Source organism: Centroberyx gerrardi, chromosome 18 (genome assembly GCF_048128805.1).
Source record: "Centroberyx gerrardi isolate f3 chromosome 18, fCenGer3.hap1.cur.20231027, whole genome shotgun sequence".
NCBI lineage: Eukaryota > Metazoa > Chordata > Actinopteri > Beryciformes > Berycidae > Centroberyx > Centroberyx gerrardi.
Window position 1 is genome coordinate 1,835,252 of NC_136014.1, and position 72,089 is coordinate 1,907,340.

Consider the following 72,089-nt stretch of genomic DNA (forward strand, 5'->3'; position numbering starts at 1 on the left):
TGTTGTTGCTTAAGCGGAGATGAAAAGGCATTGCATTCACAAAGTTTTTGGACAGCACATCCATGTTTTCAGTCCGACTTTTAACTCTTCCAGTAAGCGTGAGGGTTTATTCAAAAGTGCTTGGTATTATATTAATTAACACCACATTGCTGCTGCTGCTGCTACTAAACAACAAGCCTTTTCTGGCCTCATATCTGCAGCCCACAAACTGATATGAACTGATAGAGACAGTGAGTTTAATGAAGAGTCCCTGGCTTTCTTCTCTCTCTTTCTCTGGTTCTTTTTAGTTGATATTCAGGTGTTCAGAACACAGTAATGTTAAGAGGTTTGTGTCAATAAGATAAATAAGCTTGATTTTGATCATCTTTGGTCATCTTGCTTCCTTCATTCTTGGCTAAAGTTGTTTTTACCCTTTTGAATGGTCTCCAAGTCACCATACAGTGCAAGTTGATGTAAGCATAAAGGCCTTTTTTTGGTTCTGACACATCTTAGCTTAAGTTTCAGCTTTACACATACTGAACTGAGGTTTCCCCTCTCCCAAAGCACAAAATTACCCATTGAATCTGTTTGGTTGCTTGAGAGGCTTAATTAACATTCCCAGAGTGTTTACAGTCAATTATTCAACACAGCGGCTTTCTGTGGGAGCTACTCATTACTCTGACGCTGTCCTCTATGGAAGAAATCCTCTCTTCAAGGGGAAGGAATCTCAGGGGAAGGGATCTTTGCTCAAAGGAGTGCGTTATTTAAAAAGCTTAGAGTTAAGTGCTGTGCCATATGATATCACCACCTCAAAAGACATGTAGGCAAAGAAAGAAAGAAAGAAAGAATGAATGAGAGAGAGAGAGTGACACCATCCAACAGACAGACCTTGTAAGTGCATGTGGTTCAATGCACTGCAGGTGGTGACAATGTGAACAGTCTGGTGGTGAGATGTGGGACGGAGTTTTGCACTGCTGAGTGCTTAAAGCACATGTAAATAAATAGGAACCATCCAAGCACTCCCTGCACTGCGTCAGTTCTCGCACAATTTGGGATATACAGCCTTCCCTGCCAGGGTTTACAGTTTGATAAGTGCATGCATGTTACATAGTCGTCGTGCATATCCGCTGGTTAGATATAAAACAAACCAACCGCTTCCCTGCCCACACAAAGGCATAGGCAACACGCAGACACACACAAACACATGTACACACAGGTACAAACGTACGGAGATGCACACACTCGTGCACTCATGCACGCCCTCCCACCGCTAAACAAGCATGTAGCGTTGCCCCTGCCAAACAACATGTAATTACACCTAGTTTTCAGATGCATCTACTTCCCTTTTTTACACGTTCTCTCTTCCTTTCTCTTCCTGTCTGTTCATCTGCATCACCGCAAGTTGTGTTACATGTGGCTGAGAAGACGCCGTGGAGGAGGATATACATTGGACATTAACATTCCTGACGGTTCACTCTGGTTACTGTAAAGGAGCTCCTTACAACTTGGTTAAAGGAAAACCTGGTGTTGTGGACGTGGAATAACAGGCAGAGGGAGGTTGTTTCACACAACCAAGCTGCTAACTCAGATAGGAATACAGGAAGGTGCTGGACTGAACTGAACTGGACTGGAGTGATCTGGACTGATCTAAACGGAACTGGACTGAACTGATTTGAACTGACCTGAATTGAACTGTTCTGAACCGATGTGACCTGAACTGTTCTGAACTCATCTAATTCGAACTGTTCTGAACTTATCTGTTCTGATCTGAACTAACCGTTCTGAACTGATTTGAACTGAACTGATCTGAACTGAACTGTCCTGAACTGACCTGATGTCATCTTGCTCCCACTAAAAGAGGGTAAAAGAGGTGGAGTTTGACTTAGACTGAGGAAACAACAGCTCGCCGGTATTCCACTGCCTTCCCTGACTGTGGCAAATATTCAATTCTTAAGGAATAAAGTTGATGAATTACAAGGAAATGTTTGGTTGCAGGATTGCAAGGACGTTCGCATTATGACATTCTCAGAGACTTGGCTCACCGAGTGGGACTACGATTTGTATATAGATGGGTTTGGCATTCCATTCCGTCTAGATTGGAAAGTCAATGTGACAGGTGAAACGCAAGGAGGGGGCATGTGTCTTTACATCAACAAACTCTATTCCAACTCTGTAACTGTCAGAGAAAGTTTCTGTTCTCCCGACATGGAGCTTTTGTCAGTGTCACTTCGTCCATCCTACTTGACTCATGAATTCCCCCAAATATTTATTACACTGGTGTATATTCACCCTAAGGCAAATGCCAGACACCAGAGCAACCAGCACCATATTTGAGTAGTGCAAAAACTGCAGTCCATCTCACCTGAAGCAACCAACCTTAACCGTGTGTCCTTAAAGAAGACAAACTTCTAACAATGCATTATTTGTGTAACCAGGCAGAACAAGACATTAGATCTTTGTTGTGGCTCTGTTAAGGGAGCGTGTAAATCAATCCCCCTTCTGCCCCTGGGTTCTGAAGACCACAACTCTGTCCTTTTGTCCTCCTTCTTCCTGCATACAAAATTTTGTATCAAGACCAAGGAGGGAAAGATTTGGTCTGAGGAGCCTGGTATTCGTCTTCAGGGATGCTTCGGCTGCAACAACTGGACGATGTTCAAGAAATCTTGCACTGACAATGATGAACTTACTGATGTAGTCAGTTCTATGATTATTTCTCATAAAACAATTAAGGTCTATCCCAACAACAAACCTTGAATGTCTTCCCTGAACAGAAAGAAGCTGTCTTTCAGTTAGGGGGCGAGTTCTGATGTATATGAAGCAACAAAGGAAGTGAAACTGGACATCAAAAGGGCTTAACAAACGTATAAATCCAAGAGAGAGCAAATTGGAAACAAAGAACCTTGGCTGAGCTTGGTCTGGCATGAAAACGATGGTTGGCCTACAGCAATGCAGAAATAATAACATTAATATGAATGGCTTCAGGTCAGACACTGAACTTGCCAATGCTTTTAATCAATTCTACTTGAGATTTGGCCAATATGACTTTAGCAGGGAAATAGAGGGACTTAGATATAAACTTAGAGACAATCCGCACTTTATCTTTGAACAGAGACGTAGAAGTAAGTCCTTCCTATCTCTTAGGGTAAACAAGGGCCCGTGTCCATTAGTGGTAGATTACTGAAGTCCTATGTATGGCAATTGAGCTCTATCTTTTATTCTGTTTTTTTGATGTCTTTAAATCTTCAACAAGTACCAAATTTGTGGAAGCAGGCTTTGGTCATTCTTGTAACAAAATGCAGTAGCCCTAAGGCTGTTAATGAGGCCGGTCACCCTTACATCTCTAATAATGAAATCCTTTGAAAAGCTAGTGAAGTCAGAGCTTGTGCAGGGAACCGGGCATGTACTTGACCCCATGCAATTTGCTTACCGTAGAGGAGTAGATGGAGAAGAACAAAACCAATGCTAGACTATTATTTATAGACTTCTCATCAGCTTTTAATACAATTCAACCCCACATTTTAGCTGATTGATTATTTTAATTTGAGTCATAATCTGGCAGGATGGCTTAGGACACAAAGGCCATGTATCTGATTTACTCAGTTATTAATGACTTTGTCTCCTGGAGGGATGAATCCTTCCTATAACTGAATATTTCCAGGACAAAGGACATGATCATAGATCTTAGGACTCATGTTGCACCCCATGGGGACACGACCAAGAGCCAGGTTGTGGAAAGCGTGGAAAACTACAAGTATCTTGGGACAGTCATTGATTCTAAGCTTCTTTACTGCTAACAGCTACTGCATAAAGCCAACCGAACCGAAGAGAGATTAGTATGTTAGCGAGCTAAATTTGGGCTTAACCCTGGCTCATTTTAAGCGGGGTATATCACCATGGTAACTTATACTGCACAGCTAACCTGATCCAAATGTATCAAAAGCCAATCAGCCCTCTGGAAATGTCACCACTCCTGAATGATCCCATGGCCTTTTTTTAGTAACCTTTATTGCAACAATTCCATCTCCAAAACTTGAGATGAACAAAAACAATGCATTCAAATGAAAGAGTAAGTAATAAAAAGAATTGTACGGGGGGAAACTGTTGAACTGACTGACATTAAGAAGGACTCTTCGCAGGGCAACAGTGTTTAGAGACTGAGAGACCCACTTTGTTTTCCACGATGATTTATCACAGAGATAATAAATGCTTGTAGCGTTTCCAGGCCATTTGCCCACTCTGGCTATAAAAGAGGGCTCCTATCAAATAGCAGGTAGCTTACATTAGTTGACTGTAGTTGAATGAAATTTACTTTTGCATATTAAGTGCGCTGAAATTCTTTCACAGGATTCCTGAGAGTGATTGATGCACCCATGTTCCATTACTGCAGCCTTATAACCAATCCTGAAACCGATCCTGAATTTCATTGAGACATAATGATATAAACCAATATCCCCACACCTCTTTTTTAAAGCATGTTGTCAAATTCTGGTCCTGAACGAAGCTCAGTTTTTTTTTTTATCTAGCTTGGCACCTCCCTCACTGTTTAAAAGCAGCGCTCACCCCCTCCCATTCCTGAAAATTTCTGCATGATGGCGAAATCAATGAAGTGAGGAAGTAAACTTAATAAACTAGTAAACTTGCTACCTACTTCGTCATTGTTTGTACCACACTGGCAAAGCGAGACTGGTAATCGGCGAGACTTCTCTGTAGGTATGTTTAGCTTAGCTGTGTTGCTGTCCTTGTCACCCACTAGTGGTCAGAAAATTCTTATTGCAGCTTTAAGCTTCCTTATAGAACTCCCCCCCAGATCTTGTATATAAGGCTTTGATTTTTAGTGATGATGAACCCACCCAGTTGTGACTGGGTGCAATCATACAGCATGGAGAACAAGTTGAGGAAGCCTGTTATTAAGCCTATTGTTCCAAAACTCAATGTTCCATTGTACATCTTTGCTCTAAGTTTAACAATCCTATTAGATAAGCACTGGAGAGGAGAGGAAGGGGTGGGGGAGGGGAGGGGTTAACATTATTGACATACAGCCTAATCCTCCCACTTGCCATACCAGATCAGCAATAATATGCAATCACTTTATACAATTAGCACTGATCCCCAAAGTAGGTCCCAATGTGACATTCTCAGTGGTATTTGCTGGTCTGATTGGATTAACACTTCAACACATACGCTGCCAATTAATAGGGAGCTAAATTGGGGGCAATTACATTCACTTAAAAATAGAAACATTAATGGTGTGAAACAAAACTGCGATTCCTTTAACTAGCCCCCATTAAGTTCTTGCTTCATTTATTGATACAAGTTTAGCCACATTGCTGAGTATGGGATGTGACTGCCAAGCCTGTAAAACCCACTTTATTTGACTCAGTCATCCAATCATTAGCCTACTGGAGAGAATGGAACATTGGTGCAACAAAAAATGGAACGATATATATCCTATAAATGTTAAAGTAAAAGTCCACAACATTTTCATATAAATGAATGTCCGTTTCACTACTCTCTATCTCCTACTGATATAACACAATAGTGATTCAACCAATTCCCAGTTCATGAAAGCTTTTCCATTTGCTGTTCTAAACACCCGGTGTCTGGTAGCTCTTTCCTGGGAAAAATCCTCTGGTGCACAGTAAGTGATGCATTTTATGTTTCCGGTTTGTTTGGAATAAACAGAAGAAGAACTGGGTAGTTAGCACGAGCAGTGATAGCCACCACGGCTGAACAGACAAAGAAAATAGCGCCACCTACAGAAACAAACATAAAATCCAAGGAAAAAAGTACTGGACACACTGTTTGATTGACAGGTGATCTCTGGGAAGTGCAGTGCAGAAACACCACAGCGATAAGCGCTGAGCACCAAAGATAGAGACAAAACAATAAAAACAAGGATCTCGCAGATTACCACTTTATCAATAATGCAACAAAATCATTTGGATGAACAACTTCCACCACCTCTCTCTGTTTCCCCTCAGCCGCTTCCATGCATGCTAACACAACGCCAATTCACACAGACAGCCCCCCCCCCCCACCACTAACCAGCCATGAACAGACCCTCCTCTATCCACTCAAAAACAAACATTAGTCAAGAGACAATCTCCGTATTTATAGCTCCATAACTCAATCTGCTTCATTAGAAGTCACAATTCGACTGGAGAGGCCTTGAACGGGGCCCACAGAATAGGAGTCCATTGTTGACTTCTTCTTGATCTCGGGGGCCCCTGCAGCAAGCACCCACTACCCATCATGCTTCAGCCATGTTCCGCTGTGGCGCTGCTCGTAAAAAAAAGGCCCATCGCAGTGAATTGCAGCGTTTGACTCACAAAGGTTATCGTCTCCTGGGGTTATAGTGCGTGTGTGTGTGTTTGGGTGTATGTGTGTGTGTGTGTGTGAGAGTGCATTATGAGTGGTTTAGGGGCTGATGGGGCTGGAGGATGCATCCAGAATGTCTAAGCAACTTCACAATAGGGGCCGCGCTGTGAAAAGGCCGTAGCCAAGCCGAGAGAAAAAAAAAAGCGACCCCGGCTTTCTGAAGTGTGCCCAGGGGTGGGGGGTGGGGGGGTGGTGTTGGTGGTGGTGGGGGGCGGGGGGGGTTGAACTCGCTGACTGTGGCGTTTCATGGCACTTTTCGACCCGTCTGCATAGAGAATCCACAAGGATCGGTGGGGAAAGTGGTGCAGACTGACACACACACACACACATACGTATACACAATGAAAAATGTGACTAGAGGGTGTGTGACGCTGGAGTGTTATGGGAAGAAAAAGCTGGAAGAAACAAAAAGAAAGCCTAAACTGGTCAAGTCACTGTTCACTGTTGGCTCTATCTCTGCTGATACCAAGGACCCGCTGCATACAGTGTGTGTGTGTGTGTGTGTGTGTGTGTGTGTGTGTGTGTGTGTGGATAGGATAGATAGTAACATACTAACAACCCAGATATCAAGTCTGTACAACAAATGTCAGATTTGAAAAGGTGCAACTGCAGAGGGGTGTGTGTGTGTGTGTGTGTGTGTGTGTGTGTGTGTGTGTCTTTTGACCCGTATTATGAGAAGTACTAATACAATACTGGCACAATCCCGTCTGTGCATCTTGTTTGCAAAGAATCTGCCGTTTCTATGAATGAAAAGCAAGTCGTTCCCGCTGTGTGTTGTTCATGTAATTCTAAACCTGAAGTGATGTGAACCTATTATGCACTGAAACAAAAAAGGGGGCTCATTAAGGTTCTATATAGAGCCCTAGGGTTCTATATCCACTACTGGCTGTATAATATTGTTGCAACCCAAGGCCGATATAACCAAATATTAGTCACGAGCCTTATCCTACACTGTTCCGATGGTCTCTTATCTTTGGTTTCTGTTGATGTTCTTTGTCATCCTGGTTGACAAAATCTCCAGTGCAGCTGGAAAGCAGCTCTGGAGTTTTGGCATCGGTGAAGAAGTGCCATTTGAAGCAGGATTTTGAGGTTATGTAAGAGAGCTGGCTGGCTAGCAGTAATTTCCTTACAAGAGACTGTGGACAAACTCTTGGAACGTTCGCTGCCATGGGGCTAATGAAGCCACGGACACTTCTTTTGTGAACAATTATTTATTGATTTTTTTTTTTTCCTTGAGTAATAAAATTCCAGACAGACATGAGGGATACAAAATAACAAGGAGTAATAAATAAGCAATGAAGCAATGGATTGTTTTCTTTCTCAGCTGTCTTTCATTTGGCAGACCTCTTTGTCTTTCACTGTTTGTCTTGACGTTTTCAACTCAAGTTGCTGTTCTTGGATTGCAGACCCATACAGAAGAGTTTTTTTTCCAGTGAAAATGTTTTTGAACATACCAAAATATAATTCATATTAAAGAAGAGATATGCAAGAAACAAAACGAGATCAGAAGAGTTTTCCACAATGCAGCACCAAACAAAAAGACCGGACGGGCACAAACATTTCCCCTTGTTGTTACTCTAATTTTGATACTTGATATTTTTGGAGGGGAATTCTTTTCTCTGTTTTCTTTAAGATATTAAATTGATACTGGACTCTTGATTTGTTCTGACTTGACTTGGTGTTCTACATTTAGACTTGAGACTTGACAGTAATGACATGGATTTGACTTGGACTTGACTTGCTGTTCTACATTTAGACTTGAGACTTGACAGTAATGACATGGACTTGACTTGGACTTGACTTGGAAATCTACATATAGACTTGGGACTTGACTTGCTTGCGCCTCAAGACTTGAGACTCAAGCAAAGTTGACTTGGTCACATGGTCATATCTGACAATTTATTACCCCATGGCCCATTTAGAGGGACATTTTATTACATTTTGACAAGTTATTACATTATCTGATATTCATTACATGATCAGTACGGCCTGTCAGGTGACTATCTCCCTCTATAGCTTTGACTGAATGATGAGGGTTTTTTAATGCAACATGAATGACTCAGCACCCACCCCCCACCCACCTCCACCCCACCCCCTCCGCCTCCTCCTCCCGGGCCCAACTAAGTCTTTGATGATTATTTCTTTCTGGTTTGTATTTGTATTTAATTGTGAACTCCTCTTCCACCATCTGCATGCGGTGTTGACGCCATAGCTGTGACTTCAGCCCTCAGTAATGATATCCTGTCTTTGTAGATCCCACCTGACTGAGCTTAGTTAGCAACAGATAGATGAGGGAGTGGTTGCGTTTGGATGCTTCCATATGGTTTTGCTCTGCTGCTTTCACACACACACGTGCGCGCGTGCGCAAACACACACACGCGTAGACGAAACCAAACACGCTACCACACAAAGAGTTTGTAAGTCATTACATAACCTTCACACCTCTGTATCCTAAAACTAAAACCAATATCCTCTCTATGAACTATATGTCTGATACCCCCAACTCCCCCTACCCCCACCCCCACCCCCCTCTCAAACACACACACACCAAAATTTCCACCTCTTTGCTGATTGACCTCCTGGGGTTATTAAATAAAAAGCAATTTGGCAGTTTCTCTCTGTCTCTGTCTCCCGGGGTCGTGAGAGACTTGCATCTGTGCATAGCAAAAAAAAGGGCTTGTAAAAACGAAATAAATATATATACAATAAACAGTGAGAAGCAGCTGGCACGCGGTTTTATAGTGCAGTCGGATTAACATTTCTCTCTGTTGCTTTACGGCTGTGACTTGTCTTATTCTCTGCTAGCGCTGTTAATGGTTTACAGGGATGGCTGGAGCTGGTATGGAATCTCACCGTTGAATCTCGCGTAGCCAGACCTCCGTGTCAAACAAAACGAGGTCTGGAGAAATTCAAGCAGAACTTGGTTAGAAGAGATGCTTTGGGCAGTCACCTGTGTGTTGTCCTACTAGCAACTAGTCCCGAAGACAACAGAACTTTTCCTACTCATTATAGACCCTTATCACAAACATGGCTGCCGTACTTCCGCAGGGTAAAGCTTGGTTCTCACCATTGCCAGCAAAAAGCAAACTTTCTGTCGCCCATAACTCTGTCTGTGATCACTTATTTTGTGTTTCAACATAGTGTATAACACAATACAGGTGTTGTCACTGACATATCTTTCTGTTTCTGTTGTCAGACGACTGTGCAAGTAACTGTGATCGAGGGTCACAAAATGCTAACTGGCTACCCAAGGCTAACGGTTAGCATTTTGTGACCTTTGATCAAATCACTTTTTTTTACAGTTGCGCAGTCGTCTGACAACAAAAACAGAAAGATATTTTCAGTGACAATACCTGTATTGTGTTATACAGTATGTTGAAACACAAAATAAGTGATCACAGACAGAGTTATGGGCGACAGAAAGTTGTCTTTTTAACATTGCTGGCAATGGTGAGAACCAATCTATACCCTGCGGAAGTACAGCAGCCATGTTTGTGAAAACGGCCTATTTTTGCGTCTTCCGCTGAACTAACAGCAGCATAGTGCATCAATCCCTTTGGCCTTTAGAACAGCTACCTACCATTATTGATGTAGGACTACTAAAATGATACATTTCTCTCTTTCATGCATCACAGGCTATCAGCCAGATTTGACAAATCAAACTTTCACCATAGCCTGTCGGTAAACACGCCATTACACCCCTGTTTTTGAGCAGTCTTCAAGCTAAGAAGCTGTAAAGGCATCAGCAATTCAATTTGATGTCGAGAGTATCCTTTTGACAAAACAGAAGCAAGTCTTAAGTCGAAGTTTTCAACCATTTTTATTGTAGCTAAATCGTAGCTAAATTGAAAAACGAAAATTGCTTCTGCCTGGACAGAAAAACAAACCAGAGGTGCCGTTTCTGCGGTGTGTTTTCAAACTCAATCGAATGGCAGCCTCTGGCTCCGCAATGTCTCATTATCCAACATTTTCTGACAAGAAGTTCTCCCTACTCCGTTAGTTTGACACGGAGGTGTGGCTACATGAGATTACAGAGTTTCACATGACCCAGCAGTACACCTGCTACAGTTACATGGTGAGGGGTGGGGGGGACTCCCCGAATTATACATTGAATAGTACGTCCAGTCACAAACATACTGTAGGTACAGAGGCTTTGCAGTTATGTCACACATCTGCTATCAACCAAGTGGCTCCATCATGGAGGTCCATTGGAGAATGGGATGTTAGTTAATGTCTAAATATATCAACCAGATACCAGAAAAAGATTGTTGTGGTGTGGCTATACAGTAATGTTAAAGTGAATAAGGTAGTATTGTTTCGTAGTTTAGGTTACTGTGACACAGTAAACTGTCTTGTCTTTAGCCCTAGTCTCTACTCCAAAACACTCTGAGTGCTTGAAAAGAGTCAGCTCAGTTAACCTGAACAAACTGCTAGCTAGCTAAATAACCACCAGGCTCATTTAGCAAAGCAACTGATGTTAATGTTAAGATGTTAATGTTAACATGTTAACTACGGTGACCAGACGTCCCGGTTTGTCCGGGATTGTCCCGGTTTGTCCGGGATTGTCCCGGTTTCAAGATGGGTGTCCCGAGTCCCGACAAATATCTGTAAAACACTAAAATGTCCCGGTTTTCAACATTCACAACCAAATTGTGCCGGTTTTCACCACAATTAAAATAATAATAATAGTATTATACTTGTTTTCAGCGCTTACATAGACATTTATCACGCTCATTATTACCTAACCCAGGGGTGGGCAAACTTTTTGACTCGCGGGCCACAATGGGTTCTAAAATTTGACAGAGGGGCCGGGCCAGGAACAGATGGATGGAGTGTTTGTGTGAACTAATATAAATTACATGTAAAAGCCATTACATGAGAGGATTTGGCCTGTAACATGTAGCAAAGCATGAATATGCAAGGCTCATTGTACAAATTGTTTTCCAAAGGCATTAATTTAATTAAATTTAATTTAAATAAACACAGTAGAGAAACTCACGTTCAATTTCAGTGGGAACAGTGTTGTTGATCTCCCTTTTTTGCCAGTGCATCAAAGTCTGGAGTAAGTTTTGTTGTGGCAATTCTCAGGATAGATCCGAGGTGTTGGTCAGTTAACTTGGATCTGTGAGGGGCTTTGGTAGAGACCTGCCGTCTCTACCATGCATTCTTTTAAAAACTCGCCTTCGGAGAAAGGCTTGCTAGCTTTTGCTAATTTGAATGCCAGCAAAAAACTTGCCTTGGTAGTTGACTCTTGAATTGCAGTTTGTCGGTGAGAAAAATGTTGCTGAGTCTGTAAATTAGCCATCAACCTCTGAGCCGTAGCCGTCCGTTCTTGTGTTGACTGCTTGCTAGCATAGTTAGCATGCTTCGTAGCAAAGTGACGGCTGATATTGTACTCTTTGAAAACCGCGACAGTTTCTTGGCATATCAGACATACAGCCTTTGACTGGATTTCAGTGAAAAAATATTTTGTTGTCCACTCCGTATTAAACACTCGGCACTCACTATCCACTTTTCTTTTCTTTGATAAGCTCATTTTTACAGAAGGGCTCACAGAGCAAAGTTAAAAACAGAAGAAGTAATGGTGCCTTCAAGTGCTATGGTAAAGATGATCCTTTCCACTTGTAAACTGGTAATTACAAGTGCGTTGTGTGTTGTGTTCAGGTGCAATTTTCAAGTCGGTTTTTGGTATTTACCATAATTACCAGAGCACATGAAGATACAAAAATATACCACACGCCAACAAGGTGAATGTGTCTGAAGTGTGCCGATCTTTTTTTTTTTATTATTCTTTTTTTTTAAATATAATTTGGACAAGTTCGGCGGGCCGGATTAAAAAGCTCAACGGGCCGTATATGGCCCGCGGGCCGTAGTTTGCCCATGTCTGACCTAACCCAATCAAAAAACATAAGCAATGCACCACGCGTCTGAATTCAACACTGATTTGTCTGTATGTGTGTCAATCAATCAATGTGTCGTTGTCAAGGCTGTTGCTAGCCTATGACGCTTGTGGCTCTGTCTGACAGAATCGGTCAGTACACTAACGGTTAGCTGTCATGCCGAAGAGTAAGTCGGTCTTTTCTAAAGACCTCCAGAAGGCTTACTCTTTTCTTCGTGAAGTAGCAACGAAAATGCTGCATTCTGCACACACTGCAAGAGTACATTTTCGTTCGCACACGGTGGAAATGCCGACATAAAAGATCATATTAAGACAGCCAAACATAAGCGGTGGCTTAGCGGTGTTTTGTGTTTACTAGTGTTATTATACAGTTTTCAAATAAACTATGTTTTGGTGGATTTTTGGAGACAAAACATCATTTTTCATTTGCTGAGGCGCTGTCCATGGTGTTGAAAGGTGCAGTCACTAGGTGTGCTAAGGGATGAAATAATTGTCCCCCATCCTGATGAAAACGCTTATGGTGCGTGCATTAGCGCATACATGTGCGCGTGCATGAACGTGCGGTACACTTAAGGGTCCCGGTTTGGGGCTTTGAAAATGTGGTCACCCTAATGTTAACGCTAGCTTCTACTAGATACATTAGCTAGTGTGCTAATCAGATGTGTTAATAACATGACAGTGATGGCATAGCTACAAGTGGACCTGTTCAGTTCAAACAGTCAAAAACAGCACAGAAATTAACCATGTCTCCAATATGGCCACCAGAGGGCGGGTCACCTGAAAGCCCTCTTTACGTGCACATATACATAGCCTACACACACACACACACACACACACACTATTGTTTCAACCCATTGATTTTCCACCCAAGATTTTCAGTAATGTGAAATGTCCAAACATATTTCATTATTGCTTTATTCTGGCTTGCAGATAGTCTCACATCATTTCCAGGTCTCTCCAAGCTGAAAGAAAATAAATTGATTTAATGTTCTTTTGAAAAAGAACTTCCTGAAAGTGAGGAGAGAGAAACAGAGACAGAGTGAAAAAAACCAACTGGGAAGGTGTGTTTTATTGTTGCACTTTAATACATGGCTCTTAAAAATAACTACTTTGGTGAGATCATTTAATTTCAATTTGTGTGTGTGGGGCTATTGAAATACAGCACCAATTAATATGAAGAGGCATGCCTATTGGGTTACACTTAATCAAACATTGTTTGAAAGTGCAGTAAAACTTATCCTTTGGCAGTCTGGGTTGCCTAATACCTGCGTGGCATACTCCAAAACATATTTATTCATTAAGCTAAAAAGTAAATCTGCTGAGGTCAGCACTAATGCGGGTTTTTTTGTTTCTTTGGGTTCTTTTTTGTTCTGTTAGACTTCAAAATTAATCGAATAATGAGAGAGAACAACAACTATAAAATGAGTGTCCAAGTTCTACATCCAATGGAAAATGTCTATTCATTCCAACCATTCTGTGTTCCAGCTCCACTGCATAAGTCAGTATGCAGGCTCTTACCTGCTCCACAACTACACACACACACACACACACACACACACACACACACACACACACACACACCGTCTTCTCTCCATCCAGGCCAGGGAATGGACATTAATCAAGAATGCATTGGATCAATCAATTGACCAGTTAATCAATCGATGGCCATCAGTTAATCAATCGCCAAATAAATTAATGATAAAATGATTGAGATGATTGAGAATTTTGTTGAGACTGGATCAACTTTGCAGGAGAAATAGCGAGAAATAGGTTTTGCATAAAATTCAAAATGGCAGGAAAATGATCATGGCGGAAATGAAAAAAGAAATATGTGATGGATTTGTCTTGAGCCAAGCAGGTAAATTTGATTCAAGACCTTACAGTTCAGGAGTTATTGGCCAAGACGTAAAATTGCTTGTTATAGCGCCACCATCTGGCCAATCGGTGTCATTTTTGTTGAGTAGGGGGGGTGATTTGAAACATATCCATCACATTTGGTTGCTCATACTGTCGTAGCTTTGCATTTGTCTCGTTTATATATTATATGGCAAATAATCTTAATTGAAATAATTCATCAAGTAAATAATAATAATGTAAATATAACTACCATACCCTGCCTTCCCTCTACTCTGATTGGTTCATGCTTCACCGCATCATCAGCCATCTGAGCTTCAGTTTGTAGCTGCGCCGCCCGACACGCTGCTACATGGGACATGTGGAAAAGGCTTAACAAGGCAAAAAAATATTTAACATTGATGAACATTGTCCCAGGTATACAGCAACATAAAAACTAGCAATGGTGAAAAGGAAAAGAAAATTTACATCAATTTGATTTTTTTAGGAATTCGTATTTGCCTAAATTCAGACTTTGATACATTTTTTTTTTTTAAATGTTTCCCTATTTTTTCTAGACATTCTTTTGGGGCTCTAGTGAAGTGATAATTCATGGTTAAATTTTCAGAGTTTTTCGTTTCAATATTAGCTCATTAAGCCACTTTAAGCCCCCTTTTCTGGCATTTTTTCACTATATTTATTCAGAAAAAAAATCGAATTGATGTAATTTTTCTTTTCCTTTTCACCATTGCTAGTTCTCATGTTGCTGTAGACCTGGAAAAAAAATTGCATCAATGTTAAATGTTTTTTTGCCTTGTTTTCACATTAAGCCTTTTAGAATGTTGCTGCTACATTTTACGCACGCTTGAAACCCTAAAATATGAACAAATGACAAACAAACACACAGACAAACCTCATACTTACATAGTGTTAGTGTCATTGTGTTAACATGATAATCAGCGTTTTTCTCATTTGGGAAATGGATGTGGTTAGCTAGACTCTCATTATATGTATACTTACCACCTTCCATACTTACAAAGCATAACCAGCCTTTAGGCATGAAAGGGTTCCTCTCACTGTAGCTCGTATATATCTGGGTTAGCAGCCAGTCCCATCGGCTTCATTGTATTTATTTGCAGCTATGTGCAGCTTGAGCCCAGAGAATGTGAAATAATTCCATGTATAAGCCCCCCAATTACCTGGATATATGTCCATAATATCTCCTTTTGAAGCACTGTAGGCCCAAGCTGCATAGAACTCCAAACATATAGATGCATAGTACAATATAAAGGAGGGTAAACCTCCAGTTGCTGATCATCATTAGGCAAACAGCCACTAATATGAGCAAAAATCAATTATATTTTTTAGACAAAAAATGTTTTTTTCTTTAAAGTTCCTCACATAATTTACATCAGTTTGATAACTTATGACCAGTAGGATGAATTCATGTCCTAAAGACTTATGTCAGCCTAAAAAAAAAGGTGGCGAACTCTATTCTGCAGATAAAAAGGCGGGAAAATCCCTGCCTATATATCTATCAAGTCGATTTATATGTGCAGTATGAAATGAAAATTCCCTGTATATGTCACCTGTGTGCTTGTAATGCGCTTTGATTCCTGCCTCCCCATAATCTCCCCTGTGTCAGAGTTAAAGAATGTCCTAATTACAGCCATTTTAAAGGAGCGGGTGACGTCTTTTGATGTAATATTACTGTCCGACCCAATTAGCTCTGCGCTTGTCAGCTTCATTCAGCGGTGATGGCTACTAGCCCGAACGTTCGGCCGAGCCATTCACCGTTGGCTCCTTAAAATTCACCAAGCCCCGCCCCTTCTGAGAAACTACCCCCCCTTCTAATCCTCCCAGTGTCTTTCTCTCTCTACAGCTTTAAAATCCCTTAAAATAACCTTACATTTTCATTCATTTACATGAATTAACCACTTAAATCATGCAAAATCCCCTTAAAATTAATTAAGGGAGCAATTAATGGAGGAGATCCCATCGAAACCTCCTTAAACACCCCTTAATGTTTGACTCCTTACTTTCTAATTTAATGAAAAATTCAGGGAGAGAGGAACTTTTCCATTAATTTCCACTTAATAACCCTGTAAACCTGCACAAAAAAAAAAGAAAAATCCCTTAATTACTAGTGTCTCTGTGAATCAACCCATGAATAAATCCCTTATGATACTAACCTTACTTTTTTAAAGCTATGTTATTTTTTATGGATAATTATTGTTTATGTACTGGAGAAATTAAGGACATTTCAGGGATAAGGGGTTTGGTTTTCGTGGTGCATGTAAATGATAAAAAACAAAACAAAAAAAAAAAACAGACAGAAGAAAAGAAAAGAAGAAAACAGTACAAATTGTATATGAGCGATAACAAACCTCAAGGGGCTTTAATAAAACATCTCAGCTCAAAAGAAACAAAAAATGAAGGTGATGCACAAAGTTGCAACTGGTTTGGACAACAGAGACGAAATGACCAAAAAACTCATAACAGTTTCGAACAGCTTCGCACCTCATTCACAACTCACTACTCTGTTCCCTTACTTCACTGGTTCTCAACGTGGGGTCCGGGGACCACCAGGGGTCCTTGAGGGGGTTCCAAGGGGTCCCCAGCAAATTGATGAATTGTTAAACTTCTCCATTATTTAATTGACAAGAAGTTAACACAATTAGAGAATGTAGAACAATGACTATTTTGGTCATAGCTTCACTGTTATCTCTCTACCTACAATACAGATAGTCATGGAGTTCTAGACAAATTCTCAGATTTGGGTCTGAGAGACAAAATGGCCCTAATATGGACTGAATTAGGGGTCCTTGATATGAAAAAGGTTGAGAATCACTGCCTTACTTTACTATGGGAGACAATTTTGAACAGAACAATGCCACGCCCCCTTGTGGACAACAGCTCCACCTCCGGACTGGAGTGGAGAAAAATCCATTGGAAAAATCCAAACCTTTGCATTGTCTTCAATCCGTCTTGACTCCGCTATTCTCTATTAGAGTCTACCTATTAGTACTGTCAGCAGGCAGGTTGTATACAGTTGTACTGACAGCAGGCAGGCTGTATACAGTAGTGCTGAAACACACACAGGTTTTCTAATGAATCAAGGTTGCCATCTAGTGGTCAAGCAGAGTTGTCACTACAGTTGGTTGGTTGTAATTAGAATTTCAGAACAGCATTACAGTAATATGTGGTTTTCCTTAAAAGGATCCTATTTACATATAACTTAGACATCAGTTTGAGACTACTTACTGTGATGTGTTCTGTGAATTTACCTCCTATAGATTAATGTCAGCCTAATAAGGTGATAAACTTTTTTTTTTTTTTACATAAATTGGTGGGTAAAGTGAGTTAGGTGGTTTACAAGTTTAAGTTTATTTGTACAATGTAATGAAACATATATAGCCTATATATAAACAAGTGCAACAAATTGTGCAGGTGAGATAAAAAAAAAAAAAACCTAGGGGCTTTTACTGAAATCTCACAAAACAAACAAAATGCAAGTAAAACATTTCAAAAATAAGTGACAATGAAATAAATACTTTAAAGGCAAGCGAATAAAGAGAGTACAGTTGTGTTTACATGTGTGTGTGCATTTGTGTGTGTGCATGTGCATGTGCATGTGTGTATGTGTCAGAAGGAGTCAAGTGGAAGCAACAACCAGCGTTCAACAAAACTACTTGTTCAAAACAAGATGTAAGACAAAAATGTTCCCCAATTTTGAGTTAACTAGCAGACTCATTTGCCAAATAATGTTCTTACTGTGTATGTGTATGTACTGTATATCTGTGAGTGTGTAACATCCAGCATCTACTTGTGAGAGTGAGGAGAGAAAGAGAGAGAGAAAGAAAGTTGGACAGCATGGACAGTTCAAGCAGTTTGGTTCATCATTCATAAGTCTATATCTGAAGTTTTTGTGTGATGTAGACTGATTTGCAATGTTACTGTAATAGGTCCATAGTCAGAATCCTCTATATCTAATAGAGCTTTCACAATAAGAAGTTTGACATCTTGGAAGGTGGAAATGATTCATGTCTTGTATTGTAGGTTAGTTAGTACGGAAGAGGATTAGGGCCACATGTGAAAAATGTATTTGAGTTCTGAGTTTAAAGTCAGAATTCTGAGAATAAAGTTGCTGACATTATATCCTCAGAATTCTGAGTTTAAAGTCAGAATTTGACTTTATTCTCAAAATTCTGACTTTAAACTCAGAACTTAAATACATTTTTCATGTGGCCCTAATCCTCTTCCGTACAGTCCAACTGTAATAGAGTGTTAACAAACTGATGAACCAAGCTACTGATTTTGCTGATGATACCAAGAGAATGAGTTATTTTATTTCAAACTAGGTGAACATGGTTCTTCCAATTCACAATTTCATCAATCAGAACTCCAAGGAATCTTGTTGATGAGTAATTTGATTATTTCAAACTGAAACACAAGCATTAGAGGGTTCAAATAAAATTTGATTGAAGACCAATTAGTTTCTATATAAAGTTATATTTCCACATATTTCTGTTTCTATGTATTTAACCTATATATTTCTTTTTATTTCAGTGTATTTAAATTTTTCCTTATTTCTATATGCTTCTAAATATTTATATGATTTCTATGATTTCTACATATTTCTCTAGTTTTGTATATTTTCCTTTATGTTCATAAAACTAAAACTAGATAAAATCCTACATTTAAAGTACTCAGTAGCCCATTTTGTTTGCATGGAATTCCACGTGAGCGCTCTTACGTAAGTTAATATTTGACCAATCCGCTCCCGTGCTCTGGAACCGGAAGTTGTAGGGCATTTTCCTCAGAGCGACAGACTTGTTTAGCTTTTCGTCCATAAAACAGAGCACACACTGCGCATTTTGGATCAGAGTGTGTTCATTGCTGAATTTGCGAGATGAAACACAACTCTAACGTCCCAGCTTTCCTCACCAAGCTCTGGACGCTGGTCGAGGATGCAGATACCAATGAATTTATCTGTTGGAGTCAGGTAACGTTAAACTGTACTCCGTTCGCGTGCCAGTTAAGCTAACGCAAAGCAACCACTAGCTGGCGAGGTTCGCCTTAAGTTAGCATGAGTAGCATCTTGCCACGCCACACAGCGATACAAATAACAAGTAGATATCACCAGCCCACTCTATCAGCTATGCATGCTAGCCCCACCTGCTAGTTGCAACGCAACTGACAAGCATTAGCTAGAGTTAAACAACAGTTAGCTAGCTAGCCATTTTCTTTCATTGTTTACCTGTTTGCTAGCTAGCAGGTAATCCTTATTAGATGCCACATTACTTCTTGTGGCCTTTCAACGAAGATAACTGTAAATGTAAAAATGCGTAAAAAAAAACGAGGTTATATCAATAATGATAAATGATGGTGAGACAACAAACGAAGCTGTTACTGATACCGTGGTGTAAATTTCACCTCCTCTATTCTTCCTGGTAAACACAGGAGAAGATACACCACCGCCTTTGTAACGGTGCTCTTTGTGTGCATTCAACAGTCACAACTCTCGTCTTTTCCATAAAACAGGAGCAAATTATTTTCATCAAATGTTTTATTAGATAAAAAATGATGGGCATATGTTTGCAATTTGCCCCCCAAGTCTGCGAGTTAGTTAGCAGACTACCACGTTACAGCATCAATACAGCAGTTGTGATGTTTGTCATGTTGATGATTTTCCAGGAGGGCAACAGTTTCCTTGTGCTGGACGAGCAGCGCTTCGCCAAGGAGATCCTCCCCAAGTTCTTCAAGCACAACAACATGGCAAGCTTCATCAGGCAGCTCAATATGTGTATGTCCATCTGTATGTCTCTGTACTTCTCTGACCACCTGCTGGTTTTAGTCTAGGCTTTGCAGTTGCTGTATTGGAATGCCCCTATGCTTTCTGGTGACTAGCGGGGGTAACGTTTCATTTTGCATCTGTTGGGTCTGTCTGTAGTCACTCACTCGTTTAAGGGCTCCCAGCTGGGTGGTGACGTACCATCAGGGTGGATTATTTCCTCCTGCCCGGCTCTGAATCAGTGGTGGAAGCTAGCCAACAACCCACAATTTGCTCTGTTCAGTGGCCAAATGTATCAAGAGAAACATTCAAAGTCTATGTACATTTCCATATCTCTTGTTAAGATGCATTTTTTCCCAAGATCTCATAACAAAACTATGTTGATATTTACAACTGATTTTTGTTTTATTGTAGTGCACCACATGTAAATTAGATATTATATCTCAGAATTCTGACTTTATTTCTTCCACTTCTGACTTTATTTCTCAGAATTCTGACTTTATATCTCTGAATTCTGACTTTGTTTTTTCTCTCGCGAAAAACCCCCCCGTCAGAATTCCGAGATATAAAGTGAGAATCGTGTAAAAAAAAAAAAAAAAAAAAAGTTGGAATTCTGAGATATAAAGTCAGAATTATGAGAAAAAAAGTCTTTCAAGACTTCCATACTACCGTAAATCCTCTAATAGTGGCCTGTAGTCAATTACAAGCCGGGTCTCCGATAATGGCCGGGGGCGTGGTCGACACAAACAAATAAAGGCCGGCCTCAAATACAGGCTGGGGGAAAAAAACAAAGGAAACAAGACTAGCCCTCGGCGCACCGAAACCTCCAACGCCGATATGATATAACTATATAGATTCTATTAGGTTCAGTTAGCTTCAGCTTGCATGCAAACAACGGTGGATACCGGTAAACTCTGGTGCCTGTTTGTAACTGTAGTTTGTAGTAACGTACAAGTGCCACAAGATGGCTCGGCCGGCGGAAGTCTCTGGAGCATGCCGTCGTCGATTACCGTAATTATTGGTAATGCATTGCAATAACAAAAAAACGGCTACCTAACGAACCCCAACAGAAGCAGATCAGAAAACAAGGAGGCTTCGTACTAAAATATGAGCAAATATACTTATCAAACAGAGGGAATTAGAAATAAAGGCCTGTCTCTAATATAAGCCTGCTTCCAATAAAGGCCTGGTACCCTCTGCAGTTGAGGTAAATAAAGGCCCGGGCCAATATTAGAGGATTTACGGTATCTAAACTAGATTAACTATGCTAGGCTACATTTCTCTTCTCACTCATCTGTCATGTTTAGGGGTTGGTTTGTTTCTGTGCACTCCATTACGGCAGCACACATTGTGTCCCTCCATCACATGACAAGGAGGGTATCATGTGCCCTTAAATGGCTGCACCCTGTGCGTGTGTGTGTTTGTTTTTGCATGTCTCTGTTGTAGCGTACATACATGTACGAAGGTGTGCGCGTCTTCTGCCGTTGTTTGATATATTTCCCTCTGTGCAGATGGATTTCGTAAGGTGATGCACATTGACACGGGCATTGTGAAGCAGGAGAGAGACGGACCAGTGGAGTTCCAGCACCCCTACTTCAAACACGGACAGGATGACTTGCTGGAAAACATCAAGAGGAAGGTCAGCATGTGGATTCACCTCTCAGTGATCCGGAGAGGTTTTTTTTTTTATTTGTCTGATTTAAATGAACTTGATTTGGTAATTTAAAATGTAGCCTAGCACAAGGCTAGGGTTTCCCACATCACCTGACAAGCATAGATAGCTGCTTTGACAAAACACACCCCACCACAGGGTCTAGCGACATCTGCTGGCCAAAAGTGATATTACGCATAAAAGTCCCACATTGTGGAAAACGGGATTCCCCTTGCCTCTTTGATTCTAAAGGAGTTGAATGTGCTATCTAAACATGGTGAAAGTATCAAAACGCACGGCCGCCAACTAAATCCACACAATCCATATTAGAAAAGCGAGCCTCTAAATGAGCCGTTTGGACTTCTGTAACTTTGTGGCGTCACAAAGGTTCGCTCAAAGCGGTTGAGCGGTTGCCATTGTTTATTTACCAGAGAGTTTCCCCTACCTGTAGCTGCCGGGCTGTGGTGTCTCACGTTTCACTCTTGAAATGGTTAGCCAGTCAGAACAGAGGGTCGTTAATATTAATGAGCCTTGAAGACAGCGACAGAAACAGCCTGTTCTTGGTAAGGCTCAGAGAGATGCTGGAAAATGAACATGTAAAAATGGATTGAGAGTGTTTTTGGTGCATGACACCACACAAATGGTTTTTAATAGACTCAAGACATAAAATAAAACACTGGAAAGTGGAGAATATGGGACCTTTAAAGAGTAACTTAAAGCAATATTCCACTTAGTTTAAACATAGGGGTTATTTGGCATTTGACCACCATGAAAACCAGAATATAAACGAATCACCAAGATCGGATGCAGCTGGACGAGTTTGTAGCGTTAGGATTCTTACTTCCCATTCATTTGAATAAGGCCACGAAAATAGCCTGAAAACTGACATTTAACACGTTCGTGAACATATTCAAAAACAGATCCCACTTTTAAGACAATACAGCAATCTTGGGTCCTTCGTCAATTTGCATTTCTATTCTTGCTTTAAACTAAAATTAGTATTTAAAAATAAAAGTAGATCTGGTCTCTCAAACAGGAACTGTCTCTCCTAAATAGTATCCCTCTGCTATGTTGTCTCAATAAAAATGCTATTTGGCAAAATTATATTCTAAAACATTGGACCAAAGGTCAATTGAAAATCACAGTAGTAGGATCTGTAGATCTGTCCGACCTTCCTCCTCTGTGCTGTGATTGGTTATCAACTTCGCAATGCAGGGGAGAAGCTTAAAGAAATGGAACACGACCAAATATGTACTTACACCTGCAATAAGCGATATCAGACCTTATAACAAATCCTGAAACTAATGTGTGCTATGTGGAGATTTCATTGAGACATAATGATATAAACCAATATCCACATGCAGGCCAGCTGTGTTACTGTTTTCACCTCTTTTCTAAAGCTTGTTGTCAAATTCTTCTTCAATATTTTTTTAACTAGCTTCATGTCTTGATAATAGCTAATCCGCAGATCACGACTGCGCTGTCCTTTATGCTCCCAGCTGGCCAGTGGTACTGAGAATAGATGTACCAATGAGATTTGATTATCGTTTTTGCCTCGCAGGTTTCCAATGCCCGGCCGGAGGAGGGCAAGATCAGACAGGAGGACCTGACCAAGATCCTGGCCAGTGTCCACAGCCTCCACGGCAAACAGGAGAGCATGGACGCCAGGCTGGCAACACTGAAAAGGTTGGCATCAAACCTTGTACAGTTTATCCCAGCAAACCCCAGGAATGCAGGGCAATTGGAAGAAATGTTAGAAATACAGACATGTATTGAAAACCTGGACCAAAACATATCCTAAAATAAAAAAAAGAACCGGCATACACACGTCCTGACATGCTCTAGCATGTTTGCAGTATACATGCTGTAGTTGCATGTAGAAAATTACAAAAATAAAACACAAGCCATTGACTATATTGCTTAACATGTGCTCATTTGTCTGTTCGACAACAGGGTATCCAGGAGTCCCTAAAAAAAACTGTAAAGTAAATTATCTAAATTTAAGGCCTTCCAAAGTGTTAAAATGTCTATTAACTCTATTAAAACCCAGGGTGACACTTTCTGTGAAGTACGTGTTTATAGGAGATTGTAAGTGTAGCTATAACACACTTGAAACATGTTTAATAAGTGGTTATAAAGCTAATTTCTAATGTTTTGAAAATGGCATTTACTGTAATTCTTGACGTAAAATATGTAAGAATATAAGAATTTCTCCCAATTCTAAGATGATTTTGATACCACAAGGGACGAGTTGAGGTTTTGGTCATACACCATTTATTTAAAATATCACAAGCCATGCAGAAAGCTGCAAAATTGCATGAAATGCCACCCTGGTTTATCTACTCAAAGGGGAGCTGGGATTTAATTAGAAGCAGCAGTGGAAATGGACATTTTTCCACCTTAATGTGCTTTTTTGCTTCATTTTCCAGAGAGAATGAAGCACTATGGAGAGAGATCTCAGATCTACGACAGAAACACGCACACCAACAACAACTCATCAAGAAGGTGCGTTAGCACCATGCTGGAGGGATCACTTCATATATTGGGCTATATGACAGTGTATTGTTTTCACCGTGATACAGCATTGGCATCACAGCATAAGGAAATACTGCAAAACTGCACATGACGTTGAATGCAATACTCTTTACTTTTTTCCAGCTGATACATTTCATCGTCACATTGGTACAGAACAACCGCATTCTGAATTTGAAACGCAAAAGGTGAGATCACAAAGTATGTTACATCCTACCAGCTAGGATAATAATCATAATCAGCTGATAGACATTCTCAGTAGGTATGAGGTAAAAAATATGAGGCAATTTGACAGCTCACACATATTCATTTCTGATGTTGTGTTATGAATGTCATAGCCTATTTGATTAAACAGTTTCATGTGTTGGGCAGAATTAAAACCTGCTTAATCCAGCACACTAACATGTAATAACTATGTTTGAATAAAAACTGTGATTTATTTCCAGGGTTAGGGATTTATTGATTTTATTATGCCTGCTGTTGACTTTTACATGTGCTGTTAGCAGAAAGTCCGGATAAAATGCAAAATTTTAATCGACAATCAGATTGGCGATCAGCTGATTACGCTGTTATTAAATCTTTACGTAAATGATTACACCTATATTTATATGCAAATAATATAAACAAATAATATAAACTATGAAATCCAGGCTATGAGTATAGAATGTATTGTCAATATTGTTCTGTCCCTTTTTTTTGCTAGGCCGCTCCTTATGAACAGCAATGGAAAAAAGCCCAAATTCATTCATCAAATCTATGATGACAAAGCGTGTGTGGAGCAGGTCAGTGCATACCAATACCTACACAGTAATTACAGTTCTATTTAGGACTAGGTGATACAATCCCTTGTTTGCACATACCTTGAGACCTTGCTGATGACGATGAGACCTCAGGGTTTTCAAGTGGGCGCCCTCCTTCCTCAGCGTTTCACTGATGAGCCCACTACACCTCCAGAGGGTTCAGCGATGAGGCCTGGCGTCCCAGGCTCACCCCCCTTGACGTCATCTCGTTCTTGATGTTATTTCGGAGCCCAGGTGTTGTCTCTCCTCTTAATCCAGAGCCACTGGCTCGCCCTTTCAGCAGCACTGGAGAGGGCTTTGATGGCTTGATGTTGGGCCTGGCCTCGGATTCCCATGTCCTTAAGCAGCCTGGTAGGTGACATGCCTACGAAGCCTCTGCATCCAACTTCCACTGGGCGAACCTTTGCTTTCCAGCTATGTTGTTCAGCGTTGGCTGCCAGCTCAGCGTACTTAAGCCTCTTACGTTCATAGGCCTCGCCCACAGCGTCCTCCCAGGGCACTGTAAGCTCTATGATGTAGACGGTGCGAAGTGAGGTGGACCAAAGCACGAGGTCCGGTCTGAGGTTGGTCGTGGCGATCTCAGATGGGAAGCAGAGCCTCTGTTCCAGGTCCGCCAGTAACTTCCAGTCCCGTGCCGCTCCCAACTGCCCGGCCTCTGGAATTGAAGTACAGGCCTTGGGCTGCTTTGCACCTTCACGGACAAACTCTCTTGCAGATGCAGGATGGGATGACAGAGGAGGCAGGGCGTTGATGGTTGTCCGTCTGCTCTCCAGCGTAGCTGCTAGGCACTTCAGTACCTGGTTGTGCCGCCAGGTGTAACGGCCTTGTGTAAGGCTTGTCTTGCAGCCGACAAGAATGTGCTTCAGGTTTGCTGGAGATGGACAGAGGGGGCACGTAGGGTCTTCGCCGTACCATTGGCTGAGGTTCTTGGGAGATGGCAGGACATCGTATGTGGCTCGTATAATGAAGCTGGTTCGAAATGCTTCCATGTCCCACAACTGTCCCAAGAACTTTCTCTTCTCAACTCCCTCCCATCTCATCCACTGCCCTTGCTTTGCTTGAGAAACGGCCTTTGTGCACCTCGCTGCCTGTTCTTGCCGGCGCACCTCCTCGACCACGAGACCTCGTCGCTGAGATGCAGTGGCCTTGTACCAGGATGGTTTGCTCTCTCCAAGGCCGAGGCCTCCTCTCCCTTGTTGCACGTGGCCGACGATGTCCCTGTGCTTGAGGGCTGACTTTGCCTGTTGTGTAGCTGCTGACGGGGTCTTCCTCCCAGTTGCCAGGGTGGGAGCAGTTTGGGCTACAAATGGGTCATGGGATTCTGTCAGCGTCATCTCCAGCCTTACTTTGGTGCACTTGTACTCCTCTGAAAGACTGGAGACGGGAAGTTCCGGGAAGCCTTTTCCATCGAGCCCTATGTTGCTAAGGCACCTGGGGAGACCTAGCCACTTTCTGGTGAATGAGCTGATCATCCTCTCCAGCTTGTCGACCTTTGAGATTGGGGCCTCGTAGATGGTCAATGGCCACATCAGCGGGGTTGGAGACCGAATTGAAGGCACCAGAGCTTCAACCTGCCAGCGAACATGGACTTATCGATACTCTCAAGGCCGCTGGTGGTGTCCTGCCTAAGCTGGTCCACTTGGTCTGTATCCTTGAGGGTTGCATCGTACCAGCGTCCCAGGCTTTTGACTGGCTTCTCTTTCACAGTTGGTATGGGCTCATCACCAATGTGGAAGCGTTGATCTGACAGCTTCCCCTTGACGATTGATATGCTCCTGGACTTGCTCGGCTTTATATTCATCCGGGCCCACTCGATGTTCTCCTGCAGCTTTCTCAGCAGTCGCATGGTGCATGCCTTGGTTGTGGTGAGTGTGGTCATATCATCCATGTATGCCCTGATGGGAGGGAGCCGCAGGCCAGGTTTTAGCTGCTCTCCTCCTACCACCCACCGTGATGCTCAGATGATGACCTCCATGGCCATGGTGAAGGCTAGCGGGGAGATGGTGCATCCTGCCATGATGCCTACTTCCAGACGTTGCCATGCTGTGGTGTACTCTGTACTCGTCAGGCATAGCTGCACGTCCTGGAAGTAGGTTTTGACAAGGGCAGTGATAGCCTCTGGGACCCTGAAGAAGTTGAACGCAGTCCAAAGGAGGTTGTGAGGAACCGAGCCAAAAGCGTTGGCGAGGTCCAGGAACACTAGGTGGAGATCTCTTCCATCCCTTTTGGCGGCTTGGATTTGGTGCCATATCATGCTCAAGTGCTCCAAACACCCAGAAAAGCCTGGAATTCCTGCTTTCTGCACCGATGTGTTGATAAAGCGGTTCCTTTCTAGGTAGACAGACAGCCTGTGAGCCACTATGCTGAAAAAGATTTTGCCTTCAACGTTCAGGAGGCTGATTTGGCGAAACTGGCTGATGTCAGCAGCAGAGTCCTTTTCCTTTGGGATTAGGATGCCTCCTGCCCTCCGCCAGGCTGTTGGTATTGCTTGTTTCTGCCACACCACCTTCATCAGTCTCCACAGAAAACGTAAGACGTCTGGTGCGTTTTTGTAGAGCCTGTATGGGACCCCGTTGGGCCCAGGAGAGGATGAGGCTCTTGCCCGACGTACAGTTCTTTCCACTTCACTCCACTTAGGAGGGCTGACGTGCAACTGGTGTTCTGGGGGATGTATTGGTGGCATGTCAGGTGGAAGGGTGATCTGTTCGTGCTGCCTGCTGTCGATGTGGGTTTTTCCCAGGTGGGCTTCGAGTTCTTTCTTCGACGCTACGAGTTTGCCACTTTTCTCCTTCGTGAACAGACCCTTCACAAACTTGAAGGGGTCTTTGAAGAAGCTTGACCTTGTCTGTTCCTTCTTCCTGCGCCTCTTTCTCAGGTTCTCAGCTCTCCTCAGTGCTGTTAGCCGGTTCCTGATTTCTGCCTGCAGCAGGTCTATTCCCTCCTTCTCCTCCTCTGAGGCTTTCCTCCACTGCTTCTTCAGCTGCCTTCTCTCCTTGACCAGTCGCTCTATTTCCTGCTGCCTCCTGGACTTAGTTGGGATGGATGATGTATTCTTCTTCTTCTCCACAGCTCCAAAGCGTTCAGCTCCGTAGTTGTAGATCAGTTCTCCCATTCTCTCCAGTTTCTTCACTGCAGTTCCCCCCAGTTGCTCCAAGATTTTGCTGAGGTCTGTGTTGACCGTTTCCCACTCCTTTTTCTCACAGGATTTTGGCCACTTGATTAGCGGCTTTCGCCCCTGGATCTTAGTCTCGGTTGCAGGTTGTGGTAGGCTAGGCTCGTGGTGCTCCGCTGTGCTTGAATCCTCCTCCTCCTCTGGGACAGGGGGATTGATGTCCTGCGGACTTTGGTTTTCGTCCTGCCGCTGAACTTCACTTGACTGACTCGACTTGCTTCTTAGGAAGTAGTGGTCGATGCGAGGTCCCTGTTCCACCACCTTTTTCCTGCCTTGATGTATTCTCAGGCCTGCAGTGGATGTTACCTTCGCCCAGCCACAAATGCAACTCTGGAGCTTGTTTCCTGGTGCAGGTGTTGTAATCTCAGGTATAGTTCTGCTCATGGTACTCGTTGTCTGTTTCGTTCCTGGGTCAATTGCCGTGTTGTCTGCCAGTGAGTCGTCTTCCACCCCCGCTCTCGCTGACTCTGGGGGTATTTTCTTAGTTGAACTTTCCGTAGCCAGGGGTGGGTGGGACCCATACACTAACAGTGCTGGATTCCTCCTACCACGGGTAGCTAGCCCATGGCAGGCCCGATGGGGTCTGTTTCCGCCTGTCAGCTGTCTTTCCATGCTGTCACAAGGTCTTTCCCTAGTTGCCAGCTGCTCTTTCACATAAACATGGGAATTGTTCCCCAAAGAAAATCCCTATGATCCGATGTATTCCTATCAGTCACTATCACCACCTGTGGTCAGTTTATTTCAACAAGTGACATCATTTCCCAATCACATGATTCCACACTATTTAAAAACAACTCACATGATAGAAAAATAGAGCAGTGGCAGCAGTGTGCAGTGTTCTCTTTCTTCAACTACACTGCTGCTAAATATTTCATGGGATATGCATATGGTCATCTTCTTTCCCACTAGAACACCTTGTGTTGTAAGAGCCGGCATCCTTTAACGTGACACATTTTTCAATACAACAGCATATTTTACTTTTTATACACCTACATTGGTATTTGTTTTCCGAATATATGCATATTCTGGGATATCTGTTGTGTTACAACATAAGTCTACAGTCCAGATTTTGACTTGTCGTGTCCTCCCTAGTCGTCTGTCAACAGTCTAAATGGTGTGAAGAGTTCTGAGCTATCGGACGACGTCATCATCTGCGACGTGACGGACGAGGACGCCGAGGCGATGGCCGAGATCACCGAGGGTTCGTCCAGGTTCCTCGACCAAAGGTTTGACTACAGTTCACACTATTCGTTTTCTTTCAAACCGCCACCACAATTTATACATGAAAGTAAATTGGGAGCAGCTGCAAGGTGACTGGATAGTGGCCGCTTTGGGAAAACACATTGCCTGGTGTCTTTCTAAAGTTCAGAACAGTTCATCTTCATAGAGGAGAGCACTCGTAGTAGGCTTGGTCGAAATTTGATATCGCGATACTGTCCCACCCAAATATCGTGATATACGATATTAGCGCACGTTTTTTGGGGGGGTATTTTATTTTATTTCTTCCATATTATGCCAAATTAACTTGATTAACTTGAAACTATAATTGGCAATGTATAAATGTTCTATATTCAGTAAATATATACATATAGAAGAAAATTTCTTAATGCCATGCTCTTTTGCATTTCCCCCCCCTCCCCAGTGATGTAGAGATCGTGGAAGTGGAGTTCGACAGTTGCGCAGTCCTACCGGCTGAAACGGAGGTCAGCACCACCTGTGCTGACGACATGAAACTGACGGACCCGAGCGTATCCGCAGAAGCAGAGGAGAGCCAGAGGAGCGCCTGTTTAGACGGCGGCGTGCCGACCAGCAGCGCCCTGCAGCTCAACAAGCCTTCGGGTCTCAGTCTGGAGGACCCGGTGAAGATGATGGACTCGATACTGAACGAGAGCGGAGCCATATCGCAGAACATCAACCTGCTGGGGAAGTAAGTCCCATGGTCCATCGTTTAATGAATGGTGGTAGACAGTTAAAAGCAACAGGATGAGACAGGAAGAAAAACTGTCGGTTATTTTGAAAACTGTCATATCAAAGTAGGCTTGGGCCATATCCAAAATGTAATATCGCGATACCGTCCCACCAAAATATAACAATATACAATAGAATTTTTTTAACTTTATTTATTTATTTATTTATTTTTTTCCTTTTTCTGAATTTTTTTCTTTTTCCAAATTACATCAAATTTCTAGGATGTTACTATTCAAGCATCAGAGGAAACAATGGCCATTTGGTATAATTTGCTCATTACTGCTTGTGGAAAAGGGAACCCACTTGAATTGAATCATATTCAGTAATATTGAAATACCGGCCCAAGCCTATATCGCAGCAAATGGGCTTGTAAATGAACCAGGGGAGAATGGCGCCATCAGTCTTTTGAACATCCCATACCTTGCGTGTTTTATAAATGATTATTTTAGATACCAATTTGCATGTTTCTCTCCCCAAATTGCCAGAATTTATAGAGGAAAGATATTAGGAGAGCTTCAGGTTTTGCCAAACAACCACCATGTACTCTTAAAGGCCAGGAATTATACTGATGAAAAACATAGGAAATATTATGAAATTACAAAAATAATGAAATATTATGACCACCTGCGTGTATTGGCCTTGCTTTTTATCAGGGTGTCAGCCATGCTAAAATTGTAGGCTGATACAATTAGATGTTTTTTGTATTATCTGAACCCCCTTCAATTAAATGCTTTTTTTTTTTTTTTAAACCTTCACTAAGTTGAAATCATTCCATTCATTAAACCCTGTGTGTAGGTAGTGGTTATTACTGGAACCTGGTCTTTAATGTGTATGTTTCCCCAGGGTGGAGTTGATGGACTATCTGGACAGCATTGACTGTAGTCTGGAGGATTTCCAGGCCATGCTGTATGGGAAACAGTTCAGCATTGACCCTGACGCCCTAGAGGTAAAACAACATTACTACACACTGAACACCGATCAGTTAACCCCCCCACCCCCACCCCACCCCCCCGGATCAAAACCTCATCACACATACCAGAACACATAATATCTAATCTGTCGTATTTGTTTGGAAACAAACCCATAGGAAAAATCCACCCTAGAACACTTGAACACAGCTCTTGTCAATGTACTTTGCATGTCTGGGTTTATTTGTTTTTTTAGTGGTGTATTTTATTTCCAGCAGCTACAGTGGAGTTTGATAGCAGAACATGTTTCATCTGTCTAAAACATCAGCGGTAAACGTCAGGGTTTGGTGTCAGTCCCTCAGAATCAATAGACCAGAATGCAATGCAGCCTCAAGATATATAGCGTTTTGAGTAAGGGTAGTAAAAGTAGCTTGATACTGGATATTGGATATTCAGTGGATATTTGTTTTTCCACCTTCAGTAACATGTAAAGCAAACAAGTGAAATCACATTGAATATATTTGTGATATAAGAAGAAGAACAATTTACAACCACTGGTTTCATTGCTTGAGAAAATATGTCCACAGAATAGCCAATTTCCAATGTCAAGCGAACTTTACTGTGGTCACGTACAACCCACAGCTAAATGGAACAAGTGCACACCCCTTCTCTGGGGGTTGTTGAAAGGCATTCTAGGAAATCATGTAGGAAATCATTAACTGAAGTAGAAGTAGAGGGTGCAGGTTGAGGGCAAGTGGACAAATCAAAAACGTAAATTACAATGAATCTCAGAATTCTGACTTTAATCTTAGAATTCTGACTTTAATCTTAGAATTCTGACTTTAAACTCAGAACTCAAATACATTTTTCACGTGGCCCTAATCCTCTTCCGTACACAACTGACAGTTAGTAGTTGACACAACACTAGAAATGTGTCAACTAGAAATGTATGAATGAAAAGCATGGGGAAAAGTATGGATTATAGCATTATGAGGGTGTTCACAGCAACACCAGTAGACAAAGAACAACTAAGACAAAGGGAGAATGAATACAAAAAATGTACAGTATGAGTTGGTAGTGTCCCCATAAGCCATTCAGTAGTTGCATAGGGTGTCAATTCTGCCAATTACTTGCATTTCTGTTACGACTGACATCATTTTTTATTTTTAATGTATGTTCTACTACAACCTGTGGAATATTTCATCCATAGTAATGATTTGCTCCCTCCTTTCTTCCTTCAGTTTTTGGATAGAAAGGATAGACACAGAAGAGCTTGTCTTACAGTGAATCAGTTTCCCAAGCATGGGTTAAGCTCATGTCATTCCTCACCTTTTCAGTGTATCAGTTTATGTTAATGGGGATTTCCATTTAAAGTGGATTTTTGTAGCCTAGGTCTAGATTCAATCTACTTTTTTGACATTTCTTTCTCTGTTTCTTAGGTTATAAGCTTGTGCTTTTGGGGTCTGTTTTGTCCTTTTGATCTAATGTTTGTCATTGGGTTATGTTTAAGGAGAGCGTGGCATCCAGAGAAAACACAGCGCAGCTAAACAGAGGCAGGACAGATGAAGACAACACAGGTGAGTGGGGTCTGCTCAGATACTCGCATACATGTCTGAACTTGCCTGGAGAATATGTAGAGAAGAATTATCTTAACCCTGAACCCAAATCTGTGTAAAACCTGACATCTAATGGTACAAAGCATACTACTAAAATTACCACCTGTAATTGGCTGATCTTTGGTGCCAGGTGATGTCACCTTCTTGTCGTGTATGTTAATTAATTTAGATGTGTTTACATACTTATAGATTCTTCATCTATTAGTTTACATAAACTGCTGTCATATGTTGATGTATGTATGATGTACGCATGTATTGTATGATATTCGTAGCTAAATCTGTTTAGTCTGGCATTTTATAATAAATCCCATTGTTGTATCAGCAGTGCTTCTATGTATGTATGCAATATGTTACACGCTATGTTTACTAACGTTACTGTGTTCTCCATAGAAGAGATCACATTGAAATAAAGTGATTGAGTATTTAGGTCTGTACATCATGGTGGGACTGGACATACAGTACTGTGCAAAAATCTTAGGCACATGTAAAAAAATTCCGTAAAGCATAGATGCTTTCAAAAATAATGAAATTAAAAGTTTCTAAATATCAAAAAATGACACACTAATGCAGAAGACAAATAAATAAACATCTAAGACAAAATTAATATAAAAAATCTAGGGTGCCTAAGACTTTTGCACAGTACAGTAGTCTGGACTTGTTCCTTCTTGATTCCCTTTCAATTCGTTTTCCGTTGTGTTCAGATAAGCAGTTGATCCAGTACACCTCCTGCCCCCTGCTGGCCTTCCTGGATGGCTGCACCGACGCCCACCTCCTGACTTCCCCGACCTCCGCCGAGCCCCCCTCGGAGCTGCTGGACGGCGGCCCGGAGCCCGACCGCCCCCCCCGCAGCTCCCTCATCCGCCTGGAGCCGCTGACGGAGGCCGAGGCCAGCGCGGAGACGCTCTTCTACCTGTGCGAACTGGGTCCCGACGGGCCGGCGGCCGACTCCGCCCAGCTGGACGGGATCTGAGCGCGGCGGGTAGTGGCCGCCAGGCCGGGAACTGGTTTAACAGCCTCCCAGTGATGCTGGTTTACTAGGCAGACCCACAACATCCATCAAGATATCCTTCCCTCCAGGGAGATTGCCGACGTGTGTCCATTATTTTCCACCTCTTTCGCCTGAAGTCTGTTGAGAAGCTCTCCTCATCGTTGTAAAAAGCAATAGGCTGGTGTAAGCACATGGCTACCCAATCTCCACCAACCACACCGCTTCTCCATCAGCATTCATTTCTGCTCTCTCAGGCCAAACAGGACACCGAAAAAATTTTACTTGCCAGCAGGCACAGATCTAGGATCAGCTCTTCAATATCTTCACCATCGACAAGACGTGCATCAGGTTTCCTAGAACAGCATCAGCTAGGAGGCGACTTCGCTTGTGTTAATGGACTGAACCTTTTGTATATACTCATGAAAATCTATTTTTTATGGTTTTTATTTGTTATCTTTTGGTACATTTCTGCCCACACAGCTAAAACTATTGATAAAAACAACATTCCTTTTAGCCATTGTTGTGTTCAAGGTCGGGCTCAGTTCCCTTTCAGTTCATAAATTGAGTTAAATACAATTAAGACACTGGCTATGTAAAGGAACCTGGATGTTATGTGGGAACAGTCTTGAAAACTGGGACAAAAAACACTTTTTTTGTCCTTTTTTTTTGGTGACTAAAAACATGCCTAACATGCAGCTATGGTCCTTTTTAAGATGGTGAAGGTGGCATTACATTTCAGTCCATTACATTTCAAGTATTGTGTGTGTGTGAGAGAGAAAGTCTGTCCAGTAGGTGGCGCTCCAGACTGCCATAAGCAGTTTGCCACTAAAACAAAGAGGAAATAGAGGCTGAACTTCAGGCTTCTGTTCAATATTGTTCATCTCTTGTGAGTAATGAATCTCTGACATTAATGACATTAATTGCAACAAAACAAAAGCTGCAAATTATTTTATATTTTTGTCATTTTAGGAAAAGTCATGAGTTATACTGTTGATAAAAAACATTGTTCTATATTTAATCTAGAGTCATGCTGAACCAGCAAAAAAAAAAAATCAAATAAAACACAAAAATATATACTAATTTACTAAAATTAGTATATGAGACTCTCTAGATTATGGAAGAGGTTTTGAGGTTTTAAGTTATTGTTTTCCTAGAAATTTGTTTTACTAGAAATGCATAAGTGTTTAGTTAAGTAACTGTGTAAAGTTTACCATCACCCAAAATTACAACTTTTTAGCCTTTGTTGGAGAGTTTGAAATTGGTTTGAGTTTTAATATATTAATCACTTTCATCAACATGCTTCAATTCAACAGTAACGAGACATTTTGTCCCAGTTCTCAAAAATAACCGCTATAACAAATAAAGATGAAACCGTCATTTAATGAAAACTTTAATAAATCAGTTGAACTGAAAGTGATTTAACCTCGACCCCAGTTCCAGTTCCAGTCCGTTTCACAACAGCAACAACTGTAGATTATTTCATCGGTATGTATTTCCTGATGTTGAGATTATGGTGTTGAGTTTATGTTACAGTATCTTCATGTATTATAAAGAGAAGCGCTCTACTGCTGCTTCTCTCCGGGAATCCATTTCTCTCGTTGGAAGGATCACACAATACACTTATTGTTCACCAACATAGAAGTGCCTGCATCATATTTCCCCACGTTTCTTCTCGTAGAACCGCACTGTTTAGGACTTGAGATGCTGTAGTAGTGTGGCGTGTGTCATCGCAGAGGTCAACCTGACACCTCTGTGACCCGCCTTTATCCCTGTGAGCTTTCTGTCATTGTTGCAAGCCTTGCAATAACAATAAAGGAAATGCAAAGTGCTTGTGCTTCATTTCTCTGGTGCTTCAGTGACTCTCAGCACAGATTCAGAACTAATGGGTGTGTTACAGTGGATTTTCAATGGAAGTTCTGTATTTTGAGAATAAAGTCACAACTCAGAATTCTGACTTTAAACTGACTACATCTTTCATGTGGCCCTAATCCTCTTCCATACTTTTCAATGCGAGTGGAACAGTGAAAAGACCGAACCCAGAGTGTCTGGAGGTCCTTCAAAAAAAGTCTGAAGTGATCAAAATTTAAGGCCTTGTTTTAAAATGTCTTAAATCCAGTAATAAAGGTCTTATTTTTTCACCATATGATGACCGGTTAGTACAACCTGCATCCCGTCTGCTTTACTAAACACAGTTGGACTTCATGTCCCTTTTTCTTATTCTGCCTGTTTAGTTTAACGTCTCATTAGCTATATTCAATCAGAAATTGAAGTCCTTGTAGAATTAAAAAGGTCTTACTGCCCAGTACAGAAGTCACAACCTACTTACCTTCTAAGAACATGGCCCACATACTTAAAAAACATACAGTACATCATGATGCAGAGGCAAGACACAAAACAGACTTGGTTTCCATTTTGTCTGTTTTATTACACATGTTACAATGCACTTTTACATGTCAAAAGGCAAATAACTCTAGGGTAAAAGCAGGGGTGAGACAATTCCGACAAACTTATTATAATACATCTCTGGTCAGTCCGTGAGAAACACTACTGATGTTTGAAGACTACAAAATAACTTATCCACGACTTTTCAAACAATCATTGTTTTACAGGTAAGATCAAACTCCAGTGCAAATCATAACCAACAAACACGAAACCAATTTAAATATGTTAAATATGTAACGACTGAGGTGTGTACAAGCTGCAAAATGGGAGTGCAGCCATTTCTTTAACAAAAAGCAAAACTTAAATACATAATAGCAGATCACTATATCATGCAAAACACTACATCCCAAGTTGCCCATGCTTGTTGATTGTACTAGTCAGTGAACTATGAGTTGCTTTTCTAGGTTAATTTCTAATCCTAAATACCACAGCTAGAATCATGTTTGTACACAACTGAAAGTTGACAAGAGCAGAATAAAAGGCTTTTCCCCTGTATTTTACACGTAACATTGATTCCTTCTCATAAATAATCCTGCAGTCATAAAAATCTCAGCCCGTTAGATGCTACACTGAACAAAACATCAAACTGCTTCGTCGGCAACCATCCTTGTAGAAGCTTCAGAACCAGCTACTGTTAATGTAACACCGAGTTTCAAAGCAAAAGCATGCAGCTGTGTTTATATAGAAAGAAAAAATAATCAAACGTGAAAGGATGGTGGGACGGGTAATCCACTAGGAATGCGCATACAGTATATTTACAATGGCAACAGCATGGATCACCATGACAACGGGCTGCTGAGGAATTCACAATTACATTCTATCAAATGATGAGAAGAGACTGGGCTGCGCTCAGGGCTGAGAGACCTTTCAGAGATGTTGCAGATTGAAAATTGTCATTTAAAACCGGCCTTGTTGATTCTCTCTTCCCCCGTTCTTTGCCCCCGCTCCCTTCAACTGTTGGCTAAGATGACCGAGCTTGAACGTGGCGTGGAACCTGCAGAAAAGCCACCAAATCTCTACTACCAAACGGTCCTGAAACCTTCCGCCTGCCCTGAACGCAGCCCCGGCCCGTCCGGCGGTAACAGATGAAGGGTAAAGCTAGAACTACGAGCCAGAACAAATTCACCTACCTGTTTTTTTTTTTTTTTAGCTATTGTTTTGCTCACTTCACTTTTCGAAAACAAAAAAAAATGGGTGAAACAGGTGATGAAATTGTGTATGGCGCGAACGGGGCGTTTCAGTCAAAGTCTCTGTTGACCAGGACCAGCGGGGCGACCAGCGTCCAGACGTAGAGGGCGATGCAGATCCAGCTGGAGGAGATCTTCACCCAGACCGATGGCCACTTGCTGGTCATCGTCTCGTAGGTGGAGTCGGGGCTGGACGAAAGGAACAGAAGACAAACATCAAGCAGCTTCAACTATAAGTTCAAAAGCTTGAGGGGGAATATCACGAAATATCGCGATATTCGATAATATCTAACATCGGGCCGAGCCTGCCTACCTGTACCAGTTGGTGAGGGTCATCATGATGTAGAGCGACGCCAGGAACAGCATGAAGTGGAAGAAGGAGTAGGAGTAGGTGACCCCATCCTTCTCGTTGTCCACGGCTCGGTTGGGGCCGTCGCCCTCGTCGAAGTTGTCACTCTGGGGCCCGTCCTCGATCAACGCCGACTCGTCGCTGGTCAGCGTCAGCTTGTTGACCTGGGCGTTGGACGAGTTGCGGATGCTGGCGCGCGAGAAAAACAAAGAAGTGTAAGGAAAGAGTCATGTTGTCATTGAACCAGAGGTGGGGACTCGAGTCACATGATTTGGACTCGAGTCACAGTTTTAATTGCTTGAGACTTGACTTGATGCATGAAGACTTGAGACTTGACTTGGGTTCTGGTGACTTGGGACTTGACTTTGACTTGTACTTTGATGAGTGGAAAAGTTTCTAAAGTCTTGACTTGAGATCTTGTGTTTGTGTAAATGACTTAGATTGAAAGTGATGAGATTTGTTCCAGCAGACGACAAATTCTGTTTTCTGAATTTGTATGGAATGATTGAATTTATTGAAGTTGAAACTGATTATAGAAATCAAACTCATGATGCTCTTACCAAGTTTTTATCCTATTAAAACCATATTGCATTGAAAAGTCCTAGATATTTAGTTTTCTTTAAGATATTAAATTGATACTGGACTCTGAGTTGACTTGCTGTTCTACATTTAGACTTGAGACTTGACATTAATGACATGGACTTGACTTGGACTTGACTTGGTAATCTACATTTAGACTTGGGACTTGACTTGAGCCTTGTGCCTCAAGACTTGAGACTGACTTGGGACTCAAGCAAAGTTGACTTGGTCACACCTCTGCACTGAACTTTTCTATATTACATTGTATCGTGGTTGTATTGAATCGAGAACCCCATATCGCGCATCGAATCATAACGTATGTTTCCTATCATGTTGACGCCAGACAATGCTAGGAAACAAGAGCAGCTCATTAGTAACATACTGGTAATGTTATTAGTAATACACAGGTAATGTAATTATTATTTGGTTACAGAGATATGAGGTTCTTCTTGACTTGTGAAGTAGATCATTGGAGAAGGAAGTGGAAAAGCGCTTCCTCACCTGGAGTAGAGGACACACATGAGGAAGAGGATCAATCCCACGATGCCCTGGGCATCCCACCACTGGACCACGTGGTCCTGACCGGCGGGACCGGTGCTGTTCAGCCCGATAATACCCAGAAGGCTCGGGTTACACTTCCTGTCTGTGGAACATGAGCAGGAAAGTCATAGTCTGTACAGACTCTTAGAACTTTACATCTGTTCATTTGAATGGCTAGAAAAGTGACACGTATAGCTCAATCTGCTTATGTCTTATATCCCACATCCTTCAGACATTGTACATTGTGTGACTGGCATCTTACCAGGCTCGTTGGTCATGGCAGACCAGGTCAGGTACATGGTGTACAGGGTGACCAGGGAAGACTGCAGCAAGCCAGACCTGGGTTGGGATTCCTTCACACAGAAAACATCATGCTTTAGCAGAACAGATTTATCTGGCTTTCAGGGTTTTGTTGAACACAGAATGTTATTTGGCCACTAGATGCCAGTTTGCTCAGCATTGTGATCATTCTGCCTTTCCCAAGCACATCTCTATCATAACTCTATATGTAAAAGTCCCAGAGTGCAGCCGGTGTTAACCTGGATCTGAGGCAAGATGGACAGGACGGAGGCGCCGATGCAGAGCAGCATGTTGACGCTGATGAAGGCCTTGTTCTCGGTGCAGCCGTCAGAGTGGGTGTAGTAGACATAGAACATGACCAGGGAAACCAGAGACAGCACGTAGTTCACTGTGGTGGCTGACAACAGAGCTGCAGAGGGACAAAGGTCAAAGGTCAATATAGATCAGCTTGGCAAATCAACAAAAAGTTTGGGGACACCACATTTTTCTGTATTTTTACTATTTTACACATTTTAGAATAATAGTAAAGACATCAAAACTATAAAATAACACAAATGGAATTATGCAGTGACCAAAAAAAGTGTTAAACAAATTAAAACTATCTTATATTTTAGATTATTTAAAGTAGCCGCCCTTTGCCTTGATGGAAAGGCAAAGGCTTTGGAAAGAAATTCATACAAAGGCATTAACTTCACTATTTATATTTGTCTAAGAAACTAATTTCAAGCATTTAAGCAGAAGCCTTTAAATCAAAATGGCTTTAAGATAATGAAAAACATAGCACATTCAATCAGGTGTGTCCAAACTTTTGACGAACAGTGTATATGGGGTTGATATGAGCCTTTTATTAAGAATTGACCAATACTACACTGGTTATCTATAGGAAAGCCTTAACATTAATTGATTAGGTTTTGATTGAATTTTGCATAATATAGTATCATTATCGCCATAATCATGGGTTTTAAATGGAGAGTTTAAATGTGCCATGGTCTAAATGCTTAAGCTGAGGCCGTTCCACCTTGACAATAATACAATTCTGGGGGAATATTTGGAATTTTTTGGATGTGAAAATGATCAAATTTGAAGATGCTGAGTCAGCAGCATATTCGGTCAACTATCTGATGGGGTAAGCACGTGAATATGGCAGCCATGTTGTCATTTTCTGTTTCAATAGATAGGTATAGTCACTGGTTAAAAATTGCTTTGTCTGGTTAGATTTGGAAGACTGTATTCCATTACTTGCCAAGACGCTCACAGCTGACAACCATGCGATTAACACTAAGCTAGTTTTCACTTATCAAATTATCAAGTTCTCCATTTTCATACTCTTGACCATAGCGCTGTTACCGTACCTGCGTACCAGCAGCGGGAGTTGCCCTCCTCCATCTTCTCAACCCAGGACTCGTTCCAGGAATGGGCGAAGTCGATGAGTAAGACAAGCTGGATGAGGATGAAACAGAAGGCCCCAGCCATGCCCATATAGAACCACACTGTGGGAACAGGACAGGTTTTAGAACAGTCATCTGCAAGTTTCAGAAAGCCAAACCTAAGACGTTTTAAGACCTTTTTATTTCTACCTGGAATTGAATTTAAGACCAATTTAAAGACCAAAACAAAGAAACAAAGTCAAAAAATCAAACACAACCTATTTCCGATTGAAACAGCAAATCAAAGTTCTAAAATAAATGGGCAGTTTATGAAAAAGGACATCAGGAAATGAATTGTAAATTGCATATTGTACTACTAACCCTGTTCTGTATTAATCTAAAAGTGGGCATGCAGTGCCAAGAAACCTGTCATTGCATGGTGAAAAAAATATGACCTGTAATAACTGGATTTAAGACATTTTAATACATTTTAAAGGCCTCACATTTAGAAATTGTAAGACTTTTTAAGCAGATAACCTGTGTAACCTTCTGTATTCTTATATTCTGCGAAATGTCACAGAAGAGATGAGGAGGACAACAATAATTACCAGTAGTGAAGGGACCCTCTGGGATGAAGAAGGCGCCGATGGTGATGGCAGCAGCTGCAGCAAATTTAAAGAACCAAAATCTAAAGAGATGAGAATATAAGCGTCAAATAGTGACCTTGATCTGGCTGACATGGTTTTTTGAAGACCAATAACAATACTGACATTTTTTGGATTGAAGCTGCCAATAGACAATACTTTGTGCCAATGTCTTAAATTTTTAATAATTTTCATGTTAAAAAATACCTGTCCTTAGTGTTTCACACATAATGTATTCTTGTCAGGGTAGAAAAGCCTTTGAAATAGCATCATGAGCCACCAAAAATCTCCACTGAAACCCAGGATAGCAACTATAATAAAAACATATTCATGCATACTTGCGTGGAATCAGATCAAAATATCTCATGAGAATCAATTCAGGTTCAGTGTATTGTATTCATTGTATCGATTCTGCAATAAATATGTAATAAACTGTAGGGATGTGTATCTACGGTGGACTTACCCGTTGTGTAGCGAAGCTCGCGGGTCCTGACTGCTCTTGACTTTGATCATGAGCAGAGAGAAGAGCAGGAAGAACATGGCCATGCCGAAGCAGACGCGGTACACGGCCTTGTAGCCGACCAGCACGTCGCAGTTCACGTGACCCTCCACACCGGGGATAGACGAGCCCGTCCCTCCTTCACAAAACCCTGGGATCTGCAGGAGAGGAAGATTTAGGGTTGCACCAGGCAACATTTGGGCAGCAACTGAGAAGAATGTCTTGTCCCTACTAATTGAGACGCCGTAGATTCACCTTATTATACCAAACTTAATTCTGATGTCAAGTATGGTCAATGGTGGGAAATCTTCTCCACACAGAAAGATAAGATAATATAAGATAAGATAACACAGCACTTTATTGATCCCCTTGGGGAAATTCAGGTGCCACAGCAGCAATTGACAGACAATGCCAAAGAAGTAAAGTACAGGTATGTCAAGTTCAGGTAATAAAGAAGTAACGGAAATAGCTACTAACATAGAATAAAGGTAGTGAACATAATATACAACAACAGGGACAATAGAGATAGAGCAAATAATGCAAATAAATGCAAGTAATAAATGCAATTCGGATAGTTCCATGGATATACAGAAAGTGACAAATCAAAGCTTAAAGAGAGCAATGCAAAAGTGTCTCCAAAAGCTGGATTCACAAACGATGACTGAATCTCTTCACCGCCTCCGCCCCAACCAGACACTAAAGCTGCGTTCCATTCAAAGTTGGAAGTGTGGTGCGTCTGAATTTCAAACTCTGTGTGTTCAGCTTGGAAAAACCAGGGAAGAAACGTGTGCCCACAAGACACAACATAAAAATACTGTTCCCCATGCAACAACTAATGTTATGTCAATGATATTTAACGTTAGCTAGTTAGCATTAGCAACTGCGGCTGCAACGTCACATTTCAAATTTATATAAATGTTCAGCCATTTACCACAGAAGTGTTTTGTAGGGCTGCGCTACACTGACAAATAGCCTAGTCATAGTGCGATTATTTTGCTAAATATTGCAATTGTGATATTAACTGCAATACAGTATATTGGCATATTTTTAAATACTTTAGCTTTTTCAGCAAACACAAAACCTTTTAATAAAAAACTAATGTTGTTGCTTAAGATTTGCTGTGTTTGAATATAATGAAAGGTTTTTTTTTCTTCAACTTAATTTATAGGCCAGAAATCACGCTCAACACTAGAATACCATGTTTAGGAGTCCATTTTGAGTACCCACATAAAATAATTGTAGCCTCATGCGATGTGGAAACTTAAGTAGTTCATGTCACAATTTTCTTTCGATTAATGCTGTGTAGCGTTTACAGTGTATGCCACCAGGTTGATGTGACGTCAGACAACTGCATCTCAGAAACCTTGCGGTTGAGAAATCTTATTTACTTGGAATTCCGATTTGAAGGGCCGTTCCGTTGCATTTTTCCTAGTGGGAAGTCTGAATTTCTGACTTTCCAACTTTCTGTAACGCAGCAAAAGACAAAGATGTTTACTGACGTCACCTCACAGGATTTGCCGAGCAACAAAGCTGCTGTTTGAGGCTGTCAACGTGCGAAACTGCCTAGTGCAGCTTTAAAACCGAGCGAAGGTTATTTGAGAAATACAACTGACAAGATCCTCACTCTTTCAAAAGAAAGACTCCTGGGTTCCACAGGGGAGAAAGAAGAAAGACGCAATATTTAAACCTGAGGAGTGATTACAAAACGAATGGACGACGTCTCTCCATCCCCAAGTGCTGAGATGTCCAAGGATGAGAAAGAAAAGGTGAGAAGAGCAACCAAGAGTGAGCAATTAAGCACACATGTATTGCTATTCCACACCTTTACTAGTGAAACAGCATTATAAGACTGACATAGAAGTACTATTGTAAATGAGTATTTGTTCTTGAAGTTTAGATAAAAAGAAATACTGACCTAATATTGACGCGACATCCTGGGCACAAATACAGGCCCTGTAATATTTCCCATCTTGTCTTTTCTCATACTCTCATATTCCTCTCTGTGTTATACAATACATTATATTGGCATTTACCTTCTTGAGCTGCCCCTCCATGCCAGGCATCAGCATGATGCAGGCAATGCCCACTCCCAGCAGCAAGAAGAAGGCATAGATGAGGCGAGTCACGGTGGAGTTGTTTCCGCTGGGACAGCACCGGCACAGCAGGCAGGGGGCGCTGCCACAGAGGCAGGGGATCTGGAGGCACGGGAGAATGGAAACAGTTCAAGAAAGGAATACAGCGAGTCACCTGACTTATGAGGCAAATTGGCAGAGGTCTATTATTACCAATATGAGATCAATAATAAGAAACCATCAATACAGCAGTATGACCATCCATGGCTGGCCACAATGGCTGCTAGTTTTTAAACAAGGCAACAGTAAACATCTCGTCCCCCACCAATATATAAGGATGGTGATGACGCAGCAAAAAGGCCACGCCTACAAAGTGCGGTACAAGTGCGAAACCCTACTCAATTTCTATGAGCAAAACAATAAATCGACATTTTCTGTGGTTGCTTTGTCTGTGGTCTAATAGCCTAATTTATGTCAAATGTAGCCTATAAGGATTTTGTCGTTACCTTTTCACAGTTGTCAAACAACAGAAAGATCATTAAAATGTTTTTTCTTTTCGTGTCAGAATGCTAACATGACTCCTCTCTTGAACGGAAGTTTGCTAGCTTGTTAGCATTTTGCGACTTCCAGATAATTCAATTATAATGGTCAAGCAGTTGTGACAGACATGAAAAGGTTATGGGCAAATTATTAGAACACAGAAAAAGCAAGCAGAGAAAATGTCACTTTTTTGTTTTGCCCATAGAAATTGAATAGAGTTTCGCACTTGTACCGTACTTTGTAGGCGTGGCCCATTTGAAACGTCACGCCATTCTTATCTGTGATGCGATCCTCCTCTGGGCCAATCAGCAACAAATATGTCAATCTTGTTTCGACTTGCAGCTGCACCTCTAGACAATTTTGGCAATTTTGAAGAAACTCGAACGTGTATCTGAAATTAACCTTTTTTGTTAAGAGCTGCCAAGAGCTGGTAAATGCCACAAATATTTTTCACCAGCCAAAATAATTAGTATTCATTTTTCAGAACAATATTTCATTTTTCAGAGAAATATGCCAGTCTGCAGAGGTTTAGACACTACAGCAAAGTAGTAAAATCAAGAGTTTGGGTTAGCAGCGATATAACCCATGACACATATCCTCTACTTTTTTGGTAAAGAATATTAATAATTCTTCAATCAACTGACGTGGGACCCTGCCCAGGTCTCACAATCTCTTATTACAGTCTGACTTGCAAGCCACAGCACAGTTTTGCTAAGTTTGCTAAACAGACTCACTGAAACATAAACATTATGACAAAATATACAATAAAGTCAGCATCGATTGCTGAGTGAATGGCTAGTGAGATAACCATTATATACAGACATAAATCTTGATGCAAACGTATAGTATGCATCATAGTAAGTAGTATCAAACATAAATGATACATGGTATGGCATAAATTAAAGCTTCTCTGTAAATTAATTCATTTTGTTGATATTGGTGGCCGTTTGGCTTAATTTAACACTACATCACTGGGCTTTATGTTTTATACTGCCAAGAGATTAGCTGAAATAGAAGCCAAATCTGTCCTAAGAATACACTAGACAGTGGCCATCTTGGCTGTACACTAGTGGCACTAGCATACACACATTAAGAAATACCCTTCTAGAAATAGCTAGCAGTAATTGTACTGGCTACTACTTACATCTCCAAAAACTAATAAGCCAGCAATAAAACGACACGAGTCTATCTAGTTCTGTGTATTTAGGCCCAATGCGTTCCGTGCTCGTATGTTCCGTGTTTATTCTGTTTTAATAACTGGTTCGACTAAATTCTTCCATCAAAATACAACCTTTTCAATTTGAAAAGGTGAAATTCTTGTATGCCGAATTTACCAGAAAATCCTAAATTCATAAAACGTCTTCAGTATTATAGCAGGTAAACATCTCTAAGCAAGCCAGCATTTAACTAACAGAGCTTTGAAAGGAGTCTGGCACACCGTTTACTCCATACAATAAAAACAAGACGTCTCGGGGCTGTTGGTTAGCTTGACAAGCCTCCGAGTCTAGATAATTACTAGTCTGTTGATGTTTCTCCTTTGGCAGTCTACCTTCCATTAGACTGACCCAGACCCACATTTCGCAATCAGGACTGAGTGCTGTAGCAGCAGATATTTGAGTCTGTTTTCAAAGCTGCAGTGTTGCAACAGTGTCCAGCTTCATTTAAATCACTGACACCGACAGCTGCATGTTTACCAAAACAGGTAGCTACCAAACATTTAAGATGCCAAATCAAATATCTTCTTTTAGACTTGTTTTTGATTTTGAAAAACCAGGTCAGTACATCGAACCGAAAATAGCGAGGCCCGAGACATTTCCGTTATCTTTTGATCTTAAAGAAACAAAGACAATATATCAGTACAACGTTAGCTCTATGGTTAGAAACTGAACCAATACACATCTTAACTATCAAAATCCTGGCGTCGGGATTATATAGATGAACAGGTAATGAACGTTATGTTTGCTGGTAGAAACACTGCGCCATAGGGAACCACCCCGGCCTGCCGCTTTGTGTTGTTGCGCAGTCATGACAGCGCTAATGGATACGGAACAGTTTAATAAAAATGTTCAAATATTAACACCCAACATCAGTTTCGACACAAAGACACAAGATAATTACCCAACTCGCCATGGAGCACAATCCGAGAACGGCCCCCATGATGGGTTGTGATGTTTTCCTTTCTTAGTCGGAGAAGATGGATGATGCTCTACCGTCTGTCGTCTGGTCTGTTTACAAGTTAGGGCCACTTCCGTTTCAGCCGAGTGGCCTGACATCACATCCTGCATACATAAACATTTGATGTACTAAACGTATGACGAAATAGATTTATATGAGTAAACACTGGATTTAAGACTAGACATGATTTATGTGAGTAAAGATATGTATATGACTAAACATCGGTTTAGATAGATAGATAGATAGATCCGCACCTACTGACATAGTCAGTTTTTAAATACTCAACTCTGTTCTGGCTGGATAGTATACTCTGCAATATATATAATCTGGTGCAATATTCTCTGGACCCGTATATTTCTTGTTTTCTCTGTACTGCTGATTTCCATAGCTTCCCATCAGTGCAATTAGTCAGGTTCCAACAGAGAACCATGTGCATACTGTAGGCTATAGATAAGAGTCCTATATATATTTAAAGGTGTAATATCTTGGAAGCACTTACTCAGTGAATTAGACAGACCGAACACAGAGGCTGGTTGATTTAATCACGTCAACTCTCAGAATACACTCACATGCCTCTCTATATATAGTGTTGTTACTTATACATTCCAGTAGGTGGTGCTATTGTACTGGCAATTATCTAAATACATACATTCCCCCTTTTTCAAATAAACATATATGCCTTATCTTAACACTGAACACTTACTTTAACTTTTTTTTTTAAAGTTTAGTCCAAATACATATATGCATTTTCTTTTTTTCTTTCTATTAGCTCCATAACAAAATGTCCCAAGTGTTACCAACAGTCACTTTTTCTTCTTAACTACCAAGGGAGAGGTAGACTGCTCTGCCCTTGCACACCAAATCAAAGGGATTATTCTGCCATTGTCTTGTCAAGTCATGTTTATTTGTATAGCCCTTTATCGCAAGCATCTCAAACATATATCTCAAAAAGCATACATACATCACTATATACTACACATTCATGCCTATGGGCAATTTAGAGTCTTCAGTTCATCTGAGCTGCATGTCTTTGGACTGGGGGAGAAAACCCACGCAAACACAGGGAGAACATGCAAACTCCACATAGAAAAGACCGGGGCAGAGATTCAAACCCACAACCTGCTTGTTCTGAGGCAACAGTACTAACCACTGATCCACTGTGCCACAGCCTTGTACCTTGGGTCCTAACTATTTCACAAATTCAGCCTTTGGGGTGGTATGCGCACTCGCTCTCGACTGACCTGCAGGTTGTGGTGAGCTGGCAGGACTTGAACTGGTGTGCTGGGGAGCTGTTCAAGGTTCAAGATTCAAGACAACTTTATTAATCCCTAAAAGGGCAATTGCATATGACAGCTCGCAGCAACACCTAACAATACACTCACAATACATGTACATACATATACATACATTGAGTAAAAAAAAAGGGGGGGCAGCTATGTGTGAGACCTCCTAGCTCTGTTAATAAATAAAAATAGAATAAATAAATAAATGTAATGCACACAAACAAAAAAAGTGCTATAAGGTATTGAGCAGCCGGACAGCAGAGGGGATAAAGGACTTGGAAAAGCGATTGTTTTTATGAGCAGGTAAGGCATACCGACGCCCTGATGGCAACAGTGAAAATTCACATGCCAAGATGTGCTCTGAAAGACCCAGTATACTCTGTGTTTTCCTCAAAATTTGTTGGGCACAAAAAGAGCCCAAGTTTCTCTGCTTAGTTCCAAAAATCTTGGAGCAGATTTTCACAATATTATTCAGACTGTTTCTGTCCTGAAGTGACAAGCAATTGAACCAACAGATAAAAGAAAATGTTAAAAGGCTTTCAATAAAAGATTGATAAAAATGACTCAGAATCACTGTACTAACAGAGGAGTTCAACTTCCTAAGGAGATGTACCCTCTGCTGGCCCCGTTTGACAATCGTTTCAGTATTTACATCCCACTTAAGTTGGTTGTCAAACACCATGCCCAGATATTTGTAGTCAACAATTTCAATCTTCTCCCCATCTATGTCACTCTCTATGACAGCATCTTTGCCTGTCTAAAATCAATTATCAGTTCTTTAGTTTTAGATACATTTAACTCCAAAAAGTTGTCATTGCACCATTTTATAAAAGCAGGGAGAGCCGAACCATGGTCAAGTTCTGGACCCTGAAGGAGAGATAACAGTGCCGTATCATCAGAAAACTTAACAAAGAAGTTGCCATCTCTACAGCTTCTGCAGCTGTCAGTGTACATAATATAGAGTAGAGGTGATAAAACACATCCTTGAGGCAAACCCGTACATGTAACAATAGTGTCCGAGAGACGGCCATTCACAATGACCCTCTGCTGTCTGTCAGACAAAAAATCTAAGATCCATAAGACAAGTTGATGTGATAAGTTAAAATCAGAAATCACTCTTTCAATTAAAAGACAAGGTTGCATATTATTAAAAGCAGAGGAAAAATCTGCGAACAAGAGTCTAGCGTGGGCTTTAGGTTTCTCCAAATGTTTGTACAGAGTGTTGAGGATGAAAAGCTTAACATCCTCAACACCTTTACCTTCCTGGTAAGCAAATTGTAAAGGGTCAAGCTTCCCCTCAGTAGCCTTAAGAATCAAGCTTTTAATTATCTTCTCAAATGTTTTCATAATGAGTGAAGTAAGGGCAACTGGCCTAAACTCATTAGGCTGTTTAGGATTATTTTTCTTAGGTACTGGCACAACATAAGAAGATTTCCAAATACAGGGAACTTGACTGGAATCGACTGAAATTTGAAAAATATGTTGAAGGACACTACCAAGCTGTTCAGCACAGTGGTGCAATGTACGACCACAAATGCCATCAGGACCTGGGGCCTTCCTTATATTGATGCCCTTCAATAACCTTACTACACAGTCCTCTGATATCATAATGTAATTGACCGAGGAGAGTGATTGTTTTAACAGAGTGTTTTTATACGAAAAATCGTGCCTTTCAAAACGAGAATAAAATACATTAAAAACATCAGGCAAGTCATGGTCCTTGACCCCTTCCAGAATGACAGGTTTCCTAGTATTGTCTATATTCTGATTTATAGAGGACATAGACTTTATTCCCTGCCAAGCTGCCCGAAGGTCATCACTACTATACTGTACTTCTATTTTATTCCTATACATTTTCCTTGCTTTCCTAATTTCATTCCCCACTTCTCTAGATATTACTAGAGTGCTGGTGTAGGAGCAGACTTAGAGCTGTGCTGAGTCTCCAACAGAACGGCGGGAGGCAGTTCTGTAGCTGTGGTCTGTAGATCCTCTCTGTGGAGCTGGTGCTCTTGGGGTTTGTCACAAGATCTTATCAGATGATCAGCATGGACTGTGCGCTCTCTTAGGCCATCGTGAATCAGAAGAAAAACTGACAGGCCCGAGGCACTTCACAATAACAACTTTAGTCCGCTTCTCCTTCCCCTCGCAGAAATGTCTGACTCACACTGGGTTCCCCTCCTGATAGGCTTTCTGTTTCTCTTGCTTTTCTTTAACTGACCTTTCCAGACAAGGCTTGAGAAGATTCAGCTGGTCCTCAACTGCGGCTTAAGGAACAGCTCTGCAGGTGTACAGCCTGTAACTGTATGTGGAGTACTACATCAATAAAAAGTTTGACAGTCTGTGTTGTAGTGAGACGGATTTCCGCAGTATGTTCTCTGCAAACACCAGTTTCGGGAGTGCTGATTAGACAGTCTGCACAGACCTTTCAGCAGCTCCATTGGATTCTGGATGGTAGGCAGGTACCAGGGTTTGCTTCATGCCGTTAGCCTTCAGGAACTGTTTAAATTTACTGGAAGTGAGCTGGGGTCCATTATCGTACACCACTTCCTCTGGTAATCCTTAAGAGGCAAATATGTTGTGTAAGCCTTCAATGGTCTTTGCTGCAGTCATAGTTGACGTAGGGATAACCTCTAGCCATTTGGAATGACTGTCTACTAGAACCAGGAAATACCTTTAACTTTATCCAGACAGGGCCACCAAACATGACTCCTTGCCAAGGCCTTCATATGGCAGATGCTTGGATGTCTTGTCTTGAGTTCACTCAGTAGCCTTGATCGCTGTACAGCAGGTACAATAACTCCCCATAGCATGCATCCTTGTTCAACAAATAGCTCTTCTATTGTAAAGTATGGTCTCAGTGACTCATACCTTATGTGGTTTGGCCATCCATTCAATGTGAGCTCTCTAACTTTGCTGAGTAGCGGGTCTCTACCAGTACTCTGTGCTGTTACTGGCCTGTATTGGCAACTCTTCCATTAGTGAGCATAGGAAGATGCTGCTCTTTGCTGCAGTGTTGTCTTGGCATGGTCTTGGTAACCTTGACAGCGCATCAGCATTTTGCAAGGTCCAATAATTTGCGATATACCATTTCATAGTTGTAGGACATCAGTATGAGTGCCCATCTTTGCATCCTCAGGGCAGAGAGTGTGGGAACTGCAGACTTAGGGCATAGAATTGCCAAAAGAGGCTTGTGATCAGTGGTAAGTATGAATCTCCGATGATAGCCAATGCTTCCTTTTCAATTTGTGAGTATTTGCTTTCTGCACTTGTCCATTTTCCATTATGTGTGATATCTGAGTATGGGCATCCAGAGACATCACAAACAAAGGATGAGGGCATGATGAGGCTAATGGAGGGGTGAACAAGTGAAAGAGGGATGAAGAAAGGGAGGAACAGGTTGAGGGAGACAGAGAGACAGAGAGACAGGTGGACAGATAGACGGACGGACAGACATTGGATAGATAGATAGATAGATAGATAGATAGATAGATAGATAGATAGATAGATAGATAGAACAAAGCTAAAACTACCCACACTGAAAACTAACTAAAACTAAACTGAAATTGAAATATATAAGAATGAATGTGTGGTGAATATTACAAGCAGAAATAAATATCAAAGGAACGAGGCAAGGACCTTGATTTATAAAATTACCTCAATGATATTCACACTACATTTTATTAAAGGTCTCTATTCACGTTCTCATGTTCTGTTTCTATATTCCAAGACTTTGGTCAGTTCAATGTGAAATATTTTGATAGTGGCTGGGCAATGTGTTAACTAGGTCATATCATTTTTAAGTTTATTAAGTTTATTCTTCATCACAATATCTGAAATGACAGCAGGTCCAGGACTACACAAAACCTGTCGTCATATGTGTGCCAGGACTGAACAAAGCTTTTTTCAGACATTTTATGCAATACCCAAACTTGGAAATTATCTAATTACTGTAATTCTTCATTGAAAAGACACAAACCCAATCTTGGTTCTAAAACGCAACAAATGATTCAAAAATTGGAGGTTGCAATCTTAGTCCTCTGTGACAAATCTGTTTCAGTGAAGAAAGTTGCAAGGATAAAAGATTGATTGACAAATTTTATCCATTCACACTGTCCTTTCAGTCTCTCCAACTAAATATTCAGTTAATTCATACATTTAACCAGTTACATTTACAACAGGATTGTCCTTCATCCTTCCCATCTTCACTAGTGTTTCTTCTTTGGTCATTTTAGTTTTGATTCCATGTGCTCTAAATATTAACATTGCACTTTTTTGTGTTTTAGGGGGGAAATCAGCTCAGTTATACTTGTTAGGTTCACATTTTCTCTAGCAGCTTTGATAGACTTTGTGGAATTCATATAGAAGAAATACCTTATTCATTATTGGAAAAAAACTTTATTCATTTTTGCAAACGTTCACTTTGTTCACACATCCAATTGCTTAAGTCTAAGTTAATCTTTCAAGGTAAGACTTCTGGTGCTGGCTCCATTGAGGTCCATGCAGTGGAAACAAAATAGAACATTTTACAACAACAATACAAATATGCAACAAAGATATAGACAATACAACAGTTTACTTTTTCATATGAATAAATGTCTGTTTTGCTACTCTCTATCACCGATTGATATAACACAATAGTGACTCAATCTACAGTATATCCAGTTCATTAAAGTTTTTCCATTTGCTGTTCTCCCTAGACAACTGTCCAGTCGTTGGATGAGACAGGGGTAGTCATGGGATAGCTTTTTACAAACCTAACCCTAACCCTGGCTGCTATAATACCTTCTGTTTACTTAAGCTTACACAACTCAGCAGTGTCTCCAATACAACCTGGAAGCCAAAATCCAGGATGGAGAGGCTGAGTGAATGTGGTCTGGACTCTGTGGAGGAGAGTCATGGTTTCAGAGATGCTGTAGAAGGACAGAATACCTGCCCTGTGATCCAGGTACACTCCTACTCTGGAGGACCGAGGGCCTGGTATGGGAGTTGTGATATTGTTATGTCTGAAGTCATAACTATTGTAACAGTCTAATGCCCAATATTTGTCATTGCGTCCAAATTGACACTCATTCCCTGTTCTGCTGATATCCTTATATGAGACTGCTACTGAAACTTGTGTTCCCTTCCACTCCACCTCCCAATAACAACGTCCAGTCAGACCCTCTCTACTCAGGACCTGCAACCTTTGAACGAATCTGTCTGGGTGACTAGCATATAACTGTTCTTTTCCCATGAATGTTGTTTTGCTGTACCCCTTAGATAATGACAGATATGTGTTTGCTGTGTTTGGATCCAGTGTGATTTGACGTGAATATTGTAAGAATTCAGCTCTGGTCTTGGGATGTGGCAGTAAAACATCCACTTCGGCCACTGTCAATGAGATCTTAGGCCATTCCTCTGTAAGAATGCCCTGTAGTTTATCTCTGGCCTCTGACACAGCTGCAGTCACATCCTCAAAGTAGCGCAGAGGACGGATATTGGTGCTGGGTGAGTCTGTAGATTCACTGAGACGTGACAGCGAGGGGTAACTGTGTAAAAAATGGATGTGATCCTCCATGTGCGAGAGCTGCTCCAGCTCAGCGTCTTTCCTCCTCAGCTCCGCAATCTCCTGCTTCAGCTTTTCCTGAAGTTCTTTGGCATGACTCACTTCTGCTTTCTGCCGGGATCTGATCTGCTCCTTCACATCAGACCTTCTTTTCTCAATGAACCGGACCAGCTCAGTGAAGATCTTCTCACTGTCCTCCACTGCTTTATCAGCAGACCGACTGAAAGCCTTCACCTCCCGTTGAAGCACCTTCACATCTTTCTCTCTATGCTGGATTCTCTGCTGGATTTTTTGCCGACTCACCCCAAGCTCTTTCTGCCTATCAGTCCTTTCTGCTGCAGCTGAGACTGTGTCGTGGCCTTTATGTTCATCCATGGAGCAGAGATAACAGATACACTGCTGATCAGTATGGCAGAAAACCTTCATCACCTCGTCATGGCGAGAACAGATGTTCTCCTGAAGCTTCTTGGAGGGGTCGACCAGCTTGTGTTTTTCAAAGGTAGAGGATTCATAGTGAGGCTGGAGGTGCTGCTCACAGTAAGAGGCCAGACACACCAGACAGGACTTGAAGGCTTTCAGCTTTCTCACAGTGCAGAAATCACAAGCCACATCTCCAGGTCCGGCATAGCAGCGATCAGGAGGAGCAGCTTGATGGCCTGTCTTCCTCAGTTCCTCCACCAACTCTGCTAACATGGTGTTTTTCACCAGGACAGGCCTTGGCATGAAGGTCTGTCTGCACTGGGGACAGCTGTGGATTTTCTTCTGATCCTCTTCATCCCAGCAGCTTTTAATACAGCTCATGCAGTAGCTGTGACCACAAGGAATAGTCACCGGATTCTTCAGTAGATCCAGACAGATCGAACAGCAGAATTTTGCCCCGTCCAGCTGAATTCCTTGCTGCGCCATTTCACTTTTCAATAACAGTGAATGTCAGATAGTTTCACTTTCTCTCAGCAGATACAAGTTGCACTCCGATCCATACCAAAAACCTGTTCCTTTTCTTCACGTTCATTTGCTGATCTGCAGTGAATGAGCTTGTCAGCTCTTGCACTTCAGAGCATGTTGTTTACACTCATCTTTAAATTGGCAGATCTGTGAAAGGGGAGGGAACAAGGAAATGCCTGGACAGAATGGAACTCGCTGTATTTGAGACCAGGAAGAAGAGGGAGGGGTTATCAGGCATTGCTTCATACAAGAAGAAAGGAACCGCTTTAAAGAGGCAGTGTGTGCTTAGCCCTCGTCTACAATATTAAGAGTATTAGCGTTCTAACAGTACTACATTAATGTAGCAAGTTGTGCAATCATTACTGAATAATTACTATGTAATACTTTGGAAACATTTGCTTACAGGTCCTTTCCTTCTCTCTTAAATCAATGATGAGGTAGTTACAACAATATTACTCAATACTTATTATGTATGGAGAAAAATGCCTGACAATCTGAAAGCTTAAAAGCTCAGTTGTGAAAGGTTGCAACTAGTTTTGAAAGTTTGAAGCACAGTTTTGAATCTTTGTAAGGAATTTGTACTCGTGTTTGAGGTTCTATGGTCGTAAGACAGTTTTGTAAACCTTAATTAAAAAACTGCGTGTAATTCCAGTTTGAATACTTACACATTACTTGCTACTTTACTTAAAAGTAATGCATTACTTTATTACTCCCCAAGAAAAGTAATTAGTTACACTACTTGTTACATTACTTTTGCGTTACACCGTAAAACAATTGTGCTAGGCTTACTTGCATTCATTGGGCCAATAAATATTGTAGACCCAAGCCCACATTACAGGCGTGGAGCCATTATTTCAGGAGGGAGACACTTGGTTCAAGACTAATTTTTTATTTTTTTTTACCAATTTTGTGGAATAACCCTGCCCAATTAGATTTTTAAAAGTATCATGTGACTATATTCAAATATTCAGTGATATACTATAGGTCTATTCCCTATTAACTAACTTTTTAATTAATTAATTAAAAAATAGTGCAAATTAATGGTGAAATTTAAAGTACAAATGCACTGAAATGCACTTATTAAAAGGCTACCAAAATAAAAAGTATTTTTGTTTTAAGAGTAGTTTATTTTTATTTTATTTTGTTAATACATACCAAGTCCAATTCCCTTTATGTGTAAACTTACTTGGCCAATACAATGGATTCTGATTCTTTCAGGTGGTAAATACTACTAGAAAATACTGTTCACTCAAGATTTCTCTGACTTTCTGAATTCTGACATCACCAACAAGGTAATCAAATGTGGGGAATGATTAATTTCAAATAAAACCAACAAACAGTCATTTTGTGATCACAACTCATAAAACACCATAGCAGGACACCACTACTTTCTGGATTTCTGGTTTGTGGTTGACATTGCAATGTTTGGTTTGCTGTAAAACTGAAGTCAGATGTTTCATTACCAAGTTCATGCGTGTTAAGTTTGAAAAAGCTGATCGGAAGCTACAGAAAACTACAATCACGGTGTCTTGACGCCTTTAAACGAGTTTAACTGCACAAACACTTCCAAGTTGGTGCTTTCAGGTCATTCTGATAGATATTCCTGCATGACTTTGCACAAATAGAGAAACAACCAGACAGGTTGACAGTCTAGTGGTGGGGGCGGGGGAGCAGGTCAGACAAACCAGCAGATGGTTCATCAGACAGAGCGAAAGCAGGAGGGTAATGTGGGTATAAACAGACAGATGGATGGAGACAGTTTGGAGGAATGATGATGATGTTTTACACCTCCCAAATGTGCCACAGTGATCATCTTCCAATAGCAGCTGTCTATGGAAAGCAACTGGAGTCAAGTTAATTGATGGAATTAACGCGTGTGTAAGTCGTTTTTTCTGGACTGAAACTCACAGGAGGCCATCATCTTCTGAATGATATGATGAAAACAAAGAACTCATCTCTGTTGAGCTCACAGAAAAAAAGAATGAGAATGAATGAGACATTTTACAAAAAAATAAAAAAATAAAATAAAAATATTTATATATATATATATATATATTTATATATATATATAAATATATATATATATATATACATACTGTATGTTTCAACTTACCCCCATCTTGGGGAAAATTGGGACCACTTTTTTTAAGAAGTTGTATTTTCATTTTTTTTCTTTCTTTTTGCTGCAGTCTTACCAGCTAATTTGAAAGTCAAACATCCTGAGATATGGGTGGAAGCATTTGTTTCAGTTCCGTCTCATTTTTCCTTGCCAAGATAACATTTCGAGTAAAAACTGGCCCATCTTATCCCGCTCTCCCCTATATCATGAGCTCAACCTTATCAAATGTATACACAAACAATTTGTCTCCACTAGAGAGCACCATTGGACAAGCTCTTTGGGTTTTGACTTCCTCAGGTCTGTCCAGGGTCCACATTGCTTACCTGCTGGTCTGAATTTTTTCTTTTGAACTGGAAATCCTCAAGTTCCTTGTTATTTTATTTTGTCTCAATCTTTGGTGCTCAGCACTCATTGCTGTAGTGTTTCTGCACTGCACTTCCCAGAGATCACCTGTCAATCAAACAGACAAAGAAAAGAGCGTTGGAGACTGCAGGAGTCCAGTAGAAGTCCTATGGGATTCTTTAATATGATTGTCAAGGAAGCCAAAACCTTGAAAGTCTGTACTGATAATTTGCAATGATTTGATCTAAGATTCTTTGTATGAATTAGGGGACATTATGATATGCTACTATGTCGTTACCATACCTCTGGGTCTGCCTCCGGAGATAATTTGCCTTTCCTCCAAGGAAACTGCTCGAATATAAGTACTACTGCAAAAAATCTCCATCTTAACAAGTCATTCAGTCTAATATCGAGTCCTAAAATCCTCATTTTCTTAAAATAAGTGAAAAGATGTGCCACTGTGGTGAGATAATTTCACTTGTTTCTGATGCAAATCAACTTCTAGAATCAAGTGTCATTTTCTTGATAGTAGTGCAGTGATCTGTTTCAAGACAGTGACGCTCATTTCCTGAAACAAGTGAAACTGCATTGGAAACAAGTGTTCTAATGTTCCAGTATGCAACAAATTATCTCACTCCAGTAGCTGATTTTGTTTGTTTGTTTAAAGAAAATTAGGATTTTAGGACTCAATAATAGACTAAATGACTTTTTTTGCAGTGGAAATTAAAGTAAAAGTAAAATTACTGGTGCAAAAAAATCTACCCAAGGAAAAGTAAAAAGAAACTAATTTAAAATGTACTCGGAGGATAATTGTGCACTACGGAACCAAACCCCTTAATTTTCTGCCTGAAATGTCCTTAATTTCTCATTACATAAACGTTAATTAGCCATTGAAAATAACATAGCTTTAAAAAAGTAAGGTTAGTATCATGGGTTTTTAAGGGATTTATTCATGGGTTGGTTGGTGGAGACAATAGAAATTAAGGGATTTTTTTATGCCTTTTGCATGCATAGTTATTAATGAGTTATTAATGGAAAGTTTCTGTCTCCCTGAAATTTACATTAAATTTGAAAGTAAGCGGTCAAACATTAAGGGGTACTTAAGGTCGTTTTGATGGGGTCTCCTCCATTAATAACTCCCTTAACCCATTTTAAAGGGATTTTGCATGGATTAAGGTAAATAAGGTTATTTTAAGGGATTACTGGGTTCGTAGAGATACTTGATCCTTTCCTTGTTTTCTATGTAGGTGCTCAACGCAAAGAACGAATGACTCAGACCCTCTGTGTTGGTAAATGTACAGTCAGTGTAGCTTTAAGCCAAGGCAAGCAGAGGTCATCCTATCCATAAGGACTCCCTGTCCTGGACTGTACTAACAATGCTAATTGTATTAATGGAAGTCAAAGAGGATTAAGTCTGTAGTAGCCTAATTCTTTCAAGGCTCCGTAACACTTTCTCTTTCAGTATTGAAGTGAGGTGACTTGAGCTAAGCTGTGCAAGTCATTCTGACACAAGCTACGTACTGAGACCATAGAAAGTCCTTATATTCTCATATATATTTTCAGGGCTTCTATACCTTCTTACTAAGAGAGTGAAGCAGTTTGCATGGGGAATGTAACCAGTCAGTGGTGATCATTTAATGGGATGTGAAGTAGGCATGGGTGATATCCAAAATATAATATCGCGATACTTATTTTGTCTGAGATGAAATGAATGGAAATAAATCATTGATTCTCACTCTCAGCGGCAACCTGTTCACTGTGGGAGAATGGATTTCCTTGCTTTTACATGTCTTATTAGATGGCTTACTAGGTGTATCACATAGACAGAAATTCATGCATGTGCACACACACACATGCACACACACACAGGGAGAGAACAGATCAATCAATAGAAAGGTAGAGAGAGAGTCTTTCCACATGAAGATAGGATGAATAGATTAATCCGCCCTCATCTTCATTTATGAATATTTCATTATATAATTACGCCTTAGCAAATTACTATTCGCTAACTATTCTAAATATTGAATTTCTTGATAGAATCTATCTCCTGGAGATTTCATTACAACCCCTTATAATTTCAGAAATAATTCAATACGGATATATGGATGCCTTTAATGAAGCACAAGCTGGAGGGTGTTTTCATGGTTTTGCTTGGAGAGATATTTCTTGCTTCCTTGCCATGATAAACACTGACAAACTGTTATTCAGACTGGGGGTTGAATTCAACAGTCCCATGGCTGGCCAATGTGTCTGACTGCCAAGTGCCAGTCAAACTGCTGCCTTCACTGTCATTTTACTGTTTTAAGTATTTTCAAACTGACTTTAAATTCTATGGGCATAGTGTCTTTTAAAGGGGGTGGGGGCAGCATAAATGTATGATTTTCTGAAAATGTACTTGACCTTTGTTTATATTGGTGGTTGACTTATGGAGGTCATAGTGTTATCCACCACTAGGCCTACATCACTGCGTATGGCTGAAACTCATTTGCCCAAGTTCAGCCCCTACTTATGGAACACTGGCCGTTGCGCGGTCCCGTGCGTTGGAGAGCGTCCAACGCTGTGCATGACGTCACAGCAGCGGGAACGCGTTGCAGGCAACGACGGAGAGAGAGAGGGAGCGCGCGCGAGAGAGACAGAGAGCGCGCGCGCGCGAGAGAGACAGAGAGCGCGCGCGCGAGAGAGAGAGACAGAGAGCGAGAGAGAGAAAGAGAGAGAGAGAGGTTGATACCTCAGGTTCAGCGGTAAGGGAATTCCTCCATAGCGCCATATTCCGTCCGTTTTAACGTCTACCACTGACTCTACTGACCTGGTAAGTCCTGACATAATATATTTAACAAACGCCGTCAGTGAGCTGAACGGAGAAGCTTTTTTAAAGTTGGGGTTAGCCTACTGGTTTCCTCCCATTCAGCACATTGACATTGCGGTGATGCTGCTGGTCCAGCAGCCAGAATACAGAACATGTTCAAGTGCATGCTGAACACACAGCATACAGTAGCCTATATTCAGCTGAAAGACTGTGTACCCATCTGGCTTTAAATCCAACAATGGGAGCGAACATCAATCAGACTGATGTGGAGTGCAGCATTGATCAAATTATTGATATCAAATGGCCTATAGGGAGATTGATAAATAATTGATCACAGAGGACGCTCACCGGGATAAAGCTTGCCCCGTTGTCCCCGTAGAAATTTGACTGAAAGCTATGTCTCTATTTTAACCAGTTATCTATCAAAGTCCTCATGAGCTGCATTTTCAGTAATTACGTTTGTTTGGGTTCATTAGACTCGTTCCTCTGTTCAGGGAATGACATGGTGAAGTGGTGTTAGAATGCTGAAAACGTCAGAAACATTTGCAATTCACAATATTTACCAGGCTTGCCGTGTGGCGTGGTGTTTGCCGCGGTGTGTACTACTACAACATGTGTGGTGAATGGCTTTGGTTCAGTTTGGCAGCATTGAAGTAATCCTAACAGGTTTTTACAGCATCCCTCCAGTCACGTTGGGCTATTTTTAGCCCTGTGTTTCTTTGGAGATTAATTTGGTTGGAGGGAGGCTGAGTGGACTGGCTCCCTTAGGAAGCTATCAGTAGCTGTCTCTTCACTGCACTATGAAATAATAATAATAATACTACAAAGGGAATTACCCACTGTTGTATAAAATGCAGGCTGATTAGCTGTACAAACAACAGGTAGACTATATATCTGCTGTATTTTAACAGCAGATACTGTATGTGTCCAAGACAAATTTCCTTCGGGACAATAAAGTCTATCTTATCTTATCTTACTGTTAGAGCTGTTAGAGCCAACAGGGACCTTATACACACACTATGCTATATATTATTTAATGCCTGCTCTAGAAGGTGTAGCTATGAATAAATAACATGTGCTGTCATTGGTGGAGTATTGGTCTACATTGAAATGAGTGATTTCTGCTACTGGCACATGAGAATTTCAACATTACTGATGCTGTGTTCAAGTCAAGTCAGAAATTCCAACCTTCCAGCAGTCCAGCTCAGAATAAAAAATAGAGGAGAAACATGGACGCCTGCTAGGTTTTCTTTGTTCAACGTAAAATACGGTTCCCCATGCAGATACTAACGTCATGTCAGTGATATTTTGCAACATTAGCTAGCTAGTTAGCATAGATTGTGAGCAACTGTAAGTGCAACCTTATGTGTTAAACCATTCACCAAACAGGTGTTTTGATAGATTTGATGTCATGCAATGCTGAACGTTGAACTGTGTATTGAAGATTATAAATATGTTAAAGGTAAAGCTGTGTAGTGTTTACAGTTTATGTTGAGGTGATGTCAGATGACTATCTCGGAAACCTTGGAGTTGAGAAATCTGACCCGAATTTTCTACTTGATTGCTGCTTGTTTGTCTGTCTAAATGCTTGTATATTGCTCTGCACCAACCTCACCAAGTCAAATTCCTAGTATGTGGAAATTTACCTGGCGAAAATAATTCTGATTCTGATTCTGACTTGGAATTCCAACTTGAAGGGCCATTCCATTGCATGATTCCCGGTAGAAAGTCTGAATTTCCGATTTTACGGAGTCTCTGGAATGCAGCATTGATTGATTGATATAAAAGTCTGTAGTGGGAGGGAAGTTGTACACAGACACATACACAAACACTGTCCAATATTCTGCAATCAAAGCATCTATTGCCATGTCAACACTAGCTGCCTATTGCCTGCTCCCTGCTGCTGTGTTCATTGTCTGGTGAAGCTGTTGATTATAGCATACAGGGTGAAACTGAAATGATGAAATGAATATTGGAATGTTTCCTCCACTAAAATTCTAATTCAAACTATAATTATCTCCTTGCCCTGAGTGCTCATTTTCTAATACATTTTCTGTAAAGAAAAAAGGAAAAGTGCCTAATCACAACCGGTGGGCTTTCAGGTTGTCTCACACCAATGTGACTAGGCTAATTCTGTTAATCACATAAAGCAGGATGCTCAGTACCTAAGTTAATATGGACATCTCTCACATGGAAATTCAGGAGACTATTTTACTAAAGGGAACTAGCAAACCTTGCTTTTTGCCTCACTGTGGCAGTCCCAAATAAACTGCAAAAAGGGAGCATTGCTTCAACAATTGAAGTACACAGTGAAAATATGAAAATATCATCTGTGAACCATGTCAGACATGGCAGTATTGTGACAAAGTGCTTTGCCTTGAATATAATCTGTATGCACCACATGTCAAAGACAAAAGAGATGAGACATTTCTTCTGGTGTTGCCGGCTTGCTGAACTGCTAGGTTAAATTTTTTTCAATAACTTTTATTGACATATGTAGGCTGGTGTATCTCAAATATCCTGAAAGCAAAACTTTTGTATTGACCTAAACTTTAGGAACAAGTAGAGCTAACTTTTTTGCTTTTCTAAATTTTTATTCAAAATGAAGTACAGATATTCTGTAGTACTTCAACATGTACAGACACTTTTCAAAATGTAATTAATTGACACTAAAATGTCATGCCAAAAGCCAGTAAGCTCAAAGTGTGTTCTAAAATTCAAAAAGTGTTGTCTGCAGGGTGGAATTTGGTGATTTCGATAGAATCTACTCTTTGCCATCGGATAAAGGCTTTTTTTACTAGGGATGGGACGATATGCTTGTCTCGCAATACGATACATGATATGGGCTTCACGATTCAATACAACCACGATACAATGTAATAAATAAAAGTTCAATGACAACAAAGTCTGACTGTGCAGAATTCTGTTTATTTCTGAGCCACACATCTTTCTAGCGATGGCATGGGCTGCTAGAATGTAAACAACAATTGAAAAATGTCATTACAAAGTGTAAAAAATATTATTTGGATGGAGAGCTTGTGAAATTGTGATGGGCAAGTGTCTCATTTGTGAATACTACAGCAGAATAAAATGGAGCTAATATTGCGATTCATTTTTCTGCCCCACGATACATATTGTCACTTTTTTGTATTGCGATGAATTTCGATATATCGTTCCATCCCTATTGTTTACCTTTTAATCCATATTGTTTACCTTTTACTTTACCCACCTTGATCTGCAGAATACTTTACTACATGACATAAATGTTTAAGACATGAATTCATAGTACACATAGTATCAAACTGATGTAAATCAACAGATCAGTGGCTGTTTGCCTATGATGACCACCGACCAGAGGTTTACAGTTTACCCCCTTTTTATTTTAGTTCACATACTGCAAGTAATGTGCTAAAAGTAGAAACGAGGCACACTAACATGGATCCAGAGTGACAATCAGAGTTTCAGGGGACACATTTCAACCCCCCCCCCCCCCCCCACACACACACACACCCCTCCCACCCACCCAGTGTTTTCCCCTGAGCAGCGCTGACCCAAATAAACTCAACGCACACTGTCAGCTAAACTCGCCGCTGCGTGCAAACTTATTCTATAGAGTAGATGAGGACCGGTCATTTTATTCATGTATGTATGGCTATCGCTGCTCATGAAGTTCTTCTTCATTTACGAAATGTAAACACATCATTTCACGGGCTCCAGGGGATTTTTTTCCCCAAGACAGACCTACCAAACGCCGGGTGTTGTAAAAGCTGTAAAAGCTTTCATGAACTCACCGAATGAATCACTACTGTGTTATATCAATCTGTGATAGAGAGTAGGAAAATGGATATTTATTTATAGGAAAAGATTGCATATTATTGCGTTAATATTGGCTGGCTCAAATGTTACAGCTAATTTTATCATGGTATCCATTCATTTTAAAAATAAAAAAATTCTAAATTATGTCTCATGCATTGAAAGATGGACTCTTCTATTCAGTTAATGAGTCACTACATAGTTTGGAGCACCATATGACTCTCCCTGGTAATATCCATCTAATTGGCAGATTTGATGACAGGTAAAGAGTAATGATAAATCCTGTGGAATCTGAAATGAGTGTGTGTATGTGTGTGTGTGTGAGAGCTTGCATGTGAGCTGCTGTATGTAATTGCACACAGGGGACTGAGAAGCGCGTTGAGATTTTTCCAGCCTTTCCTGCATGTGTGAACATACTGAATGCATGTTCCTCCAGTAAGAGTAGGCTCTGGGGTTTGTGGAGGCTTGTAATGCATAAACAAAGTGTACAGTGCAATTTACCACGAGTCACTGAGATATTTCTATCTTGTCCACACTGACTACATTCAGGCAGGAAGCTGTGCTCCTATGATTTTGATGCCTTGACTTGGAAAATCAGCGGTGAAATTGATGACATGCAGCAGAAAACACATCCATGATTAGTGGTTTTGATTTACAGCTTTAGCTTTATAGTCCCATTATGATTAGTTGTTGTGGTTATCATCGTTCTATAGTCCGATTATGATTAGTGGTTTTGACTTACATCTTTCTATAGGCCCATTATAATTATTGGTTTTGGTTGACGGCTTTCTATAGTCCAGTCATTATGATTAGTGGTATTGGTTGACATATTTCTATAGGCCATTATTATTAATGGTATTGGTTGACATCTTTCTATAGTCCAGTCATTATGAATAGTGGTTTTGGTTGACATCTTTCTATAGTCCAGTCATTATGATTAGTGGTTTTGGTTGACATCTTTCTATAGTCCAGTCGTTATGATTAGTGTTATTGGTTGACATCTTTCTATAGTTCAGTCATTATTCGTGGTTTTCTTTCTATTACCATTATGATTAGTGGTTTTGCTTAATATCTTTCTTGATGAGACAATGTAGACTAGTGGAAACTCTGCTTGAACATTGTATTTTTTTCTTCTAGCATGCTGCATTCTGATCCTTTTGTGCCAGGCTTGGCAGAAGCACCACCCGATGGATATTTTTCCCGCTGTAAATACTAGGTATGGGGAGAAATTTACAGATGCCTGCATAGTCCTGCTTGAAGCTGATTGGGTTTTGCTTCACTGAGCCAGGCCAATTTCTGAGCACCTTTTCGCCTCAATTCATGCCGCTTAGAGGGCAGTTGTGTCCATCTCGCTCCATTTGCCTCCTTCAATTGACTTCACATGCATTCACACCAAACTCTAAACTTTTCAAAAGCTCTGGCTCTCCCAATTCCAGTGGTGTATAGTACTTAATATTTGCTCTCAGGAATGACCGAATATAAGCTAAAATATATGGATAACAACAGACATTTGATTTTAATATTTCTTTTACTTTAGACCTAAGCATATTTTTTTTACCAGCTTCCAAAACAACCAACACTGGTTTGTACTGAAAGTGCATCACAGAAAAGTCATGGAGGAACATTTTGAAGTCTTAGGTATTTCAGTTCTAAAATTCAAAACAGTAATCATCTGACGTCGGCTTGGCCTTTCTAGTGTTAAGACAGAATCATTTAATCCTAACACAATGTTCCTCTGCTGTTGCTTGGAGACGACAAGCAGCGTCATGTAGAGAAAACCCCCCACAAATGAGTAGGAAACAGGATGGACCCATCTCTCCGCTGCTTTTGCCTCTCTCTGCCTCTTTTTCTTATGTCATTGTCCATGTTACTGTCCATTCCACTGTTTGTCCCGGCACCTATTGCAGGTTTCTTCCATTGTTTTCCTAATTAAGTTTTCTTGTGTCTTTGTTCTGCTTCCTTGTGTTTGCCGTGCATCATTCTGATCTACGATTCATTGTTGATCAGTTAGATCTAGCTAGGCTCATTCTCTGTAAAGTCCTTTGAGACATGTTTGTGATAGTGGACTACATAAATAAATGGACTTGAACTTGATGGGAGGCCTTCTATCGAGTGGCCCTCTTTAAATCAACACAGGAAGAGAATGCTTTACAGATCAACTTCATATCATTTGAACGTTTGTCCTTTTTCTCTCTCTGGGTGTCATCAAGGAGTTGGTAAATGCCTTCGACAGCTTCTAGCGTAGGTATTTCCCAGTGAAATCCCAGGAGGGATCCTCTCCTTTCCCATCATGCTTTGCTTGGCCCAGTCAATCCAACAGTAATTGGCTCTGAAAACCACTGAAGCTCTGCAGTCTCTCTCTAAGAGTGTTGACAAATCTGTGCCTTGTTTTGTGTGTGATCCAACTGGGCCATGTGTGTGTGTATGTGAGAGAGAGAGACTTATCATTATGAAACCACAATGTTGTGTCTGCAAAAAGATGCATTTAAGAAGTGATTGAGTGGACCAGAGAACATTTGACTATCACTTTGAGTCCTGCTTTCTTCTGCTAAACACACAGTAATATCAGTTTCCAAAGAAGAAATTTCACAATTTGCAGTAGCCTATATTATACCAGTATATTATATCAATTCACTGGTATACTGACCAGCATGTGTGACTACTGTTACCTGCATTACTTACATTTTCTACACATATTTTTGTAATACTCCTTGTCCACTTGCTGTACCTACTGGATTTGGCTGTACAGTTCTCCTCTGTTCATCTGTTGCACCCCTTCTCTCTGCCGTTCTGTGTTCATCTGTCTCACTCCAAGGGTTCGGTATCGAGAACCGGTTCCACTTAAGTCCCGGTTCCAAATTGCCTAAATCACCGGAATTGATATGCGACCGCACTAATGATTAAGCAGTTTAAACAGCTAGATGCTTCTCTAGTAGCTGTGCAACAACTGTTTTGACCCTCTCAGTGTGTTGTCAATCGCAAACAATGACGGAATTTGATGCTGGCAGGTCACGCACGTACCGTACTCACCCTCATGTCAGTTGAAACCAGGGTCTAAACACTGGTCCATTTGACTAGTAACCCCTCTGCACATAACCCATTTGATTGACTCTTTCAAGACTATACTTATCTGTCTGGGATAATATCTACCTGCATATTGTTGTTCAAATAGACTGTTTTGTTTTTTATGTTGTAATTGTATGCACCTCGGTTGTTTTTCAGTTTTTATTATGGATATCTTAGATGTTTTGTCTGTTTTGTCTGTTTTTAATATGCTGCCCTCTTGGCCAGATCTCTCTTGTAAAAGGGGTTTTTAAATCTCAATGAGACTTTTTACCTAGTTAAATAAAGATTAAATATATAAATACATAAAAAAATAGTGTACAGTGAGTTGGCTAGCGCATCTCCGTGACAGATTTCTTTAAAATAACAGAAGTTACTGGATACCATTTCTTTAGAGTTCCAAAACCGGCAAATAAAAAGCCAAGGTCTGCAGCATAATCCAAGTGTTCTGAAGCAAGGTGAGTCCAAAAGTCTAATATTTATGTTATTATGTCCTAGATTTGCCGCACTTGTTGTTTTGCACTGCGGCTATCATCATTACGGTAGCAAGCAGATGCTGCCTTCAATTGCTGTAGGAGATATTGCACTGACGGGTAGAGCACGCTTGAACGACTCAGTAAAGTGGTAAATACAGCCAGTGGCAAATATTTTGCCATTATACCAAATATGCCATAGCAGTTTTGAAAGGTAATTCTGAGACAAAAGTAACTCTACACAGAAATGTCTGTCTTAAGTAATAAAACAGTTAAATCCACTGAAGCTGTTCATCCGTCTCACTCCTTCTCTCTGCTGCTGTTCTCTGTTCATCTGTCTCACTCCTCTCTGCTGTTCTGTTAATCTGTATCACTCCTTTCTGCTGTTCTCCTGTTTATCTGTCTCACTTCTCGGCTGTTCTCTGTGCATCTGTTTCACTCCTCTCGGTTCTCTGTTCATCCGTCTCACTCCTCTCTCTGCAATTCTTTGTTCATCTGTCTCACTCCTCTCTGCCACTGTTCTCCTGTCTCACTCCTTCCCTCAGCTGTTCTCTGTTCATCTGTCTCACTCCTCTCTGCTGTTCTCTGTTCATCCATCTCACTCCTCTCTCTGCAGTTCTCTGTTCATCTGTCTCACTCCTCTCTGCCACTGTTCTCCTGTCTCACTCCTTCCCTCAGCTGTTCTCTGTTCATCTGTCTCTCTCCTCTCTGCTGTTCTCTGCTCATCTGTTTCACTCCTCTGCTGTTCTCCTCTGTTCATCTGTTTCACTCCTCTTAGCTGGTCTCCTCTGTTCATCTGTCTCACTTCTTGTCTGCTATTCTCCTCTGTTCATCTGTCTCACCCCTCTCTGCTGTTCTCTATTTAACTCTCACTCCTCTCTGCTGTTTTCCTCTGTCCATCTGTCTCACCCCTCTCTGCTGTTCTCTGTTCATCTCTCATTCCTCTCTGTTGTTCTCCTCTGTTCATCTGCTGTTTCTGTTCATCTCACTCCTCTCTGCTGTTCTCTGTTCATCCGTCTCACTCCTCTCTCTGCAGTTCTCTGTTCATCTGTCTCACTCCTCTCTGCCACTGTTCTCCCATCTCACTCCTTATCTATCTATCCATGATAGATATCATCATTAACCTCTGACAGGACATGGCTGAAAGGTAGATTTTGATTGGTTGGAAATTGTTTGTGATTGGATTGGAAATAGAACATTATAGTACCAAGCTGAAATGTACTTTGTTGGAAGTACTTTTTTTTAAAAATATTTAACCCCAAAAGTTTATTTTCTTAAAAAAAACAACAACTAGATGGCACTCAGTAGAGCGCATACCTCCACCAACACTATGCAATTGTCAATATATGCCAGTTCCACATGTCAGATTTTCACCAAAAGTTAATAATTTCTCCCATGTCACATTACCAACTTGTTTCACATCAGGAGATGCACACGTTTTCATGACTGGACCTGAAATGGGACATGAGATATGTGCCTGTTCAAATTCTAGCCACTTTTAAGCATTTTAGTCTAATTTAGCTGAAATTCCCTCAATTCCGCAAAAAGCTTTTTCTTGATTAAGAAATTATGCGATAATTAGTACTGGAAATGCATTTGTTGAATAAATGATGACACAGCATAACAATTTTTTCAATTTTTCTGGTGGATGTAGCTATGTTCTACATTCAGGAAGCCTATTTATTTGCCTCAACCCAGCTGATGGAAACACACAGTTAGATGGAAACACTTACATGGATGCATGCATATGCACACAGACACGCCCACGTAAATGCATGCACACACACACACACATACACACCCCTTAATCTGATAGCATATCCACAAAACCAATTGCTAATGCTCCATATGTTGTGCTAAACTATGATTCATAAGCTCCCTAACCCTTTGGCTTTTTGATGAAAGGATGAAAGGTGATTGTAGGTGACATGTAAACGTCACACTATTAAATTCTGTAATATTGTAATCCCATCATGTTTGTACTTTAGGGCAGGGACATCTCTCAGATTAGACCCTTGTTTTTTGGGGGGATTTAGGTTGTGTGTCCACCTCTCTCTACAGCGTTAGCCTGTTTGCCTCCTTGGTCACTGTGGAAGGGACAAACTGTTGACAATGCTGAGAGCTTGATGTGTTCTTTAGTGCTGACTCATCAAGTTTAACGCTCACTACACCAGTAGCTGATAGTTGAAAACATTTGTACTTGAGTGGAAATTTGCCATGCTTCGAAAACGTTTTTTCATAGTGGTGCATGACTCCCAACACTGATTCAAATTGTGGGGGTCGCAGAATCGTCTCTATACACTATACACATTATCGATTCTGTACATTACTGTAAACTATAGGAAAACACATTTGAGACTGCTGCCGATATTCGCTATTATCGAATATATTATCGAGTATCGGGATATTTCGTGAATATCACGATATTTCCCGCGATATAGAATTTTATTCAAGTGGGTTCCCCTTTCCTCAATCAGCCTGTTTTTTCTGGGAATAGCAGGAATGAATAAATTACACTGGTACAAATCTTCTTGGTGTAAGTTGGCAGTGACATTTCTGTTGGGTCTTTCTGCTCTAATTGCGTAGCTTACTCCTCTACATTGTAAAAATGTGACTTTATTATGCAGATAGATTTTTTTATTAAAATTTTGGCTTAGATGTTTATTTATTTGTTTTCTTTATTAGTGTGTCAGTAGACTGCTCTTTATAGTACTTTTTTAAAAATGATTTTTGAAAGCATCTTTGCTTCATGGAATTTTTTTTACATGGGCCTAAGACTTTTGCACAGTATTGTATGTCAATTACGCTGTACCAGAAACTTGTTGACATTGGAACCGATAGAGGTTGATGAAAGTCTTTAATAAAGGTTAAGCAAAGGTTTGCCATCCTTCATACAGGTTTTTCATGGTCATATATCAACTAGTGCTTAGCTCAAGCAACTGTTGAATGCAGCTTTCTAAAAATAAAAAAAACTAAGAGTTGGACACAGACATTTGAATATCAATGCAGTTGTTGCTCTAATTTGAGACAACAGTTTCTGGAGCATGGAAAGTATACAAATGTTAAGGTTTTAGGTCGGGTGTAGGGAGGAATCACTGTTTCAAATAGATTCAGTGCTGCATGCCGTATGATTACCCATGGTGCTCTCTGCTGGTGGTAACTGGTGACTCTAGGTCAGAGGATAATACATGAATAGATTTCTCCTTGTCAGGGATTCACACCAGATAGTCACTCGAAGCAGCACAGCTGGTTGGGAGCGGACAGAGCTCCCAATCTGGTCAAGTTTCTTTCCATTAATCAGTAACAAGGAAGGATGAGAGTTACCTTTCTGGAGCATGCATGTGAGTGCACTTATTCAAACACACATACATACACACCCTAATCTCTCACTCTATCAAAACCATTCTCGCTACATGTCCCGTCTTTGTTTTCTTAAACCACTGGATTACTGCGTGTGAGTGTGTGTGTGTGTGTGTGTGTGTCCATGATGTTGTTTCACTGCTGGCTCTCTCTGCTGTCTTAAATCAGTGGATTTAAGCGGGTCAGCACCCAGCAGTGCCAAAAATAAACCATATGACAACCTCAGTAGTGTGTAAGAGTGTGTTTTGTGTGTGTGTGTGTGTTTGTTGAGCCCTGCTTCTACATTTGGCATTACACTCTCGAATGTTAAGGAGTGTTGGACCACAGTTTATAGGACTAAATCACGGCGAAGTGCAAATCCAGCATCACATATTTGTTACGTATTTAAGTATTAGGCAGATGAATGCAACAACTGGAGAAGATGTGACTCAAAGACTACAGCAACTGGATTGATGTTGATCCATAATGTTAGCTAATGTTAGTAGTCCTAGACCTAGACCTAGTCCAATTACTATTGTCAACATTAACAGCCTTTATCTTTAGAATTAGATCTTTCGTATTGGTAACATTGGTCATTTTTTTCTTTTCGCTTTGTCTGCTAGCTAATGCTAGAGGTCAGCTACAATTTACACAGACCTGGTTGGTTTAGAGATAAATGAATGAAGTGAATACTATTATATACATTTCTCAACAGAGAGGAAATAATTCTGCATTCCAGTGCATGAATTCTGAATCAGGCACTGGAAGCCATATTGTGTAGTTGACAGTCCTATGTGACAAGCTTGACAATCCCTTTGACTGTTGTGCCCTCCATCACGTCTAAATGGAGGCATGATTTATCGGACAAGGGGCAGAGAAGGGCTGCATTGATAAACAGTTTTGTAATCAACACCACCGTCTAGACCTCTGTCGGATGTGGAAGGAATTAATTATGCATCAAAGGGAAAAACTCAAGGGAAGGATTTTGATATCCCCATTGTAGCCATGGCGGACAACGTGGATTAATATAGAAGCATTTCCTCCATGGAAATTTTATGCTGTCAAGGTTTATTCACTCAGATATTGGGTGACTGAGGTTGAATTTCGATATTTCAAGCCACTTGATTTTTCAAATGCTATTTTTTTGGGTGAGCATTAGATGGGATCTGTCTCTAAGAGCACTTTGCTGTGTTGTCCAAGGTAGTTAAATTGGCCATGTATGCATTGCAGTGTTTGCAGTATATGTGTGTGTGTGTCTGTGTGCATGTGTGAACTACTGTTCATGTAATGATTGCGATTGTGGTTGCCTTTTCTCTCCCCCACTCAAAGACATTAAAGCTCACACAGATCTGGTCAAGGTTAATGCTCAACAGAGCATAGCGGACACACACACACACACACACACACACACACACAGTCTCTCTCTCTCTATCTGATCTCATCCCTGTCTCAAGGTGTCTTTTGTACCATAACGGCTTAACTACACCAGGTGCGTTTCTGTTCTGTCCGTTTGTGTCGCAAGCATTGGATCACATATTATTTGAGCCATATAAATGTATATAAATATCAAGATTTTGCTTATTATAGTCAATTATAACATGTCAGTGAACAAAATAGAGGATACATAAACCAATGTCACTTAAATAAATGTTGGAGATGAGGTTATCTATGGAGCCGCTGAGAAGCTTCTGTTTGGCTACATTACGCCTACACTTTTAATAAAAGTGACATAAGCGCTCCTATATGGTGCATTAATGTTCCTCACGTTCCAACTTGAGTTGTTTATGGAAGAATAAGCAAAACTAGATAACTGTGTTCACTTACCCATAGGTAAAATGTAGATAAGCCGACAACTAGCAAACCGTAGGCGGAACAAATACGGACCTGGTGTAGCAGCTTAAGGGTAGCAGCGTAAGGGTCAAGCTATCAAGTGAGCAAATATCATACAGTTAACCAAATTGACTATTGTCACTGGAAGAATTTCATCCTCATCATTACACACAGAAGGGAAAGCTGATGTAAAAGATGCCCGATGTTTTGGTTGCATCTTCATTAAAATATTACCCCTCTGTAGAGTTATGGTGCTGATATCTGGGCTTACTTTACCTCTTCCCTGCCTTCAAACCTGCAAAGATATCAAATTGACTAT

At 40.8% G+C, this 72,089-nt stretch overlaps 3 protein-coding genes across 4 annotated transcripts; 1 reads left to right on the top strand and 2 right to left on the bottom strand.

Annotated features, from left to right (window-relative positions):
* Positions 1 to 18,909: 18,909 nt before the first annotated feature.
* hsf2 (heat shock transcription factor 2) lies at positions 18,910 to 35,346 on the top strand. Its single transcript, XM_078290101.1, has 12 exons — positions 18,910 to 19,094; positions 19,787 to 19,895; positions 21,395 to 21,522; positions 23,096 to 23,220; positions 23,964 to 24,039; positions 24,193 to 24,254; positions 24,770 to 24,848; positions 29,131 to 29,264; positions 29,681 to 29,965; positions 30,850 to 30,952; positions 32,425 to 32,491; positions 33,232 to 35,346. Exons 1-12 carry the CDS (start codon positions 19,002 to 19,004, stop codon positions 33,498 to 33,500), a joined length of 1,530 nt encoding a protein of 509 aa, XP_078146227.1. The 5' UTR covers positions 18,910 to 19,001; the 3' UTR covers positions 33,501 to 35,346.
* Positions 35,347 to 35,928: 582 nt separating this feature from the next.
* Positions 35,929 to 46,281, bottom strand: serinc1 (serine incorporator 1). Of its 2 annotated transcripts, none has more exons than XM_071901244.2 (10): positions 46,156 to 46,281; positions 43,459 to 43,620; positions 41,390 to 41,583; positions 40,891 to 40,970; positions 40,268 to 40,405; positions 39,155 to 39,324; positions 38,878 to 38,968; positions 38,577 to 38,718; positions 37,461 to 37,685; positions 35,929 to 37,336 (listed from the first exon to the last, which is right to left on the bottom strand). In XM_071901244.2, the coding sequence occupies exons 1-10, from the start codon at positions 46,192 to 46,194 to the stop codon at positions 37,198 to 37,200; spliced, it is 1,380 nt and encodes a 459-aa protein (XP_071757345.1). In that variant the 5' UTR covers positions 46,195 to 46,281; the 3' UTR covers positions 35,929 to 37,197. The 2 variants fall into 2 exon arrangements, with proteins under 2 accessions (XP_071757345.1, XP_071757346.1); XM_071901245.2 differs by having other exon boundaries at positions 46,165 to 46,273.
* A 5,638-nt stretch (positions 46,282 to 51,919) lies between these two features.
* LOC139913282 (tripartite motif-containing protein 16-like) lies at positions 51,920 to 53,949 on the bottom strand. The gene has a single exon (XM_071901247.2). The coding sequence runs from the start codon at positions 53,944 to 53,946 to the stop codon at positions 52,285 to 52,287; it is 1,662 nt and encodes a 553-aa protein (XP_071757348.1). The 5' UTR covers positions 53,947 to 53,949; the 3' UTR covers positions 51,920 to 52,284.
* Between the last annotated feature and the right edge of the window lie 18,140 nt (positions 53,950 to 72,089).

What these genes read in the sequence shown, in the direction of transcription:
- hsf2 (XM_078290101.1), top strand. Translation starts at nt 19,002, where the DNA reads ATGAAACACAACTCTAACGTCCCAGCTTTCCTCACCAAGCTCTGGACG. An exon ending in TGGAAAACATCAAGAGGAAG is followed by an intron (nt 21,523 to 23,095) that starts GTCAGCATGTGG and finishes TTTGCCTCGCAG; the next exon opens with GTTTCCAATGCCCGGCCGGA. An exon ending in AACATCAACCTGCTGGGGAA is followed by an intron (nt 29,966 to 30,849) that starts GTAAGTCCCATG and finishes ATGTTTCCCCAG; the next exon opens with GGTGGAGTTGATGGACTATC.
- serinc1 (XM_071901244.2), bottom strand. Translation starts at nt 46,194, where the DNA reads ATGGGGGCCGTTCTCGGATTGTGCTCCATGGCGAGTTGG. An exon ending in TGGAGGGGCAGCTCAAGAAG is followed by an intron (nt 41,584 to 43,458) that starts GTAAATGCCAAT and finishes CCTCTCCTGCAG; the next exon opens with ATCCCAGGGTTTTGTGAAGG. An exon ending in TGCCATGACCAACGAGCCTG is followed by an intron (nt 38,719 to 38,877) that starts GTAAGATGCCAG and finishes CATGTTCCACAG; the next exon opens with ACAGGAAGTGTAACCCGAGC.
- LOC139913282 (XM_071901247.2), bottom strand. Translation starts at nt 53,946, where the DNA reads ATGGCGCAGCAAGGAATTCAGCTGGACGGGGCAAAATTCTGCTGTTCG.